Source organism: Nyctereutes procyonoides, unplaced genomic scaffold (assembly GCF_905146905.1).
Source record: "Nyctereutes procyonoides isolate TBG_1078 unplaced genomic scaffold, NYPRO_anot_genome, whole genome shotgun sequence".
Classification (NCBI taxonomy): domain Eukaryota; kingdom Metazoa; phylum Chordata; class Mammalia; order Carnivora; family Canidae; genus Nyctereutes; species Nyctereutes procyonoides.
Window position 1 is genome coordinate 20584932 of NW_026575051.1, and position 72089 is coordinate 20657020.

The following is a 72089-nucleotide window of genomic DNA, read 5'->3' on the forward strand; positions in this document are numbered from 1 at the left end:
TTATATTAAGTTCATGTAGTGCCTTTTTTTTGTTTTTTTTTTTTAAGATTTTATTTATTTGAGAGACAGGGAGAGGGAGAAGCAGATTTCCGGCTGAGCAGAGTTCAGTCCCTGGAGCCTGAGATCATGACGCATAACCAACTGAGTGACCCAAGCACCACTTATGTAGTACTTTTTATTCGATTTGTCATTCTTAATTTTTCAACCAAAATGACATTTGTACATATATAAGATGTATTATATACATATATACATATGTATATATAAAAAATCATATATAATAGTACAAGCCAAGAATTGATAAGAAAAGTACTCCTCCTCCTCCAAGTTTCCCTAAGAGGCAACTACTTTAAATCAGGTTTGTTTTTCTGAGGTCACCCTCAGAATTCTAAATCCTGTTCTTATCCCGTCTGGAGATCTATGGATTTCCCAGAATGAATTTAGCTCAGGGGCATGGCCACTCCTCTCCCTCCCTTCTCCCTTCCTCTTCACGATCTTTCTGTCATATGTTGTTATAAGATTATTCTTCAATGCTTCTAGCAAATATCTTGGCAGCTTAAAATTACACATTAAACCACCATTTACTTATTATCCCATCAATGTTAGTCAGCATCTGGTGATTCCCTTCCACGCAGGATATAAGGCGCTTACCCAAATCCTCCACTTTTTTCCCCTTCGTCATCTGTCAGCTACACCTTTACCTTTGTAAAAGTTATGTTCTGTGCTGTAACTTTTATGAGGTCTTTTGTATTTTGTCTGTGGTTAATTTTAAAAGTTGGAACTCAGGGACTACTATATACAGTACTGGGTCTCTGTAAATAGCTCATTGCAGGCCTGGATTATATTTCCTTATCTGTGGGCTTAAGTTAATAGCATAAAGATTTTAAAAATACCAGTTTTTATTTTAGACATTGGTTCCCAAAAGGCAAGCATGAGAGGTGTTTTATTCTGGGGAACAAGTACCATAGTAAAAACCTTAGTACTTCCTAGAACACTTAATTGAATTTGTTTTGAGACAAGTCTTAATGCTTATTTTTAGTTTTTTATCCTCTAGGATACATGTTTGGATGAATGCCTGCTAAGAGAGGGCCTGACTGGTAACAGCTCATCTATACAATGACCTTCAACTGTTGATCCTGTTTTTGGAGCCCTTACTCTCCCCATTCCTATACTTCAGCTTGGTGATATCAAGCCCGCAGCCTCTCCAGAGCCCTCTATTTCACCACCACACCTCCTCCCTACAGGTCTATGAATCCTTCATCTACTTCCCATCTCTCAGAAATGTGTTGACCTTTCTAATGCATTTGTGTTCTCCCTTATATTCCCTTGGCTATGCGTTCTTTTTTTTTTCTGTACTTCATTACTGACATTGAGGACAATCTCAAGAAGTGGCAAAGGCATAAATTTGGTCTGCCACCCTGAGCTAAATGAAAAATGACTTTATTTTTATACAAAGCAAAGGCAGTAGAACTAGTTCCTACTCTGGACACTTTGTTCTTATTATATGTTTATCAAAGTCAGAATGATAGTCTTGATCATTGATTTTGTTTGGCCTTTGACATTTCTTTACATTTGAGCCATTCTAAGTCATTTCTAAGACCCTAGTGGGAAGCCAGGTGATAGGTGATATACTGATGACATATACGAAGCCTGACAATATGAAAAGTAAATTTTAGTGCTATAATAGTTGTTACTATCTATGTTTCCACTTTATTTGCTCTTTATATTTTTTTACTTGTATTTTATCTTGACCTCAATAGATTTGGATTTCTTTGATCAACTACTATATCTTGTAACTTATCTATAGACTCAAGTATGGTTCTTGCAATCAGTCAATGCTCAGTAAACATAGTTGATGAAATTTTGCCTGGCACAGCAGCCAGTATAAGCACAGAGCCCAGGGTAAGTACACGAGTAGGTGCTCATTGAAAATTTGTTGAATACAACACCCAATTAAAAGAAGTTTCAAAAAAGAGAACGAAAAAAAGAATATTCTCTTTTTCTTTTATTTTTTTTAAGTAGGCTCCATGCCTGCCGTGAGGCTTGAATTCATGACCTGAGATCAGGAGTTGCACAATTTATGGACTGAGCCAGCCACGTGCCCTGAAAATTATTATCTTTTTAATTATAAGAAATGCCCCAGAACAGAATCCAGTTAGTGTCTGGTACAATAAATAAAAAATAAAAAGTCCCACATCAAAGCTCATTATCACGAAATCTCAGATAATCAGAAGTTACAAAAAGTACCCGTAAGAGCTTCTAAAAAAAAAAAGGACCACATTCAAAGGACCAGAAATTGAACAATATGGCACTATTCTCAATAGCAACACTGAAGGCTAGGAGACAACAGAGCAATAACTTCAAACTTTTGAGTGAAAATTACTTCCAAACTAGACTTCTATTCTCAGCTAAAGCCTCAGTCAAATATGCAAATAGAATTCAGACATTTTCAAATGTACAAGAGTTCAAAAGTTATTTCCCATCCATGTTTTTTCATAGGAAACTAGAAGTGTATGTTCCACCTAATGAGGAACTATACCAAGAACGAGAAAGGTGTGAAATCCCACAGAAACGAGGAGAAGGAGGGTCCAAAGATGATGGTGAGGAGAAACAATATGACAGCAGAGCATCAGGATTGCTGTGCAATCTGTCCACAGTAGAGGAGAGATAGAAGGTTCTAGGAGGATTATCTTTAAGAAAATGCTGAGTTACTATAAAGAAAAGGACTTGTATAGCTTGGATGGTGATTAAGGATAAATTTTCATTAGTTATATAGAAAACTAAGCAAGGTGAAAACAATTATTGAGGTGAAACAATTATTAACTTCAAAATAAATAATCTGTTGTATAAGGGAAATGTAATTATAGTACACCAAATGATCTACCTGTAACTTAGTCACAAAAGCAGAAATTCTGAATTTTCATTTAACCAAAGATCACAATTACATTTTGATTTACCAAATGGTGCTGAAACTATTTCATATCCATGTGTGAAAGAAAATGAAGCTCAATGCTTACCTCATACCATATAACTGGAAACAGAATACCGACCTACATGTAAGAATTGAAAAATAAAATTTCTAACAGAGAACATAGGAGAAAATTTTTGTAATCTTGGATTGGATAAGACAATAGCTGGGAAAAAATGCTCAAAACATATCCAATTATAGATATGGATATAGATATCCAAAAGATGAAAAGAAAAAAACTTGTATTATATCTGGCAAAAGACTTATAACCAGAATATATAACTCCTACAATTTTTAGAAGTGAACAAAAGTTTTGAATAGACAGTTCACCAAAGATATACAAGTGGCAAATAAGCATACAAAATGAAGTTCAACATCATTAGTCATCAAGCAAAATGCAACTTAAGATCACACTGAAGAGCGCCTGGGTGGTACAGTCGGTAAAGCATCTGACTCTGGGTTTCTTTTTTTTTTTTTTTTTTTTTTGACTCTGGGTTTCTGCCATGGTCTCTGAGTCATGAGATCAAGCCCCGTGTCATGGCTCTGTGCTCAGCGCAGTCTGCTTAAACTTTCTCTCTCTCTCTCCCTCTCCCCCACCTCCACTCTCTAAAATAAATTAATTAATTTAAAAAAAGGACCACACTAAAAAAAAAAAAAAGAACTATATTCCTATTAGAAAGGCTAAAATTTAAAAGATTGTATCAAGAAATCAAGAAGCAGTTGATTCGTACATTACTGGTACGAATGCAAATAATACAGCCATTTTGCTAAAATAGTTTGGCTGTTTCAGCTAAAGTACGTGCACCCAAGATGAAACAATACTGTAATATTTGCTGGTTGCTAAGAGAATAGATCTTAATACTTATCATCACAAGAAAAAAAATGCCTGTAACTATGTGTGATGATGGGTGTTGACTAAACTTATTGTGGTGACCATTTCACAATATACGCAAATATCAAATCATTGTCATACATATAGCTAAAGCTAATACAATGTTAGGGCAATTTTATCTCAACCAAAAAAAAGTTGCACACACACTAATCTACCCCATCCTTGGTCTCAGAGGTGGAACATTAGAATGATAAGAATTATCCTTTGGAAAAACAAGGGAAAAAATCACAATATTCAAGGTACATTAAAGTGCATTTTAAGTCTATTGTGGTTTTTATTTGGTGGTCATGCTCTGAAGTAAAGAATTTATCTTTTCTGCAAAGCAGTAAAAACATGCTGGATAAACTTTTATTTGGAAAGTAGGAAGAGAGATTCATGTCTGTTCAGATATTTGCACAAGTGACCTTTAAACTTACTTCAAACTCTGGGATCCAGTGGTTGTATAGACATGCAGGATGAGGGGATGAAAAATCCTGGAAATCTGTGAGTAGAGTTAAATTTCATGACACACTACTTTCCAGAATTTTGAGCCAAAATTTTTAACAGCAAAGGTGTCTTGTTTTAGAGCACGGAGAAAAAACATTTGGGGTGAAAAAAATTTTAGGGGGGCCTGACTGGCTCAGTCAATAGAGCATGCAGCTATTGATCTCAGAGTTGTGATCTACACCATGTAGAGTATAGAGATAACCTAAATAAATAAACTTAAAAAAATAGTAAATAGTAGATAGTAAATAGTAGATAGTAAAAATATAAAAAGCCAGTCAATTGCCTTCAGAATGCAAGAAAGGGTTTAAGATCAGGAGTGGGTGCAATCAGGGGACCTTGATTTACTGAACTGCTGGTTAAGTTCTATTTCTTGGTTTGGATGGTGCTTACACAAGCATTTGCTTTAGAACTCTGCTAAACTGATCATATAAGTTTTATGCACTTAGAAAGAAAAAAATTAAGTAGATTCAACCCAATCTAAAGATCTATCAATAGGGAACTATTTAAATTAATTATAATACAGTCATGGAATATATTCTGTACCATTAAAAATGAGGCAAGTAGGGGGTGCCTGGGTGGCTCAGGCATCTGCCTTTAGCTTGAATTACTATCTCCAGGTCTTGGGATGAGCCCTGCATTGGGATCCCTGCTCAGTGGGGAGTCTGCTTCTGCTTCTCCCTCTCTTCTGCCCCTCCTCCCCCATTTGTGCACGCTCTCTTTCTCTGTCTCAAATAAAATCTTCAACACAGAAATGAGGCAACTGTATGCTTATAAGGTCCTATATGCTTCTAAGGACCCTATGCCCAGATTGTGCCCTGAAATGGCAAAAGCCATTTTAGAAATGAATCTATATGATGTATATATGTGTGTGTGTCTATATATATATATATACAGATACACACACACACACACACACAATACCTCTATCTCTAGAATAGACAAGAAATGAGTCAAAATTGCCTTGAGGAAGAGACTGGGAATCAAATTTTGTATTATGTGTATTTGTTATCCTTCAAATAGAAAGGAAAATTATGAACTTTGGAAAATACTTGTTTATCACACAGTTCTTTCCAGATTTTATGTCTAGGCTCACATTTTATTGTCAAGTACTTTAGCAAAGAAGAAGTGGCATCCAAGTATGGTTGGCCCACCACGGCCAGGTTAATTACACAAGGACTTTTCTGAGCTAACATTTCTCAAGCACCTATGAGGAACTTGGCACGGAGTTGGGCATGGTAAAACTGTAAAAACAAAGGTAAATGAGACAAAATCTAAGCCTTCATGGAAGAGGAAGGCAGTAAGGAAGAGTGAGAAGAAGAGCAGGAGGCCATTTGGCACCATGGGGATTTTTCTTCCTGCAGCCATTTAGTCGTGCTCTTTGTCTTAGATGGAATCGGGTCATATTCTTGTCTTGACAAGTCTTAGAAATCAACCAGAAAACACAGAGTTCAGGAATGAATACCACATGTTTAATACTAGACAAAGCATTAAATACCTCAGTGGTAGAATCTTCATCTTTCTACACCTCAGAAGCTCTTTTACACTTTATCCCTGTTGCTTCAGCTTCACCTTTCCAGAAGGCAGAGGCGAGATCTAGGGAAGTGGGTTTTTCACATCTCTGCTGTTTGATAGGATTTAAGGACAATGGAACAGATCATGCAGCGGAGGTGCCAAGCACCAAATAACGTGGGGGGAGAAAAAAGCAGAGCACATTTCCCACCACAAAGCAGACAAGTTTCCGTACCTCACTAAGGATGGGAGAACCGGAATGGAGGACGACCCCAATTACTTGTATGAGGAAGGAACTCTTGCCTTCTGCTTATCGCCATGATTCCGATTTACCTGTGGTTATGTTTTGAAAACTCTTTCCCAAAGAAATTCTTTCAGCCATTTCCTAAAACAGTTCTTTTTGAATAGTTGTAAAAAATCTGGGTCGTCTTTTTTTTTTCTTCCAGTTTTATTGATATAATTAACATATAACATTGTAGAAGTTTAAGATGTACAACATAATGACCCGATATATGTATATACTACCAAATTTTTACCACAATAAGTTAATACCCATCGCTTCACCCTAGTTACAATTTTTCCCCTTGTCATAAGAACATTTAAGACCTACTCTCTTAGCAACTTTCAAATATACAATACAATATTGTTAACCAGAGTCATCATGTTGTACATTACATCTCCAGGACTTAATTTATCTTAAAACTGGAAGTTTGTAGCTTTTGTTCACCTTCACCAAATTCTCTCCCCACCCCACCCCACCCCCCACATCTGGCAACCACCAATCTGATCTGTTTCTATGAATTTGGGTTTCTTAAGATTCCATATGTAAGTGAGATCACACAGTATTTGTCTTTTTCTGTCTGACTCATCTCACTTAGCATAACGCCCTCAAGGTCCATCCATGTTGTCGCAAATGGTAGGATTTCCTCGCTTTTGTGTGGCTAAATAATAGTCCATTGTATATGTATATATGTATATACACACACACACACCCCATATTTTCTTTATCCATTTATCAATATCTGTTGATGGACACTTAGGTAGTTTCCATACTTTGGCTATTGTGAATGATGCTGCAATGAACATGGGAGTGCAGGTAGTCCTATTTTTAATTTTCTAAGGAACCTCTATACTATTTTCCATAGTGTCTGCACTAAATTACATTTCTGCTAATAGTGTACAAGGATTTAGATTTGGATCATCTTAAAGGACAGAGGTTTAGAAGCATTTCATTGTTGTAGTGATCCAAACCCATGCCCCTCATTTCTTCATCAAAATCCCACTTGCTGCTCTTGCCTGTCAATGAATATTGATGGTGGGGATGGGAGGTATAGGTAAAGAGAAAGGGGTCTTCCTGAGGTGAATGGCATGTGGTGGAAGGGTAGCAGCTGCTAAAATCCACATGCACCTTCTCTTCATAAAGATCGCCCCCTGGATTTGGCCATAATGGACGATAGCTACTTTCAGCTGCAGGTGGTTCCACTGGAATCTGCTCGGTAAAGGGTTCTGAAGAGTTCTGGGAAGGGGGGAAGTCATAAGGCCAGCTGGTCAGAGGAAAAGGATAATTGGGACAACAGTTGTCATTAAGAGAATTTCTCCCCAAAGCAGTGTTTTTATTCCACGTTTGCCGATCATCGTAGTCAGAGAAGACTCCAGAAACAGGATGAAGCAGGTCCCCACTATTATAGATCCAACTACTGGACAGTTTGCATTTCTCATAGAGCTTAGTGGGGCCCAGGGTGGAAGTGGGGTCTGCCAAATCAGTGGTTCCCCCCAAACAATAAGTCTTGGAGAAGAATAAGCAATCATTCAGTGACTTCTGCTGGGGAGGCTTAGCTATTAAACGTCCACTGTAACTACCAGGCAATTGGACGCCTTCCTGGAAAGACCAAGTTAAAGGTAAACTTCCCCAACTTTGAGTTTCACCTGAAAGAGACTAGAAAGGAAAGCGAAAAGCTCACATTAATAAGTTAAGCAAATTGACACAACTACCACAGGCACCCAGAGTGACTCTGTACAAATAAGCACGCCGTCCGATTTTCCTCATTCCTTACATACTTGAAGCACAAGTGCATGGGGCAGTTTTTACCACAAGCACTGAGAGAAGCAAAGTTTGCCTCCATTTCCACTCTAAAACCTATTGACCAGTAAGAGCTGAATTACCCTTACTTCTTTGGCTCTGAGCAGAGTGAGTGGGCTTAAAATGTTTCATCCTCAAACACAAATCTAGTATTGTAACTGCCTTTGTGAGAAACTTGTAAGAGACTAAGAAAATCAAACTACAGCTTCAAAGGTTTGTATCACACTCGGTATAACTCTCAGGGGATCTCTCACACACTCTTTCTCGCTAGCTCACTCAATTTCTCTCATACACACATGTGTGTCATTCCTTCCTTGACTTTCTATTTTTTAGTGCTCTTTGCAATCCGAGAGCCTAGGCTTGTTGTTGTTTTTTTTTTCAAGAGATTCTTCTCTGTGTTCATGGGGATTCTATTGAATCATAGATAGGAGGACCTCTAGAATATGAAGTAGTAAGTTTGTTTCTATAAATAAAGTGTACTACTTTCCAGTTAATCATAGGAAAAGAAGCTGGTTGAAAATTAAGTTATCTGCTTACTTATGTAACTAGAGGGTGGAGGTAGAGAGATGATGACCAGGTGGAGTGAGTGGGAGGATATGCCCTTCAATTTGTCCCATGACTGGGAGAAGGGATGAAGAACCAGTCATTTGGGTTTCAGGGACTCACGTTTCCCTATAACTGACCCAAATGACAAATTTTTTTTTCTCTGTAAGACACAGTTAGAACCCCTAGGGAAGGACTGGCTCCATCTCTCTTCTCATGAAAAGAAATGTGGAGCACTGAGCAGTAGTAAAATATAAGAATTAGTATCACTGTCAAGCAGACAAACCCACAAACCTATAGTATGATGCCCATAAAGCCATAGATTTCAAATCACAGTTTGGCTTCCCAACCCCCAACCCTCCAGATGGCCAATATTTTCAGAAACATCCTGGTTATTTCATCTTGATAGAGTGTGCTCATCTATTTAGGGGAAGAATGGAAATTTTGGAAAAAAAATTTAAAACATAGGCTAATATTTTGTGGTTCATTTCTGAACCAAAACAAAGTGCCAAATATAGGTTAAGAACTAATCCCAATCTCTCCTTATAATTCTAGTAGGGAAGATGATTCTAAAGTTATATGGAATTTAAGAGCATTTGAGAGCATACTACAAAGATGGTAGAAATTAAGAGGAAAACTCCAGATTCCATTTCTTTTCTCTGGTGGATGCTGCCTTGTAGCTGAGCCAGAAGGTATCATTTTGACTTCATTCGTAGGTAGGAAGGGACCAGGGATATGTATGCCCCCACCATAGGGGCAGTGAGTTGCCGTATGTTTTGAACACACACAGGTAACAGGTTACCTTTGTCTCTGGGCTCCCCTTCAGCTTTAAGGAGACAGAGGAAGATGCTGTGTGTGCTTTCTTCATTGTTCTTCTTGCCTCGGCTTCCAATTTAGTTTCTGGTTTTGGATGATCGTGCTCTCCTTTTGACTTACAGGAGACAAGGAGGTAAAATAAATAGCAAGATTGTACTTCATAGTATGTAAAGTTTTTCCCTGGGCCCTGCCATCTGACTATAGGTGTTGCTGCTGTTGGTGACTGTCACAAGACTACATAAATGTCTCGGGTCCATTATGTGCTTTCCTGCCTGCCTTTGTTCATGGCTCCCCTCGACCACCTGGCAAAGCCATATTCACAATAACAAGGGACACTTATGAAGTGCTTCCCATGGAATATGGAAGGGGCTGCATCAAACACATGACCTCACTGAATCTTCAGCACAGCCACCAGTAGTGCCACCATTACTGCTCCCAGCTTACAGAGCAGGAAATCGAAGCATGGAGAGACTCCGTCAGCCAGGCAACCTCCTTCCCCTGCCCCCGGAGCCCACAATTCAAAGCATATTGGAGCTGGCCAAGCTGAGAGCCAGCTCTAGGACATTCAGGAATTCTGTGAGCTGCCTGGTAACTGGAAATGAGCCATAGTAGGAACTGTCATCAACACAGATGCTGGCCCACCCTGGGAATCAGGACATTTTCTTCTTGTATGGCTGGTAGACCAGCATGCCAGCGATCTAGGTAGGCCCAGGCAGGCTGACATCAGAGATCACCCTTTATCGTGTTTATACCACCACCTCCTTATGCACTTCTTAATATTCACATTTTATGTTAAACTGGGACTTAGGGGAGTAAAGTAACATGTTTAGGTTTACAGAGTTGATGAAGGCCAGAGCTGGTATTCAACCTCAGGTTTGAGGAAGCTGACCATAGGCCGCAGCGCTGTGCTAGCCTGAGTGTGATCAGATTAGGGACAGCTGCCTCCCACAAGGAGCCCGAGGCAGAGCCAGCCAGCTCCTCTCCTGGGACTCCAGTACCCTGTGCCTCTGTTCAAGGGTGGGTACAGACATGTGCTTGCCCAGGGTTGGTGCAGGCTCTGATTCACCTGTCCAAATCCTGGATGAAACTTCCCCTGTGCTCTGTACACATTTCTTGAATTAAAGAGAAGTGGCATCTCATAACTCTAACTCAAATCCAACCTGGAAGAATATGAAGCGTCCATCGTGCCTCCAGAAGTTGGTGACCGGGAAGCCCCCATGGCCTCGGCAAGGAATCAGCTTCAGAGGCCCATCACAATTAGGACAGCGTTTCCCTGAAAGAAAGCACAGGAAGGTGATCATGCCAGCTGACTCCTGAGTCTGTGCAGCCCTGGCACTTTGAGCTTGCCTCCAGCATGGCAGAGAATATACCTGGGCACAGCTTTATGGGCTTCCTTCCACTGGGCATTGCCTCTGACTCTGGGAGGCTTGGACATTTAAGTGTCTCAGACCAGTCTCACACAGGGGTAGAGGAAGTGGTTTCTTTCGGAGTAGGATATTTCACAGGTCAAGGGAGAGCTCTTCTGAGCAGAAAATCCCTCCCTACTTATTCATTGATACTTGAGATTCTTTGCAGAGAAGAGGACAGAATTCTTTTCCTTCACAATAAGAATTAAGGGGCAAGGAGCAAAGTCACTTGAGAAAAAGAGCACAGATCCTAAATTTTCATTCAAGTGTAAATAACTGATACCAGATGCTTTCCCCGAGAGCAAGTTTTAAAGACATATTACAAGGGAAGAACATGAAGTAACCTGAGGTCTAAAATGGGCAAGGCACAGGGAGTGCTGAATGTATCGGTTTCACAATCCAATGAACGTGATAAAGAGAAACAAAATGAACATGATTATGGCATGGACCTAAATGGCGTGGAATGGGGTTGAATCTCAAACTTTGTCCCACGGCTCCCACTCCAGATCAAAGCCTTCACTGAGCTCATGGGAGGGATCCATTCCCCAATATGTCAAGTGGCAAGTGTGATCAACAGCTTTCTCCTAGACTCTATGTGGGTACAGTGATGAACTAATGTGAGTCCCCTAAGTGACACACCTGCTTTTGAACGGAAGCTTTGAGTCAGATGCCTTCACCCAAGGGAGCAGTTTTATTGGTGGGTGCCCTGGGCATGGTAGATCCACAGGGAAGATCCTGGGGGGTAAGGAGGCTTGTTGGCTCTATATAAGGTGTTCTGAATAAAAACAGCCTTGGTCTCTACCACACTCCACACCCCTCAGGATGTGCTGGGATGAAGCAACCTTTGGGGAGGAGCCTCTAAGTGCAGCCAGCTTCCTCACTGTACCAGCAACCCTACTCACTCTGCTGCTTCTGCCGGGCTTTGTCACAGATGGCAGGTCTCAGGTAAATCTTGCGGCCCTCCTCAGCGGAGCAGTCGCGGCTGCACACCACCACACCCAGGCAGGACTTCTTGAGGATGCGGGAGTTGTGGTTGTTGGTGTTGCGCATGGCCCAGCTGCTCAGATGCCGTTGTGCATTCCTGTCGTCAGAGCTGTAGATGTGCTTCTCATAAGAATCTGGCCATTCCTGGAACCAGTCTGTCTTTTTGACATTCTAAGAGAAACACAAAGAATCATGCTATATTGGAAGCGAGAAAACACAACTGTTCATAGATGTGAGGCTGTTTGGGCACCCAAGAGCCGTTGAGACCTTTGGCAAAGACCATCCAGGGTTTCATTCAGACAATGGGATCTGAGCATGGTGCAGCAGCAGCAACGGGACTGCTATGTCTAGGAAACATTTGCTCCCCAGACCAAAATGAGTTGTAATTCAGTGCCCCTGCATCCCCTGAGTTCTACCCCATTGATATTTCTCTAGCCATTGATGGTAAGACTTATTGACCCTTTCTCACTAAGAATTTTTGAGGGTGAAGTAATATTATTACGCTCTTACACAATCACAGTGGAAAACATTGTGGCGGGGTAGTGAGATAATGTCTCATACCACACTGTAGTTACCTTATTGGGAATGCAAAGAGGGTTTATGTGGTCACCAGAGATAAGCAGTGGGAAAACTGGAGAGCCCAGGCTTGGGAAGGTTCTGACAGCCGCCTTCTCCCCTGGGGAGATTTTCTTCCTTTTTCTCTACTTCTAGATCCATGGGCCTCCAACAAGGCACAGGAGTAGGGAAGAGTTTACTTTGGCTATGCACTAGCCCAGCACTGGCACTATATTCCCCATGTGTGAACATCTAAGATCTCCTTAAAAAGATCAGGGACACAGTACATTCAATCCTTCTGGCAATCGTTGGGCTTTCTGTACTTCTGTTTCTTCATCGGTAGAAAAGGGATTATGAGACCTGCCTACCGCAAGTGTGGTTTGGAGAATATGCTAATATATAAAAAACCCTCAACACAGCACCTAGCATAGGATAAGCTCTAAATAAGTTAGTAACTGATGTTGAGGCACACATTCCTTGGGTCCTTTGGTGTATAGATACTGCACTTGACAGATCCTACCTAATTCTCAAGAATGACAATCATTAAGCAGTCTCTGTGCTCAAACTTAGGTTGTGTCCATCCTCATAGCCTCCAGAGGCCTGGCATGATAGAAGAACATATTTTATCAAGAAGATTCTAGAAGGTCAGAGAGAAGATTCTGTAAGGTCCAGAAGGAGATTCAGGATGTGCCTCTCTTTTGATTCCACAACAAGAAAGCAAAGCATAGAATATGAGAAAAAAATGACATTTTAGAAGGAAAAGAGAAAAAACATCAACTTCAGGATGGAAGGGCAGCATGGGGAAGCTGGTGTTTATTGAGTTAGATTTCAAGTTTAGAATGTGCCAAAGAACTTTGTAACTTGAAACTCTGGCAAATGACTATCTCCGAAGCCTCATTTTGCTCTTTTCCAAAATGGACATAGTGATAAAGTATTCTTCAAAAAAGTACTGTGAAGAGCAGATGTGTTAAAACCGTAAATCTGATATAATGATAGTTGCCATTTGAATGGAATGTCACAGGAACTCAGTGAATCTGAGGAAACAAATGAAAGTTTTCATGTACATGGAGAGGTAGTGTTAGTAAACAATTAAGAGCTGGTCTGCAATCTAGGGCCCATAGGTCAAATCCAGCCCACTGCCTTGTTTTATACATAAATGAAATTTTATTAGAACACAGCCACGCTCATTCATTAGTGTGGTCTATACATACTTTACACTACCATGGCAGTCTAGTAGTTGTAGCAGACTGCAAGGCCCACAAAACCTAAAATTTTGACTGGCCCTTTACAGAAAGTTTCCTGACTCCTGGTTAAGAGCAAGGCCTGTGGGATACCTAAGTGGCTCAGCAGTTAAGCGTCTGCCTTTGGCTCAGAGTGTGATCCTGGGGTCTGGGGATTGAATCCCGCATCGGGTCCCTGTGAGGAGACTGCTTCTATCTCTGCCTCTCTCTGTGTGTCTCATGAATAAATAAATAAAATCTTAAAAAAAAAAAAAAACAAGGCCTGTGAGGTAAGTCTTTTTTTTTTTTTTTAAGATTTTATTTATTTATTCATGACAGAGAGAGAGAGGCAGAGACACAGGCAGAGGGAGAAGCAGGCTCCATGCAGGGAGCCCGACGTGGGACTCGATCCTGGGTCTCCAGGATCACACCCTGGGCTGAAGGCAAGGCTAAACTGCTAGGCCACCCGGGCTGCCCTGTGAGGTAAGTCTTAACAAAGTTCCTTGCCCTCTGTGTGCCTCCACTTCCTGCTCTCCTGGGCATGTTAGGAAGACTGAACGAGTTAACATACACAGAGCATTTAAGACAGCTCCTGGAGCACCAGATCCAGGGCCGCAAGCAGCCAATGTGGTGGTTAGAGTCACTGGCTTTCAGGAGGGAGAAGACCCGTGGAGAGGTCACTGCATGCTTTAAACCTTGCCAAGCCAAACACAAGATGGGAGTCCAAGCCCCAAATGAGCAAAAACTTTATTATTGGTGCAACTTATTCCACGACTTTCTTTCTCAGAGCAACGGTGCAAGCAAACCCTTCCTGTGCTGGACTGTGAGAAAGGGAAGCTGCCCAGGGGGACAGAGGAAGGAGTGTGGCGTCTGGTAAAGTCCCCTCTGGCCCATCAGGCAGCCACAGCAGAGCTTCTGGGACACAGGCATGACCAGGCCAAGATGCTGAAAGGACTGTCTGTTTTTTCCAGGTCTTTCCCCTCTCTGTCTCAATTCCCTGGTAATTCTGAGCTGAGGAAGATTCACCTCAGGCAGCCCCTTCCTGCTTCCTCCACTGGCCTTCTCTTCTCTTCCTTCTGACCTCAGGCTCTAAACAATGTTCTCTTGTTTTCTGTGGTCACAGAAATGCCATAGAAAGCATAATATTTTATCTACTGAAATAAGAAGAATGCAGGCTGAAACACTAAAATATGGACGTTTGACTATAAAAATCTACGGGTGCATTTAAATTATTCAAACACAAAGCCCAGCTGTCAGGGTAGCACAGACAAGGGCAACGCAGACTAAAGAAAAGCAGAGATTTTCATTTTCAAAGGTAAGTGGCCCCTGCAGGCTGGTCAGAGCCTGAAATCCCATGAACCAGGAGGAGGGGAAGGTATATGTGTCTCAGGTGTTCAGAGGAAGAAATGATCTCCACCGTCTTTGTTTCCCCGTTTTCTCTTAGTTTAATGTATATTTTGATCTTCTTTTTTTATAATGAAAAAATTTATATTTAGATTCATAGCCAGCTGGACTCAGTTTAGATGATCCCAATTTTGTTGGCAACATCCAAAGCATCATAGTCAGGAGCCAGTCAAACATATGCTTTCTTCTCTCCATCAGGCCTGATCAAGGCATTGACCTTGGCCACATCAATGTCATACAGCTTCTTCACTGCCTGTTTGATCTGCTGCTTATTGGCCTTGACATCCACAATGAACATAGCAGTGTTGTTGTCTTCTATTTTCTTCACGGCTGACTCAGTAGTCAGGGAGGACTTGATCAAATTTGTTTCTCCTGGGGGCGCTCTTTCGAGGATATTTGGGCTGCCTTCCAAGACGCAGAGTCTTGGGTCATCAGAACGTAGGTGATGTGCGGATCTTCTTTTTTTCTTTTTTTTTTTTTTTTTTTTTTGTGACTGTGCACGCCTTTCAGCACAGCTTTCTTAGCTTTCAAAGCCTTTGCTTTGGCTTCAACTTTGGGAGGGGCAGGGGCTTCCTTCTTTGCTTCAGTGCCATCTTCGTGAAAGGACTTGATCTTCCTCTTTGGCTTGTGGATTATTTACAAACATGTTGTTTCGTTTCCATGTATTTGCAGATCTAATAGCCTTTTGCTATTAATTTCTAGTTTGGTTCCACTGTAGTTGGAGAACGCTGTGTGTTTTCAATTATTTTAACATTGTTGAGGTTTGTTTTAGGGCTTACAGTATTTTCTATCCTTTTAAAAAGAATATTGTATTTATTTACTTTTAAGTAGGCTCCACTCCCAATGTGGGACTTGAATTTATAACCCTGAGATTAAGAGTCACATTCTCAACCTACTAAGCCAGCCAGGTGCCCCAGGGCTTATCGTATTTTCTATATTTGACGATCTTTTAAAAGTTTTTAAAGTTTGTTTTTAGTAGCCTCTATACCCAGTGTGGGGCTTGAACCTGCAATCCCCAGATCAAGAGTCACATACTTTTCTGACTGAGCCCGCCAGGTACTAGTACATTTGTCCATCTTTTAAACTTTTTTTCTTTTTTTCCCCCAGCAGCCTCTCCACTGGCAGCCTACTTTGCCAGTCCCATCAGTAACATACTGATAATTCTGACAACATATTGACTTGAGAAAATCACTAGGAGTAAATATGTTCATATCAAGCCCTTCCCTATGCTCAATTTTTAGACTTGGATGCTTAAGGGAATCTTTTACATTTTTTGACATTGAAATTAAAACATAACCAAATTCCTATAATGCAAAGGAACACAGGTTTCAAATGACTGATAGGGATTTCTGAAAGCCTTGTAAATTTGAGGCTCCAGAAAGGTAAAATTTAAAAAGAAAGAACAATCATTTCTTAATCTTGTTTAGCAGATCTCCATAAAATATTTTCTTCTTTTCTGATCTTGTGTTTAATTTCTAACTTTTCATGAGTAACTCTTTGTTTTTCCTCTCGGTTAAGACGTTTATAATTTAAAGGGAATATTCTTAAGGCCTCCAACATGTAAATCTAATGAATTTATATTTTATAATCTCTTTGGGTAACATCACTGGCAGTTTAATCAAACATTTCTCTGACTTCTGTAATCTTTTTTTACTAAGAGACGCAATCTTCTAGCTCACTTAAAATCTTTGCAACTCCATGGAATCCTAGAGCACCCATTCCTCCTTATTCTGCTTTGCCTAACTACTTAGAGCTCCAATAGGGTCCCTTAAGAATTAAATATAAATAATTATTATATAAAACTAATAAAATGAAAATGAAAATTTTGAAATAAGCTATCAAAAACAACTACCTCACCATGTTATTATATTAAAATTGATTTCACATAGACTATAATCCACTTTCATATAAAGCAATTATCTGCAGGTTTTCTTTAGTGCTATGAATAGCTTAATTCTTCATAAATAAATGTTACCAAATAAAACAGGGAAAGCAAATAGAAACACATTTAAGCAAATCAGATAGAGGGGAAAAATGTAACTTATGGAACACAGAAAAAACAATTCAACCAGAATTTTGGTTTCTATAGAAATTTTCAGGAACTTATCTCTTTTGGGCCAACTGGAAACCAAACTCCAAGTGTTATCAAAGGAAAAAATTTAACTCAACAAAATGCTTGTAACTCAAGAATGACTCCTTAGGCTAATGCTGCAATTTATGGCCTTTGTTGAAGGGTCAAAATTCAAAACAAAAATGTCCTTATTTGCTCAGACCACACTAAGGTGGGCTGGAGTACTCCAGTTTTCAAACTCTCCATCACTTGCCTCTCTCTGCTCTTCTTCCTTCCCTTTTTCACTCTACCCAGCTAGGCAAGGGAACTTCCAGCAGGCACCCAGAAGCATTTCTCCTACTATAGAAGCAGTAAGGTCCCCATCCCCATCACATCGGGAGCTTACTTATAGAGTGGCAGAGTAATTCTGGCTCCAGTAGTGGGGATTCAATGGCCAAGGGAGCCCAATATAGGTGGAGCTGTCCAGAAAAGTTGAAATGAACTTGAAATCAAGGGGAATGTCAGCAAGGAGGACATAGCCATGAGCTCACCTATCTGACTAACAGCAATATGACCTAATCATGCAGGCAAATGATAATTGACAAGAAACTGAAAATCTGGTTTACCTGTTAATTCTTTAGCACCAAGACACATCTGATTACTCTTACTGGCTCATTGTAATTACATTTAGCCACATGAACTCACTGAAAGAGCTCAGATTTCCCTTCCCTTAAAAGTTTAAGGCAAATGCAACCTTGCCGGCTAAAATCATGGTCCAGGAATTAACTAATTGGAGACATGGCTTCTTCTTTGTGGTTGACTCACCAGGTTTTAGATTGGCCTGTATTTATGTTTAGACTATGTATATTTTTAGATCTTTTCTCTATGAAGACTGTCCTCAAACCTTGGGATTTTGTGAGTTAAATTCTGTTTTTTTTGGAAGTAAGCTCTATGCCGAATATGGGGCTTGAACTTTTATGATCCTGAGATCAAGAGTTACATGCTCTACCGATTAAGCCAGCCAGCAGCCAGGCACCTCTGTACACAGGTTTAATCTGAAAACTACTCATGCTTAGGAACAAAATCAGGGTTTCTCTGCTGTTGTGCTATTGGAACACCCTGTACTTGTACTCAGAGAAAACTGGCTGGTGTCAGGAACAGAGCAGGTGCTCTCACCACACTGCTAAAGTGAGTATTAGGAAAAAAAAAAGAAGGGATTCTGCTCCCAATTTTGACCAAGAAAAACAAAGAAAACACTTTCTTAGGTATTCAAGGCTGTCAAGAGTTACAGTCAATATTCATGAGATTGTGACCCTTTTCAGGAACTCATAATAAACATTTTTAATGTAGGTAAGGCTAAACCAACATCAGACATTTGCCGCTTGGACCAAGTGAATCCTAAAGCAATTATATTTGAACCTTTAAAATGAAAATGTAATTTAAGGGAAATAAAATGGGAAAGCAAAACTGGTGTACCACATTAGCCTGGAATAGAGATTTTTACCAATGATGGGTTTGAGTGAATTGAGTACCTGTAGTAGTTCAGGGCAGGCTCCCTTGGGGCTGGATTATGGAGAAATGGTGTCAAAATAAACACAAGTTAAAGGAGTGACCAGAAGCAAGTGAAATGAAGATTTATAAATATATAACACACAGCTGAAAGGAGGACAAAGCACTCATGCAATAAATATAGGGGAGCGATGAATTAGCGAGGGCAAGTGGACTTTGAGCCCTAGATCTGATCATGATGTTGTCCAGGCCCAAAAGCCTAAGGGCTGCCCACTTCCTAGAAAAACAACTGAATCTTCTTATGATAGTTTGTTTCCAAACTATGTTTCCAGCCAGTAGCCTACCCAGTCTCTTTGGTGAATGCCTGTGCACAAGCTCCCTCAAATGTAGAAGCTTAATAGACTCTGGTGCTCTGCTCTGCCTTGATGGTCTTGTTTGCTTCCTTCCCCTGCCTTAATCCTTTTACATTTTACAATGCACTTCTCCAGAGAAAGCCCTTTGCAAGAATCTCTGCTCTGCTTCCCATGTCCAAGACATGCTGAATTACATACTTCCTCTTTCAAGTACCTCCAGCATTTTTCTGCATGACATATGTTCTCTGTTCAGGCATGGATCTTGTTCCATTTGCCCAGAAGACCATGAGCCCTTCTAAGAAAGTTAACATAGCTTAATGGCCCCTGTATCCCCAGAGCCTGCTGTAGTGTCTGGCACATTCTAGTTACTCAGAAATGTTTGTTGTCCTTTTAAAAAAAAATTATTTTAGAGAGAGAGGGAGGGAGGGAGAGAGAGAGAACACACAAGTAGGGGAGTAGCAGAGGAGAGGGAGAGAGAAAATCCCAAAGCATGCTCCATGCTCGGCATGGAGAGGGGCTCGAGCTCACAACCCCAAGATCATGACTGGAGCCAACATCAAGAGTTGGACACTTAACCGACTGAGCCACCCAGGTACCCCATGAAACATTTGATGAAGACATCAGCGTTCACTGTTGCCAAAAATTAACCCATAAAGCTTGACATGTCTGAGGTGTATAAGGGGATGTGGAATTTCAGGGAATGGAACAAGTCACTAGCATTCAGGTGATCATCTTGAAACTTGAAGCATGTGAGTGGATGAGCAGGAAAGAATTTGGCCTATAAGTTGCAGGAATGTGCCTACACATTGCAGAAATAATCATCCTGGCAAGAACATAAAATTATGTAAAACAAACTCTTAGTTCCTTGTATGAAATTTACAACAATAACAAGTGATTGCATTTGATCCTTTAAACCACATTTTTTTTGGTGCCCAAACAGGTGGTCTGAGGAACATTAATCACCTGAGGGGCTCCATCCACAAAGAAGGCTCCAGGGTCAAAAACCAGTCAGGGCCACAGTGCCTAACACAGCTTCCTCCTGGGAGCACCGCCAATACTGATGGGAGTCTCTAAATCTGCAGCAAAGAAGTCTGTTTAACTTTGTTGAACCTAGTATTTCTGTTTTTCTTCCTTACAATACCCACAAAAATACCTTGTCATTTGCACTCTACAGAACGTACTTTGGGAAACACTATTCCAAACAGCTTGTATAAGGAATTACTGGTTTCCTTTTACTGAGGTGGTATCTGAGACTTAAGATCATTTTATGTAAAGTCACACAATTCTAAGTAGTGGAGCCATTCACTAATGAATTCCATGTTTGTCAATTGCTGTTAATACACCCCAGGTATTGTGTTAGCACTGGGCTGACAGTTCTAGAAAGCAGGCTGCCTTCCTAATCTCAGGTCACAGAATCCTAGACGGGTGAGTGCAACCAACTCATTTACAGAAGAAGAGAGTCTCAGTAAAGGTAAACACCTCCCTAAGGCTTTACAGATTAAAGAGGCAAAACTGGAATTCCAAGACAGGGCTTTGTCTCCATACCCTGGCTTCCACAGTGCAACCGCTCAGCCTCAATATACTCACAACCACATCTATTCACAAAATATACAACCTAATCTTGGAAATCTTTTCAAGACCTTTTTATTTTTCACCTCAACTGGTTCTTTTTTTTTTTTTTAAGATTTTATTTATTTATTCATGAGACAAAGAGAGAGGCAGAGACATAGGCAGAGGGAGAAGCAGGCTCCCTGCAAGGGGCCCGATGTGGGACTCAATCCTGGACCCCGGGGATCACATCCTGAGATGAAATCTGAGCCACCCAGGCGTCCTTCAACGGGTTCTTGCTATGAGTCCAGAGCCAGCATAAACCCAGATCAGGATGGTGTTGTCTTTACTTAGAAAATATTAAGGGGGCAGCCTGGCTAGCTCAGCGGTTTAGCACCGCCTTCAGCCCAGGGCATGATCCTGGAAAGCTGGGATCGAGTCCCACGTCAGGCTCCCTGCATGGAGCCTTCTCTCTCTGCCTGTGTCTCTGCCTCTCTCTCTCTCTCTCTCTCTCTCTTTCTCTCTGCGTCTCTCATGAATAAATAAATAAAATCTTAAAAAAAAAAAAGAAAATATTAAGGGACACTGACTTTTTTTTTTTTTTTAATTTGAGAGAGAGTACGCATAAGCAGGCAGAGTGGAGCAGACAGAGAATCTTAAGCAGGCTCCACACCCAGTGCAGTCCAACGCGGGGCTTGATCTCACAGCTGAGATCACGACCCCAGCCCAAACCAAGAGTTGGAGACTTCACTGACGGGGCCACCCAAGAGCCCAAGGGACGCTGAACTTCTAATCATTTTCTTGGCATATTTACAAGGGCACTTGTTGAAGAGTTATTTCCTGGGACACCTGGGTGGCTCAGTGGTTGAGCGTTTGCCTTCTGCTTTGGGCACAATCCCGGAATCTGGGATCGAGTTCCATATCGGGCTCCTCGCAGGGATCCTGCTTCTTCCTCTGCTATGTCTCTGCCTCTCTCTGTGTCTCTCATGAATAAATATATAAAATTTTTTAAAAAAGTTATTTCCCTGAGAAATCAAACTTTTTGATTAACTATAAATGATACATTTTCAAAATTTCATTGTGTATTTTTGTTGTAAATTTCCGAATTTAGTGTCTTGGGTAGCTGCGAATACTTTTGTTCTTGGAAATTCTCATTGGAAAATGAACTTTTATAAACTCTGAGAAGTGGTGATTCCTTTCTTTTATCTCCAGATCTGAAGAATGATATGGATCCTCTGTCCCAGGAAAAAAATGCAAGTTAGTCACAGTGTTACCCACCATTTCAAAGAGTTCTCATACCCCAATAAAACCCTTGCTCTGGGATGCAACATTGCATTGTGAATCTTCCACATACCTGCTTACTTCTACCTTTGATGTTTAGGAGACCCAGCTGCTACTTGGGAGCTGCAATCATGAAATTAGGAATAGGCAGCAATATAGGTCCCTGAGCCAGGTATAACTAAAATGTACCTTAAAGTTTCCCCTAAAACAGCTACAACAATCACAAACCAATTAAGAGCAACTATAAAGGGGTGCCTGAATGGCTCAGGCAGATGGTTAAGTATCTGCCTTCCTACTCAGTGGGGAATCTGCTTCTCCTTCTCCTTCTGCCACTCCCCACTGCTCGTGCTCTCTCTCTCTCAAATAAATGAATAAAATCTTAAAAAAAAAAGGCAGCTATAAGGACAAATCCCTACAATAGATATTTCTATGATTCAGCTGTGATTTATTTAACCATCCTTAAATGAGTGAAAAGCAGTGTATACTTTGTGTCTTCTAGCTCTTCCAAGACCTACTGAGAGGTAACATAGGGGAGAATTTAAGAGAAAAACATAGAAAATCTTCATTAGACTGGAATTTGGAATGGTTATAAATTGAGGCTGTGGAATCTCATTTCTTCTGCCCTGCTTGAGTAAATCCATTTTTTTTGTTCCCCAGAATCAGGCAGACTAGCTTGACCTTTTCATTACATGTTCCTGGTGATCTCCAGTCAGCCTTCCCAATGCCCTTTCCAACAACTTCCAATGAAAACATCCTTTGAATGCCAAAAAGGGAGTCAAGGGAGGTCAGTTTTAGACAATATTTTCTACCAAATTAAGAGTTAAAAAGTCAAATGCCAAAAATGAAGTTAAAGAAAATATGAAAGTCTCTCTGTAGCTGAAAAATAGCCCATTGTGTATATACCAGGTATCACTTACAAAAGTTCTAGAAAAGCACTGTCCCATAAGAGCACTATCATTTGGATATTCCAGGTATAGATTTAATTTAAAACCATTACTATAGCAAATAAGGCTGTATGGGAATTTGTGTACCATGCAGAGTCCATCTATACACAAATACCTTATCATGAACCTTATTCCACTACCTAGCTAGAGTGGGTATGACATGAGCCAAACCAAACTTTGAAAGAGAAGGGAAGTAGCATTTTCTTTGTTTCAGTCTATAACTGTTGTGGGTTGGGTGCACGGGGGCCAGTGTCTGATTCATAAAGATATATTCAAATTCTAGGTCATGGCATCTTGTCTTAAAATTCTTCAGTTGGATACCCAGCTAAAGCTCTGAAGGAGAGAAATTTACCCAACTTGGACTCTCACCAATTTCCTTCCAGATTTTATCAAGTTAAGCCTTCATAGTCAAATGCTAAAGGCGATTCTTATAGTAAGTACATACCTGTGGCAGTTTCATATCATTAATATCCCAGCTTAACATCTCTTTGTCCTCAGAATCAAAGTCTTCAGGCTCCATGACAATCAGCTTACCCACAGGTTTCCGTCTGTTCAACTTCCAGCAGAAGTGGTGGAGAATTTTCCTTTCAAAGGCGTTTCATACAGTGGGATCAATCCACTCTTGAGCAGCTTAGACCTGGAGACTGTTTTCTGACACTAAAAAATAAGTGATAGTAATACTGACCGTTAAAGAGATAAAAATCAGTACTTGCCTGCCAGAAAAACCTGTTTCATTGACATTTTTTGCAAGCACCAACATACAAAATAAAAATACACTCTAGAAGTCATTAGAGATCTTGTTGCAATAAAGCTTGACCGTGGGGAATCAGAAGCACCAGATCATTGCTTTCACCTCAGGTTTGGGCTGCCTTTCTCACTCCTAGACCCAGGTTGGGAAAGCCTGAGTAGAGACCATTGTCACCTATAGGCAGTGGTTTCCCCCTAATACTTTGGGGCAGGAAGGAGAGGTGGCTTGCAGTTCTTTTCATGGATATACCTTTGTACACTAGCTAAAGTGTGGTTCAAGTTACGAGTGAGAAACATCACAACCAAATGTATCTATAAATGTTTTGTAAACCTAAATTGCCACAGAGATTAATTTTTATCTCCTTAGTAAATCCAGTGTGTACTTTATATCTTCAAATATTGTCAATGGATATCCTCAAATCATATTCCCTCTAAAACCTTGGCATTATTGACATTTTGGACGTGATAATATTTTGCTGTGGGAGGTTATCTTGTGCACTATAGAATGTTTAGCCTCATCCTTGGTTTCTGATCATTGAGTGCCAGTAGCAACACATCCCTTTGTTGTGACAACCAAAAATGTCTCTAGACATGGCCAAATGTCCCCTGGGTGGGGGGGCAAACTGTTTGAGAATGACTGCTTTAAATTAGTGTTTCTTGACTTTAACTCAAAGCATTTCAAAACTTCTTTCTTCAAGACTTTGTTTTTTTTTAAATTTTATTTATTATTAGAGAGAGCACAAGTAGGCAGAGTGGTGGGCAGAGGGAGAGGGAGAAGCTCCCCCACTGAGCAGGGAGCCCAATGTGGAGCTCAATCCCAGGATCCCGGGATCCTGACCTGAGCCGAAGGCAGATGCTTAACCAACTGAGCTACCAGGTGCCCCCTTTAAGACTTTCTAATAGAATCTCCCTCTTCTTTGCCCCCTCCCAAAAATTCTATCTCAATCTCATTTTACTTTGATTAAATTGTATTATGTAAGTGATAGAGATTAAAAAATGTTTGTGCAAATTGCATTTCTTCCTCTGAGAGGAATACCTCTCTGGTTTCTAATTGTAATTGGTTAAAGGAGATTTAGCCCCCCAAAAAAGGAATAGAAAAAGAAGGAAGGAAGGAGGGAAGGAAGGAAGGAAGGAAGGAAGGAAGGAAGAAGAAGAAGAAGAAAGAAGAAAGAAAGAAAGAAAGAAAGAAGAACGAAGAAGGAAAGAAATGTTCTACTCTGTGGAAAAAAACTAGTCATTTTGCAGATGAAATGTGTTTATTAGTAGAACACAAAGTGAAATATGTTTACATGTGTGACATCTCCATTTGCTTATTAAAACAAGGATGTAATGATGTGACATAAAACAACTTAATAGTAAACTTGCACTATGATTACTTTAATAGTCTCCAGCCAACGAAGTCTCATGGGCTTTCTTCCTTAGTTATTTAACTGTATATAACCCTAATACTTTTCAGTCACTGAGATATGCTGAGGGCAAGAATATGAATACAGAAATATATGACCATTATATAACAAGCTAATAAGGGTCTCTTCACCCTCCCACCACATTCACCTACAACCTAGTGGTCAAAGAACATGAAGTCCATTACCCTTGTTTCAAACACTGCCATGCAAGGTTAAATCCCCAAGAGTTTTAAGTCAAATTCTGTTTGGGAAATAAGCATTGAGTTGCTGAAGAAATGCTGCCATAAACTCACTTGAAATCAGATTTCAATTACAAGTTTATGAGACACAAAGATCGAGTGTCAACATGATGGCAGCAGTTTTATGTACTTACCTCTTTGAATGTTAACAACAGTAACTCAGACGGTCTAAAACTTGTTATAGCTAATCAGAACAGATTGATCTTTTTAAAAAAATATCTCGAATAACAAGATTCACATCTCAAAAATTCAAAAGCGTTTGAAGCGACACAGACATAATTCTGTTTTTAAATTAAGGGGAGGGGAGTAAAAATTCTTGCTGCACAGAAGTTACATTGCTCTTTTGATTTTCTCAGATATGAATTGTTGCCAAATGAACAAACGTTAATTTAATATTCCCCCTGAAAGTTAAGAACACTTGATCTTAGCCAAAAGGCTGAGAAGCGATGAAAGTTAAGAACAAAACAGGAAAAAAAAATGTTTGCAGCCCTTCGAAAAATAAACAACTAACTCAGTTTTCTTCCAGAATTAAAAAACTAATTTTGTAAAGACTTCTTCTTCTTCTTTTTTTTAAGCAACTTGCACCAAAGTATATTCAAATTTCATCATTTCTACAGAGAACCAAGTACAACAACTGAAACCCTGGAGGAATAGGGTGACAGAATATTCCTTACATTGGCCTCTCCTCAGGATTTCTGGCTTCCTTACCTTCCGACTTCTTATGGAAATGCAGACAATACAGTGTCATAAAAATCTCATCTCTGGTTCAGGTCCCAGCAGGTTCTGATCATTTTCTATGCAGAAGCTGTAGTTCCCTAATCCAGGTCAAGGTACACTATGCTAATGAGCTCTGGCAAAAGTCCAATCAAAATTTAGATGCTCTCAGCTTGGGATAGGTGAAAGAGCTTGGGATAGGCAAGAGTGATCCAGCCCAATTGGCCCCAGAATGCCAGTAATGTGATGGATATTTCAAAGTGTCACCTCTGAACTTTCTCCTCCTTTAGTTTAAGAGGGGATTTTAACTGAAATGGACATTGAAAAAAGAACCTCATGAGGAAGTACAGGTGTTTTTCTGCTCATCATTTCATAGGTTGGGCTCATAACAGACTGATTTAATAGTAGATTCTAATTCTCCTACCACTTACCCCTGCCTCTGTATGAGAGAGAACAGAGAGACAGACAGAGGTAGAGAAATTCCATGCTGATGGAACCTACTGGAATAGATATTGGATGGCCAACATTCCTAAACCAGAAATACTAAAATGCTATTTATTCTACACCTACCAATTATGCCCCCACTAATTCTGAGTGTTCCGATCTCCTCAAATAATATCATTCTCCCAAGTCAGTTCAGTCCACATGCTGTGTTCCTGGCTGTCTGCTAGGCTCTGGAGATCTAAGGGAGAATTAAAACATTGAATTTCATAGTAGAAAAGACAAACAAAGAAACTAAATAAGCCTAAGATAACTTAATGCATGGAACAGAGGCATTCTAGAAGGAATGTGGAAGGAGAAGTTATGAAGTTGAAGGGAAGCTAATCTGGGGAAACTTCTTCCACCATCGTGATGCCTGATTAGCCTTTTGAAGGACAAATGGATATTTGTTAAGACATCAAAGAATGGAAGGTGTTTCAGGTAACAGTGATATTGTGAGCAAAGAGAAAGTCATGAGAAAAGTTAGTGTCCTCAACATTAGAAGTAGGGGACTGTCAGGAAGGCCCTGACCATGGAAGACAGGATGTGGACAAAGGGATGAGCAGGCCAGAGGGCAAAATCCTCGGGAAGACTCAAAATCCTGTATTGTGTAGTTGCTAAGAGATCGTTGGTTGGCAGTGCTGAGATTTCTCACTAGTGTTTCAGTTCATGAATGAATTTCTCTTCTGCCTAGAGGTTGAGACACTGAAGAATTTTCTGGTGCTTTATCACACTAATCTTGATCTGCTCCTTGTAGTCCCTCCTTGGTCAGGGGGTTCTTTCAACATCTCCAGACACGCTGTGGCAGGACAAAGCCAAGGGCGCTGCCAACTGGCAAAAGAGAGAGCTCTACATGGTCCTGCTCCAGAAGCTCAAAGCAGAAAGCTCCAGAAGCACAAACAATGGATTTTAGGCTTGAGAGGAAATAAATTGGTAACTGGCACACCCGTCATGATTATCCATTCACTTCGGTCTCCTCTATTCTTGCCAGTTACCAATTTATTCGTAATCTTTAAAAAAAAATGTGTTCTTATCTCCTAGAGGTTCCCATTGTTCACATTTTGGTCATGTCCTTTCAGGCATTTGTTTTCCCCTACACACATCCCCGAACAAAGATATTACTTTGCATAATTATAAGAGTAAATGTACATACTATTACTTTAACTATTCATGAGTGCTAGTCCTGGGTCCCCAGCTAAGCTACTGGTTCCTTTACGGAGGAGTTGGTATCTCTCACTTCCCTTCTCCTCACACAATGATCTGCTGCAGGTCAGCTGCAACATCACATCCATCTTCATCCCACCAACCAGCCCTACTCTGACACAGGAAGAAACTGAGGAGCTCTCTCCACACTCGGATTGGGCCGTGACCTCATGTTGTAGACTGGTTAACGGCACTTCTACTTCCGCAAGGCCAGAATCCTACCTTCTTACCCAAATTCTCCTAATTGGATCTCGATCATTGTTTTTAGTGACAACAATAATCATGGCCACTTCCATTGATCGAACACTTGCTAAAGAATCCATCCTTAGAGCACTCTTATGTGGTAGATGCTATCCTTATTATACCCTCTCTTCAGCGGTGTTCATCGAGGCTTTCAGAAATAGTTACTTGCAAGCATGTAGGTGGCAGCGCTGAGGCAGAAACCAGAGCGTGCTGGCCAAGGTGCTGCATGAACTGCCCAGGGTTGTTCAGGGTCTGGAGTCTTTGTCTTTCTTCCTATGTACTCAGAGCTCCACTCTGCTTTTTTGAGTCTCTGTCTCCTTTCCGAAGACAGGAATCCTGCCCTAAAAGCCAGGTGCTCAGGGCACCCGGGTGGCTCAGTTGGTGTTCAAGTCTTCATTTTGGCTCAGTTCATGATCTCAGGGCATTGGGCTCCCTGCTCAGTGGGGAGCCTGCTTCTCCCTCTTCTTCTGCCCCTACCCCTGGCTTGCACATGCGTGAGGGCGCGCGCACACACACTTTCTCTCAAATAAACAAACAAATAAATATATATATATATATATAAATTTAAAAAGCTGGGTGCTAAGAGGCCCTATTGCTTGGTGACTGACCTCAACCACGGAAGCTTGGATTTCTCAGTATCTCTGCTCTTGTGTTCCCCATCCCTCTGGGGCCTACTTACTGAGATCATGATGAATTCACACATCATTGGGGGTGCTTTAGGCATTTTAGGAAGGATAGTTCTGTGTAGGACTCTCCCATGAACATACTGTTTCCCCAGGCCCTAAAGGCCAGGAACACATCCATGTCACAACACCAACCCTAGCTTCCTATACCTGTACTTCCAAATATTTAGAGAGGGCCAGGGAGGGATCCCTGGGTGGCACAGCAGTTTGGCGCCTGCCTTTGGCCCAGGGCGCGATCCTGGAGATCCGGGATCGAATCCCACATCGGGCTCCCGGTGCATGGAGCCTGCTTCTCCCTCTGCCTATGTCTTCTCTCTCTCTCTCTCTCTCTCTCTCTCTCTCTCTCTCTCTCTCTCTCTGTGACTATCATAAATAAATAAAAATTTAAAAAAACTATTAATAGAGAGGTCCAGGGAGAGTGCCGTTGTATGGCCTCTGCTTTAGGACAAGTATGCCAGAGGTGCTTGCCTAGATAGGCTACTACTGTTGTCTCCAGTTTATGGCCTTCAGACTTCTTGCAATACAAGATGAATGAGCTTTTCCAGCATTTACAAGTCTTATCTATCCTCCCGGTTCAATAGATGTGCCAGGCCCTAGCTTCACCCATTGTCTGGTCCCTCCACTGTGAACTAAGCCATGTATTTAACTCTTACCATATGTCAGGTACTGTTCTAAACACTTAATCCTCACAACTACCTTATGAAATAACATTATTATTAAGTTATATTAGTACAAGGCACAGAGTGGTTAAATAACTCAATCTTTATGAGGTCACGAAGGAACCAATCTCTTGGCATCCATAATCTGATCTTGGTCAAAGGAGAAATATCAGCTAGATAACAGTGATTCCCTCCATGATAGAGTAAATCTATCTGACACATCAGTCCTTTCTGGTAACAACTTCCCCCTGCCTCCTCACCTCACCATTTTTAAGGAAACTGCTATTGCCACCCCCCTCACTCCCCCTAAAAGGCTATCCATCAGAATTTTCTGTCCCTTCTAGCACTAGACTCAGTCTGATCCATACAGTCCTCTTCTGGAATTTCCCAAGTCAGAGGTGAAGAGGTTGCTCTTTCCTTTCAGCTGCCAAATTGTAAGCTGGCCTCTGAGCTACTATGGCCATAGCTCTGCTGTTGCAGGACAGAATCTGACCATGAAACCAACAAGGGAGCAAAAAGCATAGGGAGAGAGATAAGCAAAGGGAGAGCAAAGAGATTTGGATTCAGGCAAGTCTGTGGCCCACTCCAGTCCTCTCATTTGGAATCATGCGACCCACAAAGACCATTTACACTTTCACTCCTTGGAATTGAGTCCTTCAACTTGCACCTGTTAAAGATCTATTAACACATCTCCCATCTAGGTAAGCCTAAATTTTGCTCAGATTTCAAAATGAACCACTCTCCTTTTTATTTATCCTTCTAATAAATGTGGGCACCCAGAGGGACTTAGTGACACCCCTTAAAATCAGAAAGGCTTCATAATATCTCACTTGAGTCAATGTGCAGGTCACAGAATCTTCATCATCTCAGTTAAACCCTGAACCAACACAAGCAGTCCTTAAAGCAGGTAATCATTCATAAAAAGTTCATAAAACTGAACTTTGGATTTTTCCTCTAGGGTGTCTCAAATTTTAAGCCATTTGTGATTCTCATATGGAGAACTCTCCAAGGTCTGTATAGGATACTTTAGTTCTAAAGACCACCCTGCATCATCTTAAATTAGATTCTGAGCTGCATCTGTTCTGAGAAATAAGAGGCTAACTTAGTGTACTCTATAAATATCTGGGCAGAAAAGACAGACATGGTTGACTGTTCCCTAATTGGTGGTTCAGGTGCGGAAGCCTCTGGATGTCATGGTGTTCTCTGGAAAATACTATGAAATTTAGAAATACTTTCTTTAAGGGGTGCCTAGATGGCTCAGTTGGTAGAGAAGACAACTCTTGATCTCAGGGTAGTGTATTTGAGCCCCATGTTGAGCATAAAGCTTACTTTAAAAAATATACATACTTTAAGACTTGAGAACAGTTTTACTTACAGAAACTATGACTGATAGATATATGTGTAATATAAAAATCACAACTATGAACCCAGGGTCAACCTCCCAAAAGGGGAAAAAAACCCGAAACAAAGAACTTCTCACATTTATAAAAGTGGATTTTTTCCAGTTCCCTATAAAAAGTTTGCTGCTCTTTTGTTTTGTACCAAAAGGCAAGAAATGGGATGTCCTGCTGGTTGATAACAATGTGAGTAAAGTCAGAACTGAGAAAACAATTTTGTTTCTTAAATAATTTTGTAAATTAGGAAATTGACACCAACTTTTTAAAATTTAGGAATCAGATTTTTAAAAAGTCACAGAACAGGGATCCCTGGGTGGCGCAGCGGTTTGGCGCCTGCCTTTGACCCAGGGCGCGATCCTGGAGACCCGGGATCGAGTCCCACGTCGGGCTCCCGGTGCATGGAGCCTGCTTCTCCCTCTGCCTGTGTCTCTGCCTCTCTCTCTCTATCTCTCTGTGACTATCATAAAAACAAAACAAAACAAAAAACTGTTTAAAAAAACCGATCTTTAAAAAAAAAGTCATAGAACAATCAAAGCAGGAATATGATCTACATTAAAATGGAATAAGCTGTTGCTGCTATTTTAGAAGAATTAATAAATATTTCAAGCTATTTTGTTCTGATTTCCAATATGGTAAACATTGGTAGATATTACCACATAATCAAAAGCTGTTGGAGGTTCTTACTAATTTTGAATAGTGAAAATAGACCCAGAAGATTGACAACTGCTGTCGTCACATAGTAAGTCCTGAAGTAGTGAACCCGTCATGGGGTGGGGTGGAGCTGTTGCTAGTGATAGTCACACTCAGAGTGTGAACTGCCCCATCTTCAGCTCTCCATGGGCTCCTATCTCAGGACTAGAAAGGTGGCAGGAATGGAGGGGGTAACACGATAAGGAGAAAGAGATGCTGTCAGTAAAACAGCACCACCAATGTCCACAGGATGAAATGCTGCTGGAGGAGGGAGGTCCTGCCCTCAGCCGAGGCTCTATGGCACCCAAGACTGGTTCCAGCAGACCCAGCACCCACCACTTCTGCTGTCTGTGAGCTCCTGATCACCGGCATTTGAGGCTCTAGCAGCTAGCGTCCCCATAGAGGGCAGAGCAGGAGAGGGAGAAAGTGGTGGACGAATGCAGTAACTGAAGACTCAACGATGAACACACATGAGATATCCCTTGAAGAAAACACAGAGAGAACTGTGCAGAGCTGGGATCCTGAAGGTAGAGCCAAAGGCCAGCACCTGACAGCCTAGACTGGTGCCACCCAAACTCTGAAGCCTAGTGGAATCACAGGTTAGATATTTGTTATCAAAGGATTGCACACCTGAAGCTAATATAACATTGTGTTAATGATCCCTCAATTAAACAAATTTAAAAATAAAAGAATGCTGAGAAAAAATGCAACAAAAATGGTAACCACTGTTCTTTGTATTATGGGATTATTGATCATGCTATTTCCTTTTTTATATTTATTTGTAATTTTCTAAATTTCCCATAAGAAAGGTGCATCCTTTTTTAGCATGACATTCCTTTTTAAGTCAGCGATATAAAGTAAAAATAACTACCATTTGTACAGTGCTTTATAGCAACAGTTCTCAAACATTTTTATACTCTTAAGAAATAAGGAGACTCTTGGGGGACCCGGCTGTCTCAGTTGGAAGAGCATGTGACTCTTGATCTTAGGGTCATAAGTTTGAGCCCCATGTGGGGTGTAGAGATTACTAAAAAAATCAAAAAAAGAAATAATGAAAATCTCAAAAAGCTTTTGTTTATGTAGTTATATCTGTCAATCTTTACCATATTAGAAATTAGAACTGAAAACTTTTTTGAAATATTTATTTTTTTTAAGATTTTATTTATTTATTTGAGAGAGAATGAGAGCACAAGCAGGTGGAGAGGCAGAGAGAGAAGAAGACTCCTCACTGAGCAGGAAGCCCAATGCAGGGCTGGATCCTAGGACCCTGAAATCATGACCTGAGCCAAAGATAAATGCTTAGCCCACTACCACTAGGTGACTCAGGCACCCCTGAAATATTTATTAATTGATGTAAAATAATAGTAATAACCCATTTCATTTTAATATAAATACCACTTTAAAAAAACTATGTTCAAAACAAAAATTCATGGGATGAGTCACAGTAACATTTTTTGCAAATCTAATATCTAACGCAATAGAAAGCAGCAGGACATCTCATATCTGCTTCTGGATTCAATCTGTTATAGTACATGCGGATGTCATGTAGGCTCTGGGAACTACACTGCATATGTGTGAGAGATTTATAGTGAGATTATTTTGAAGTGAAGAATATATCTTAATATATTCATGAAAATAGTTTTAATTTTGTAAACCTCCTGTAAGGGTCTAGGGTACCTGCAAGATTCATTGGACCATACTTTAAAAACCATTTTCTTTTCTTTCTTTCTTTCTTTCTTTTTTTTTTTTTAAGATTTATTTATTTGAAAAAGAAAGGGAGCTGGGCAGGGTTAGGGGGAAGGAGAAGGGCAGAGGAAGAGAGAGAGTCTCAAGCCGACTCCCCACTGAGCACAGAGCCTTGGTGGGGCTCCATCTCATGAACCTGAGATCATGACCTGAGTCAAAATCAAGGGTCGGACACTCAACCTACTGAGCCACCCAGGTGCCCCTAAAAAACATTTTCTTTATAGTATACAAAGTATCTATACAAACAAATCTCATCTGACTCACAAAAACACCTTGAATCAGGCATGTTTTTAAACATATGAGGAATTTGGGAGTCAAAGAGGTCAACCAATTCATCAACCATCACATGAATTCCTGTCTTTTAGAGTCTGAATCTGAGACTCAATTCCAGATATCTATCATATCAACCCTGAAAAGCTTTTTAACTGCCCGCCTTTTCCCAGGGCAATAGCTGGGACACTTAAAGATTTTATACACAATAATTAGGATTAATATATTAATTCTAGAATGTGATAAATAAAAACAGATCTAGAGGAGTTAGAGAAGACAAAGCATGACATAGCAGAAATAAGCACAGGTCCTGGCAGGCAGGAGCCCTGAGTTCTGGACGCCATTCCTTCACTTATTGTGTGACTTGAGCTGAGTTTCTCTACCTCTCTGGTCACCAGGATTGCCTCATCTGTAAAATGGGATGATGATATCTTACCTGCCTGAAGGCATGGTCTGGACCAGATGATTGCTCAACTTCCCTGCTAGTGGAAGACTGGTCATCTACCAAAAATTCCAGTCACTTGAAAAGTAGGAATACAATTCAGCTGAAATGGACTCTCGTTTGATAGTTCCTGTAATTCTTCCTTTTTCTTTAGAGTAATACTTGGGACTTGGTATTTATTGAAATTTATTTCAGTCATCTTTCTTGTAATTTCTTCAAACTTTATCCAGAAAACCTAACCTTGAGAAAATTCATTAAAATCACCTGGGTGACTCAGTCAGCTGAATGTCCAACTCTTAATTTTGGCTCAAGTCATGATCTCAGGGTCCTGAGATTGAGCCCCCATGTCTCTCTCTCAAATAAATAAATCTTAAAAAAAAGAGAAAGAAATCACTTTGGTGAGTAGAAACCCAATGCAATTCAACAAGCCCCACAAGTGTACTGAACACCCACTATTGTGCTGGAGACATGTTATATGATTCTAGAGAAGCAGGCACACCTGATTTTATTTCTGGGCATGCTACTGGATTTACACATCTATCATGCACTTAAGCTGGTTTATTTTTCTAATTTTTTTATTGTGGCTAAATATACATAACATAAAATGTACTATTTTAACCATTTTTAAGTATAGCTCAGTGGCAGTAAATATATTCATTGTTGTGCAACTATCACCACCATCCATCTTCAAAACTCTTTATATCTTGCAAACCTGAAAATACAGCCATTTTTAAAAAAGATTTTACATATTTATTCATGAGAGACACAGAAAGAGAGAGGCAGAGACATAGGCAGAAGGAGAAGCAGGCTCCCTGCGGGTAGCCCTATGCGGAACTCGATCCCAGAACTCCAGGATCACGCCCTGAGCCAAAGGCAGATGCTTAACCACTGAGCCACCCAGGTGTCCTGAAAATACATCCATTAAATAATAACTCCCTTTCCCTTCCTGCTCTGGCAACCACTATTCTACTTTCTACCTCTATGAATTTAACTACTCTCAGTACCTTATATAAGTGGAATCGTGCAGCATTTGTCTTTTTGTGACTGGCTTATTTCACTTGGCATCGTGTCCTCTGGGTTTGTGTTGTAGCAGGTGTCAGAATTTCCTTCCTCTTCAAGGCTGAATCCTATTCTATTGTGTGCATATACCATATCGTGTTCATAAGTTTATCTACCAATGGACATTTGGGTCATTTCTACCACATTGAAGCTTTCAAAACCTTTTTTTAAAGGTTAGAGGAAAAAAAAAAAGGTTGGAGAAACTTGGGACGCCTGGGTGGCTCAGCGGTTGAGCATCTGCCTTTGGCTCAAGGCATGATCCTGGAGTCCCAGGATGGAGTCCCACATCGGGCTCCCCGCATGGAGCCTGCTTCTCCCTCTGCCTGTGTCTCTGCCCCTCTCTGTGTGTGTCTCTCTCATGAATAAATAAATAAAATCTTTAAATAAATGGATGAATGAATGAATTAATGAATGTTGGAGAAACTCAACCCAAAGAAAGTAGAATACAGCTAATGATAGCAGACATGGGCCAGAAAAATATGCACGGAGTTATTTCAGATTCAAGACATAAATTCTAGTATTAAAAGAAAAAAAAAAGCTAGATTTTTGTCTTTGTTATTTTCCTCCCTTCCCTAAAGAGCTGTTACTAAATTCTAAGTGTCATAAGATCATGGAATGTACTGCATTTAATTTCACATTCCACAGAAAATGTAACAAAGTTCCGGGCAAATTCCATTAACGTATCTCTGAATATATCAGTGTAGTGGCACAATTAGGGAAATATTTTGATCTGAATGACCACACTTGATTTTCCAACAATCTTACAAGATAGTCAAGGCAAGTATTTGTGTCATTTCATACATGAAGAAGCTGAGAATCTCAGCCATTTGGTCATCACCAGGCAACATGGAACAGGACAACCGCTAGAGGTCTTACAGCAACTCCAGCACTGTCCCTCTGCCCCTGCCATCTGTCCGTAGTTGTGAATGAGCATTTAGAGTCATTTCCTACGTACAATATCACTTTGCCCTGAAGCACAGTAGTATCAGCGAGACAACATCACACTTAAGATACTTCTAATCTTATGATTTAATGTGACAGTTTTCCATTATGGTGAGTTGTTTTTTATTTTTTTAATATGATGTGTCTGTGTGAAAGCAGGCCTACTAACATATATATTTACTCAGTAATAAAATGATCCAAGGTTCTGTTAAAGACCCTGCAGTAGTGAGAGGAAATCTGCAAAAAGTGGCAGAGGAGGGTTAGCTTGTACAGATTGGGTAGGAAGAACATTGCTCTTTGATCCTCATGCTTAGCTTAGAAAAAGTAGGTATAAAGTTGATTAAATGTATCATATTTGTTTAAAAACCAAAACATATGATGGTTGACAAAGAGTACCTAGAACAAAATTATGAAGTAGTCAGACTAACTGCCCCTTGAGTATTCCAGTCTCCTCACAAACTCTTAGATCGAACCTTTCTTGACTCTACCCAGGGACTCAGTACCTTCAAAAGGCCTGTATATCCAGCCCTACATGAGCGTCTTTTCTGGACCTGCCCCAACCTCTGCACTTTTTCCTGTCTCTTCATCAAAACGTCTAGCCAACAAATTGTCCATAGGTATTTATTTCCTCTTCATCCCCAATCCCTCTGCTAGACTAACTGTAAAGAAATTTTAAATGTTATTAAGGAAAAAGTTCACCACCATCACCATAACAAAAAGAGGCAAGGAGGACACAGGAGAAAAGGGATTTCAATGATTTTTTGAAAGACAAAGTAGACATGAGGGGAAGCGACTTAGGAAGGGGAATGTTCCAACTTAAATGGAGGTAGATGTGGAAAAAAAAGGAAGCCAATGGCTCACAGGCTTAGTGGCTGGAGACCCCAGGGACTAAGAAAGGCCAGGCTTGAGTGAGGCAAAAGCATTGGTGGAATGTACTAAGTAGTCGAGTTGTTTTCCTTAATCCACTCATGAGATAATGCCTCCCCAGCCAACAGGAGAGCTGAGATCTGTTCTCTTGGGGAACTGAATGACCATGGCTTTGGATTTGGAGACAGTTGCCATTTGGGGACATAAAGAATAAGGGAAGATTGAAGTGAGCACCAGGCTGAAATTAGCTCAACTAAATAAAAGTCTAAAAATTAACTGTGGGGACCTCAGCCTTTTTCCCACTCTGCCCTCAGCCTTTTTTCCCACTCTGCATAGGCCTCGTTGGACATTACTCTGGCTGTAGGAAATGGATGACCCTTCTTTTCTGCAGAAATTGAACAGGCTTAGAAAAATAAAGTTGAGCATTCCATGATAAAAAGGACAGTTCAAGGACCAATCCCCTAAAAGAGAATTCACTAGTCCACAGGCTTAACCTACAGATGTAGAGCTACAAATTAGCTTTTAAGAAAATGATCTCACTCTTAAATATGAACAGTCAAGGATGACTACACATTTGGGAAAAGCCTCCAACATGAAAGAGATTTAAAACTAACCCGCTAACCACGCCTTGGAGGAAGGAGAGTACCAGAAGATGTTGCTACTATGTCATTGAAGTCCCTGGAGGATGAAACAGCCAAGATGCTACAGGAAAAAAAAAAGAAAAGAAAAAAAATATCAAAAAGTAAGAAAGAGCTCTAGGGAATTATAAATATAACAGTCAAAATGAAAAAATCATAAAAATTTAGGAAACTAAATCAAGGAAATCTACCAACCAGGTTAAATCAAAACTGAATGAGAACAAAAATAGGAAATAAGCTTCAAGGGTTAGATTAGAAAGACCACCCAACTAAAGTTAGAAGCTAGCAGAAAAAGAAATAATTGAAAGTAGAAAAGATGGGCAGCCCGGGTGGCTCAGCGGTTTAGTGCCACCTTCAGCCCAAGGCGTTACCCTGGAGTCCTGGGATAGAGTCCCATGTTGGGCTCCCTGCTTGGAGCCTGCTTCTCTCTCTGCCTTTGTCTCTGCCTCTCTCTCTCTCTCTCTCTCTCTATCATAAATAAATAAAAATTAAAAAAATATATTTAACTTTATTTTTTTTAAAGATTTTATTCATTTATTCACAAGAGACATACAGAGAGAGAGAGAGAGAGAGAGAGAGAGAGAGAGAGAGAGAGGCAGAGACACAGGCAGAGGGAGAAGCAGGCTCCATGCACCGGGAGCCCGACATGGGATTCGATCCCGGGTCTCCAGGATCGCGCCCTGGGCCAAAGGCAGGCGCCAAACTGCTGCGCCACCCAGGGATCCCAAAAAAAATAAAGTTAGAAAAGAGGAAAAAACCAAAGTGAAATAAGAAATTTTTCTGGCCAGAATTGGAGGGCATGAGATTCCAGACAGCAAGTTATAATGAATCCTCAGCAGGTGAGTGAAAAAACCCAACCCTGACACATCACTGGAAAATCTCAGGACATTGGGAGTCAGGAGAAAGGATTGTTACACTTCCAGAGAGAAAAAGCAGGTAAATCAGAATTTTACTGGACTATTCAAAAGTACTAACTCTGAAAAATCAGCAGATGATGGAGTAATACCCCCAAAATTCCAAGGGAAAAGCATCTCCAACCCAGAATTTTAGAGTGAGCCACATCAGTCAAATGTGAGGGAAAAATAAAAATGTTTTAAACATTCAAAGACTAAAAATTTTGCTTCTTGTGCACTGGAAACTACTGAAGGCTAGCTATGCTCCCCCAAAATAGGGGTAATTGGATGAGAAAGGGTTCCAGGAGCACAATGAAGAGAAGTCCATCAGGGCAGGTATGCAGAAGACCATAATTATGAGCAGAAACTATATGCATGAACAGAGTATTCTGGGAAAGAAAGTGTGAGGGTTAAATTTTATTTATGTGTTTGGGTTTTGCTTTTTTGTTTTGTTTTGTTTAGTTTAGTTTTGTTTTGTTTTGGTGCTGGTTAATTTAATTTTTAAAAGATTTTGGGCAGCCCCAGTGGCTCAGCGCCACCTTCAGCCCAGGGTGTGGTCCTGGAGACCCAGGATCCAGTCCCTGGTCAGGCTCCCTGCATGGAATGGAGCCTGCTTCTCCCTCTGCCTGTGTCTGTGCCTCTCTGCCTCTCTCTTTCTCTCTCATGAAGACATAGAGACATAGAGAGAGAGCACTAGGGAGGGAGAATCAGCCTCCCCACTGAGCAGGGAACCCAATGAGGAACTCGATCCCAGGACCCTGAGATCATGACCTGAGCCTAAGGCAGACGTTTAACCACTGACCCATCCAGGTGCCTTGGTGCTGATTAATTTTAATGTGTCAATTTAGCTAATCCAGGATCCTGGATATGTGGTTAAAAACCAGTCTGGATGTTGCTAAAGGTGGATTCTTTTAGTTGAGATTAAGGTTTATGTCAACAGACTAAGTCAAGCAGATTACCCTATATAATATAGATGGGTCTCATCCAATTAGTTTTAGGCCTTAAAAGAAAAAAAGAATAACATCCTATGAGCAAGAGGGAATTTTTTAAATTTAAATTCAATTAATTAACGTATACTGTATTATTAGTTTCAGAGGTAGCATTCAGTGATTCATCAGTTGCATACAACTCCCAGTGTTCATTACATCATGTGCCCTCCTTAATGTCCATCACCCATTCACCCCATCCTCCTCCCCTCCAGTGACCCTCAGTTTGTTTCCTATGATTAAAGGTCTCTAATGGTTTATCTCCCTCTCTGATACCATGTTGTTTTATTTTTTCCTCTCTTCCCCTGTGATCCTGTTTTGTTTCTTAAATTCCATGAGTAAGATCATGATGATTGTATTTCTGATTGACTTCTTTTGTTAAGCAAAATATCCTCTGGTTCCATCCATGTCATTGCAAATGGCAAGATTTCATTTTTTTTAAATGACTGAGTAGTATTACATTGTGTGTATATACCACATCTACTTTATCCATTCATCTGTCAATGGACATCTGGGCTCTTTCCATAGTTTGGCTGTTTTGGACATTGCTGCTATAAACATTGGGTGTAGATGCCCCTTCAGATCATAATATCTGTATCTTTGGGGTAGATACCTAGTACTGCAATTGCTGGGTCGTAGGGTAGCTCTATTTTCAACTTTTTAAGGAATCTCCACACTGCTCTCCAGAGTGGCTGCACCAGTTTTCATTCCCATGAACAGTGTACAAGGGTTCCCCTTTTCTGCATCCTTGCCAACTTCTGTCATTTCCTAACTCATTAATTTTTCCATTCTTACTGGTGTGAGGTAGTATCTTGTTGTGGTTTTGATTTGTATTTCCCAGATGCCAACTGATGTAGAGCATTTTTTCACATGTCTGTTGGCCATTTGTACGTTTTCTTTGGAGAAATATCTGTTCATATCTTCTGCCCATTTCTTGATTGGATTATTTGTTCTTTGGATATTGAGTTTCATGTTCTTTATAGGTTTTGGATATTAGCCCTTTATCTGATATGTCATTTGCAAATATCTTCTCCCATTCTGTCAATTGTCTTGGTTTTGTTGACTGTTTTCTTTACTGTGCAAATAGCTTTTTATCTTGATGAAGTCCCAATAGTTCATTTTTTGCCTTTGTTTCCCTTGCCTTTGGAGATGTGTCTAGTAAGAAGTTCCTGTGGTCAAAGTCAGAAAGATTGCTGCCTGTGTTCTCCTCTGGGATTTTGATGGATTCCTATCTCACATTTAGGTCTTTCATCCATTTTGAGTCTATTTTTGTGTAGGGTGTGAGGAAATGGTCTACTTTCATTCTGTGCATGTGGCTGTCAAATTTTCCAAATACCATTTGTTGAAGAGACTTTTTTTCCATTGGATATTCTTTCCTGCTTTGTTGAAGGTTAGTTGACCATAGAGTTGAGGGTTCATTTCTGGTTTCTCTATTCTGATTCCATTGATTATCCATCTGTCTCTTTTTGTGCCAGTACCATACTGTCATGATGATTATAGTTTTATAATAGAACTTGAAGTCTGGAATTGTGATGCCTCCAGCTTTGGTTTCCTTTTTTGTTCCACATAAATTTTAAGATAATTTGTTCCAATACTGTGAAGTAAGTTGATGGTATTTTGATAGGGATTGCATTGAATGTATAGATTGCTCTAGGTAGCATAAACATTTTAATAATATTTGTTCTTCCAATCCATGAGTGTTGAACATTTCCATTTCTTTGTGTCTTCCTCAATTTCTTTCATGAGTGTTCTATAGTTTTCTGAGTACAGATCCCTTGCCTCTTTGGTTAGGTTTATTCCTAGACGCCTTATGGTTTAGGGTGCAGTTGTAAATGGGATCAACTCCTAATTTCTTTCTCCTGTCTCATTTAGTGTATAGAAATCAAACTGATTTCTGTGCATTGATTTTTGTATCCTGCCACTTTGCTGAATTCCTGTATGAGTTCTAGAAATTTTGGGGTGGAGTCTTTTGAGTTTTCCATATGGAGTATCATGTCGTCTGCAGAGTGAGAGTTTGACTTCTTTCCCAATGCAAGAAGGAATTCTATATCCAGACTGCTTTCAGACTTGTGCCAGCCTACCCTACAGATTTTGGTTTGCCAATCTCCACAATAATGTGAGCCAATTCCTAAAAATGAAATGCACTCTCTCTTTATCTCTTTCTCTCCCACCATACACACACACACACACACACACACATACACATTCTATTCTGTTTCTCGGAGAATGCTGATACAGAGGTCTACAGGAAAAAATGAGAAGCAGTGCCTTTGCAATATTACAATTAGTGTGTGGCAAAGATTCAGTAAAGTAAATTAATTAGGGATACACTGAAAACTAGGCAAATACAAAAAATAAGGCAATTATTAATTCCAGGAAAACCAAAGGTTTGTACCTCAGCAATGAACGTTTTGTCGAAGAAATGTAAATGCCTATGACTGACTAGCCAAAAATCTTTATATAATTATCTGAGGAGAGGGAAATTGAGAAACACAGTATAAACATATTATTCAGAAACATGGAGATAAATTATAAGAAAAATTGCCAAGAAAAAAAAAAAGAAATGGGTAATTTCCCTGAGTACAAGGGTAGGAAGTAAAAAAAGGCAGATCAGCTATTTGCAGTTTTTCACCATAAGCCTTTTTAACTATTTGAACTTATATTCAGGTATTATTTTGATAAAAATTAAAATTAACTGATAAATGCTTGCCCACTTGAAGCTTCATTCCTTTTGGGTCCTGTTGCCAGGTAACTGATATAGTAATAAAGCTTGACATGTTGTCTAATCCCATCAGATAATTTAATTTTTAAAGGGTTTCAGCACTATTATACTAAAAGGGATAATTGCAAAAATTCTAACCAAGGGACCCCTGGGTGGCTCAGCGGTTGATCACCTGCCTTCAGCCCAGAGTGTGATCCTGGAGACCCAGGATGGAGTTCCACATCAGGCTCCCTGCATGGAGCCTGCTTCTTCCTCTGACTATGTCTCTGCGTCTCTCTCTCTCTCTCTGTGTCTCTCATGAATAAATAAATAAAATCTTTTTTAAAAAAGGCAGAACCTGCTTCAGTAGTCCTTAGATGGACCTGACTGCTTTAAAAAAAAAAAAATTCTAACCAAGAGGGATGCCTGGGTGGCTCAGTGGTTGAGTATCTGCCTTTGGCTCAGGGCGTGATCCTGGGATCTGGGATCGAGTCCCACATTGGGCTCCCTGCATGGAGCCTGCTTCTCCCTCTGCCTGTGTCTCCGCCTCTCTCTCTCTCTCTCTCTCTCTCTCTCTCTCTCTCATAAATAAATAAAATCTTAAACAACAACAACAACAAAGCTTTTTAAACCAAACCACTGGGTGATGAATATATTATGTAGGACCTATGGCAGTCTGTGTCTCAGTAAATATCTAATATGAATTCTGATCAAAAAACATAAAGTTCACATTCAGTGAACTTACTCCGAGTGTAATGCCCTGTCTTCATGGTAGCATATGTGTGTTTGTAGGGGGCAAGGATGGTCGCAGTGTAGACCCTTGAATCTAAAATATTTCCTGCATTGGTTTTCCACAGACACTTGAAAATAAATGACTATTTCACTTCCTTGGTTCTTGTGAGCTTTTGATATTCAGAGTTGTCCACTAAAATGGAAGCGTTCCCAAGAAAGAAATGTCCTTTAGTAGGGATTACTTTGCTTGCTCCTGAGAATGAGAATGGAAAATTGAGGGCTGGGGAGAGGCAGAGGTGGTGGCCTCCTGGGCAAGCCAGGCCATTGTTTTTACCAGGCACCAACCCCAGATGGCGAGAAGCTGGTTGTGGAGCTGGGCCTGGTGAGTCTGCAGTAGCGGCAACTGGCCAGGAGGTAGCAGCCCTGTCTTATCTGGTGCCTCAGCCGTCGTTCCCGCCTAGGCCATGGCGGAGCAGCGTTAGAGCAAACAGGGTCGTCCCAGAGGCAGAGGCAGCGCTGAGCGCCCAGAGCAGGTGTGTTACACTGCAGCCAGATGGCAGTGAGCATGCAGCAAGCAGTTGTTTGACCGCGGGAACTCTACAGCAATCATTAAGAGCAATCATTAAGACCGCTCCCTTGAATCCACCTCAACGCGTTTGCAGGTAGCACAGCCCTGGATCATTCCACTCTTCGCTTACCCTGGTCAGTCCCGGCCCATTGCAGCAGAAAGTGGCCAAAGAAAACAGAACATCGTGCTCACCACTCTGGCTTAAGACCCACGTCCATAAATCCCACGAAGACCCTTAATCATCCTATATGTCCCCCGTGTATTCACTCTCACATCGTGTCCTAGACAGCTAGTTAACACTTTGAACTCACTCCACACACCTCCACCACCTCACTCTGCTGATGGGCAGGCTTCCCACTTCACTGCGGAAATGAAGCAGCTGGAAATGAGCTTCTATCCCCAACAGCCACACCCTGAGAGCTGGCTTTCCTGCTTGCTACGGTAGATGAACTGTCCAGGCTCTTAAGGGCAACCCTGTCCATGCCCTCGAGAGAATCCCCTCTCATCTCTATGGGAACAGAACTCTAGCATTTTCCACTTTTTTTTTTTTAACATATCATCAACTTTCCTTTCTCTCCTGTGCTATTCTCATTAACACATGAAACTGCTCTTATGTGTCCCATCATTATTTATCTCTCTCTTTAGCCCCAGTTACCTAGTAGCTTCTGGCCTCATCTCTCTCCTTGCTTTTCCAGTAAAATTTTTGGAGTTATCCATGCTTGCTGATGCTGTCTCCAAAGCCCTTCCCACCATTCTCCCTTAAACCCACTGCTATCAAGCTTTTGTTCAGATCATTTCAAAGAAACTCCTCCTGACCTGCACATCACTTACATCCAACAGTCAATTCTTCATCCTCGTCTTTCCCTGTAGAGAGCACTTGACACAGTCTATTACTTGCTTCTCCTGGAAACACGTCCTGCATTGGCTCCTGCGGTCACCATAACCTGGCTCTTCCTCTTCCTTTCTTAGTTTTTTGCTGATTTCCACCTTTTCTCCCCAGTCTTATTCTTAAACTCAGTCCTTGGACTTCTTTTTCTTTAAGAGAGAGTGCACACGCATGAGCAGGGGCTTGGGTGGAGGGCAGGGGAGCAGTAGAGGGAGGAGAGAGAGAGAGAGAGAGAGAGAATATCAAGTAGACTCCATGCTCATCACAGAGCTAGACATTGGGCTCCATCTAACAACCCTGAGATCATGACCTGAAATGAAATCAAGAGTCCACCACTTAACAAACTGAGCCACCCAAGCACCTCATCTTCTTTTCTAAACAGAATCTCACTCCCTTGGTGAGCTCCTGTAGTATCCTGACTTGAAATACCACTTAGATGTTACAGTTCCCAAATATATACCTCTAGCTCAGACTTCTCCCCTGAGTGCCTACTTTACACAATGGTCTACTAAATATCCACATAACCATTTAATTGCCATCCCAATTGATATCCTGATATTCCACAGCTGTCTGTGGTCTTCCTAACCCAGTTAATGGCAGCCCCATTCTTCCAGTTTCTCCAACCAAAATATTCACAGACGTCTTTGACTCCTTTTTCTCTCATCTCTCATGTCTATTCCTGTAGGAAATCCTCCAGTCTCTACCTTCAAAATATATCCAGACTCCAACCACATCTCATGACTTCCATCACTATCACTCTGCTAAGCTACCATCATCACTCCCCTGACTTACTGCCAGTACCTCCTGACTGGTCTGCCTGCTTCCACAAGTGAGTTTCTACAATTTAATCTCAATATAGCAGCCAGAATGATCCTTTTACAAAAAGCTAGACCATGTCATTCCCCTGCTCTAAACTCTCCAAAAGCCCCCCATTTTAATCAAAATAAAAGCAAAGTCCTTAGAAAGGTATAGAAGAACAGCACTAACAGAAGTAGGAGCCATGTGTGGCATTTAAAATTTCCCAGTCGCCATAATAAAAAGGTAAAAAGAAACAGGTGAGATGAATTTTAAAATATTATTATTTCAACACAGGCTCCATATAAAAATTGAGAAATCTTACCTTCTTGTTTTCATTGAAAGTCTTTGAACTGCAGCATGTCACTTAGCCATCCAGCATGTCTCAGTTTGGATTAGGTACATTTCAAGAGCTTGAGAGCCACGTGTGGCTGGAGGCCACGGCAGTGGACAATGCAGCTCCAGCCCACGCCTCTCTGAGGGGCCTTCAATTCCCTTACCTGGCTCACTCAGCTCCTTGCCCACTGGACAGGCTCCCACCTCTGGACCTTTGCACAGCCAATTCCTTCTGCCCACCCCCCCAACCCGCGCGGCCCCCCACTGCTCTTTCCCAATAACCTCACAGATGCCTTTTTCACCTCCTCCTCATCCTCACTTACATGGCCATCCCACTTAAACTGAAACCAGCACACTTCCCATTCTGACACTCCCAATTCCTCTTACCTGCTTCAATTTTCCCCCCTAGCAATTATCACCTTCTCTATTTTCTCACACAAGAAAAGCTCCCCCCAGGGCAGGTGGCTATTTTGTCAAGTGACATATTCCCAGTACCTGGTACATAATAAATGCGTCTTGACTGAATGAATTAAGGGGAGCATTAACTTTATCTTCCCACAAGCTTCTCAGGTCAGGGCTTGGAGCTAGCATCTCACATTTCGCACCAGGCAGGCACTAGTCTTGGGAGTGACTGACAAGAGAGCTATTTCATCTGTTAGCATCACTGCGAGAAAAGGAGTGGTAGCACGATGGTCACAAGGACGTGGCCCCATGTCCTCAGGCAGGCCTGGATTTCTGGGCGCAGCTCCAGAGGCCAGAGCCAGTGCCACAGCCAGAGCCAGTGCCGAAGTGGGGCAAATAGAGATCAATTTCAATTTGTTGGAAAGAACCTTTGAATCAGTACCTGTTCAGAATGAACAGGTCTGTCTTAAGAGATCCCCTCAGGGCAGCCTGGGTGGCTCAGCGGTTTAGCGCCGCCTTCGGCCCAGGATGTGATCCTGGAGACCTGGGATCGAGTCCCACGTCGGGCTCCCTGCATGGAGCCTGCTTCTCCCTCTGCCTGTCTCTCTCTCTCTCTCTCATAAATAAATAAAATCTTTTAGAGAGAGAGAGAGAGAGAGATCTCCTCATGGCACAAATATAGAAGTCACCCTTTGCCAAGAGGTGGGCTCTGTACTCGGGGTTGGACTAAACCTCTCCAGTCACCTTTACCATTGTAAGATACTTGAGCCTAAATTGTTCGTGTAGTAGAAATATCAGGGGTTTGTTTTTAGATTTTAAGTAAACTCTACACCCAACATGGGGCTTGGACTCACAACCCCGAGATCAAGGGTCGCACGCTCTACTGACTTGAACCAGTCAGGTGCCCCAATATTACGGGTTTTGATATCTGACAGTTTGGGTTAAAGTTTTATTTCACGGTTTACCTGCTGCTACTTGCATACTTGTATTTGCTCAGGATGTTATCTATCTCCAGGGATTTGCTTCCATATAATATATATACAACTGTCTCCCATACGAGTTGACATGTAATGGAAAGCAAATACTTTTTTTTTTTTTTACCTTAACTTGGAAAATTTTCTCCTAGGTTCCAGAATTTCCAAAAATTTTAAAGGTCCCACCCCACCCCCTTTAAATTGTCAAGTAATTTCTAAAAACCTGCTCTTACCTCAAAATGATTCCTCCCTATCTCTTTTCCTATCGGCAACAGCAACAATCACTACTTCTTACTGTTAAGTGCTACCTCATTTCATCTTTGCAAAAGGTGTGGAGGTGTTGACTGGAATCACTCATTATTCAGATGAGGAGATTGAGGCTCAGGGATGTTAATTAACTTGCCCAAGGATACATATCGGTTAATAGGTCAAATATAACCTAGGAAATTCCAAAGAATCTCTTTTCCTGTTCCATACCCCTTCATTCACTCAACAAATATTTATTGATGTGTCTGTGCCAGGAGCTCTATTAGGAACGGGGGACAGGGCAGCCTGGGTGGCTCAGCGGTTTGGCGTTTGCCTTCGGCCCAGGGTGTGATCCTGGAGTCCTGGGATTGAGTCCCCAACTGGGCTCCTCACAGAGAGCCTTCTCCCTCTGCCTGTGTCTCTGCCTCTCTCTGTGTGTGTGTCTCTCTCATGAATAAATAAAGAAAATCTTTAATAAATAATAATAATAATAATAATAATAATAATAAAAATACCCCTTCTCTGCTGTCTCGACTTGGCCTCTGAAATTAGGTTAGAGGGCTTTTTAGCCATCTCCTGACCTGTTCCCTTTCATTTAAGGCTCTGGCATCCCCTCCCGGCCCCAAGAAGGGTCTCTATGTGCTGTTGGTTTGTGGCTTCTCTACTGAACTGCAGTCTTCTCTTGAATTTATTACAATTGTACAAATGAGCAGTCATTTTCCATTTCTGATTGGATAACAAAGGGAGTTCACTTTTCCCTAAGCAGTGGCTGCACATCTTGGCCAACATCTCACAGAATGTGGACTGTAGTTTGAGAACCTGGCACCTCTGAAGGCCCTTGATGTCTCCTCTGACTTCCAGTTAGTTTCCAAATCCTAGTCACAACCTGTACATTCGACTGGGGGGCCGAGGGGGTGGGGAGGGAGAAGAAGCGTGTGTGTCCTGAAGCAGTACAGAGACAGGAGTGAGCAAAATAATGTTGCTTACTCCTTCCCTTTTCTCAAAGGTCTGACCGGATGCCTTCATTCAGGTCATGACCCAGCCCATGCTGGCTCCTTCCTAACCCCTCCTTAGGCCAACCCCAAGGCACCACCCACAGATCCAATGCATATTTCAAGGACCCAACCTTCCTCTTTCTATTGTCTGATTTTACTCACTTGTTGCAGGGTGGGTGGGTGGGAGTTCTTCAAGTATTTTCTAAATTACTTTCATTTTAGGGGCACTTGGGTGGCTCAGTGGTTCAGAGTCTGCCTTTGGCTCAAGGCGTGATCCTGGGGTCCTGGGATTGAGTCCCACATCAGGTTCCCCGGCATGGAGCCTGCTTCTCCCTCGGCCTTCTTTCTGTGTCTCTCATGAGTAAATAAATAAAATGTTTAAAATAAAAATAAGTAAATTACTTTCATTTTAGAAGTAACCAGGAGATTATGAAAGCTTAAAAAGAACCAACTGCAGTTTCCCCAACCCCAGGTTATATACTATTGTAACATGGTAGGTTTCAAATCCATTTTTAAAAGCTCTCATATTCAGGTATGTCAAATGGTTGAGTTGCATTGATTTCACTACTTCTCATCACAGGGAAGGGGAGGGATATTAAACCAATGTTCCTAGATTTCTTAGCATAACATTCAAGGGCATCCCTGATCCAGTTTTTTTTTTTAAGATTTTATTTATTTATTCATGAGAGACACATAAAGGCAGAGACATAGGCAGAGGGGGAAGCAGGTTCCATGTGGAGATCCTGATGCGGGACTCAATCCTGAGACCCCAGGATCACGACCTGATCCAAAGGGAGACATTTAATCACTGAGTGAGTCACCCAGGTGCCCCATTGATACAGTTCTAAATGAACTTTCTATGTCACTCTAGACTGGAACACTGATTAATCTTCATTTCATGCCCCAACACGGTGCTGGATACATGGGAAGAATGCAATTATTTCAGCCCTCTTACGGCATTATCAATATGCAACCAGTGTATCTGCTCCCTCTGAATGGTGAGTTCCTTGAATTCCTTACCTTCAGTGGTTTTGTTGTCCACCCAGTGCTACTCGCATATCCCAGTGGCTGAACCCTGAACCTTGTCATGACCAGTGGCTGAACCCTGAACCTTGTCATGATCAGTAGCTGCAATTGCTCATAATTTCAAGGTCAAGCAATCGATTCTACTTCTGCCTTCCTGGTAGCATCTCCAATATTCTTCCCCAATCTAGAACTTCTAATCCACTGACACCCCACCCCATAACACTCCCTCAACCACTTTATGTTCTCTCTCCCTCCCACCTAATCACCTGATTTGCTTATACTAAAACATTATTTTTTGTTTATCTGAAATTCAAATGCAACTCAGCATCCTGTTGTTATATTTGCTAGCCTCACAACCCAACAACCATAATAATCACTCTCCTATACAAACACAACTTCTTGGACCTCCTTCTACTCAGAACCCCCCCCCCCCCCCTTAGCAAAACCACAGCTTGGGAAGACCCAACTTTCTGAGAACTCTGCGTCCCCATCCAAGCAGCCGATTGTGGCTGGTGAAAAACACAACCCCACCGAACAGATCTCACTTCAGATTCATGACTGCAAACTTCAAAGGGGGCCTTCATGCTTCATGGAAAATCATTTTACTTAATAGGCTCTTCCTGGTCAAGTCACCCTCTGTATTTTTGGCCTTTGTTTCTCTCCTCAAACCTACTGCACTTTCTCTCTCCTCATTCTCAGGGTCTTACTGGACAGAAAATTGAAGCACTTGGGAGAATTCCTGGATTCCCCTCACCACTTATATCCAATTTATTTATATCCATCCAGGTTAACCTCCCTTCTGTCACCTAGATTGGGGGTTGGCAAACTATGGCCCATGAGCCATCCAGCCCACTACCCATTTCTGTACAGCATGCCAGCTAAGGATGGTTTTTAGTTTTTAAATAATTAGGGAGGGGGTGGGGTGCACAGATCACGAGAATATATTTTGTAACAGGTGACAATTATATGAAATTAACATTTCAGTGAACCTAAATGAAGTTTTATTGGAACACAGCCACACCCATTCATTTACATATTGTGTGTGTCAGCTCTAGAGACACAGCAGAATAGTTGCAACAGAAACTGTATATCCGCAAATACTAAAATATTTACTGTCTGGTCCTTTGTAGAAAAGTTTGCTGACCCCTCATCTATCTGCACTCCAATCCAAAACCACTTAATCCCATCCATCTTCCCTACTCAGGAATATTGCCTTTCTAATTCCACCGAACTCTGCCTCATCAATTTTTCCATCTGCTAAATCACTCCTCCTATGAACCTACCGAAAAGCTGTTGTTTCTCCAGTCTTACAAAACAAAAACAAAACACCAAAAAAATACCTCTTCTTGGCTTCCTTCTGCCCCTACTATTTACTGCTCTCATTTATAGCAAAAATCCCAAAGAATTATCTGCCACACTCCTCCTTCCCCAAATCGCACTTAAATCTTTGCCCTTCACTCTCCACTGAGGCTGCTCTATGAGTACCTTGTTTCCACCGCCACTGCGAAGCTGCTCCATCGACTGGTCCTCAGCTCCTCTTACCTGGTGGGTGGGCAGCAGGACACAGTGAACGCTCTTGGCCCCAAAGCTCCTTTTCACTTGACTACTGAGACACTATACCTTCTAGATTTTTCTCTCACCTCCTGGGCACTTCCTCATAATCTCTTTTCCTTGTTCCTCTTCTCTTATTACTGGAGGCCCCAGGACCTTTCTCCCTACCCCTGCTCTCTCCTGCACAAGCTCCTGCAGGCTCTTATGCTAATGTTCCCAAAGGTATACCCTCAACCCAGAACCCTGTCCTGACGACTGAGCTTCATTATCTAACTGCCCACTTACATAGCCAGGCCAGCATCTAACAGACAGAGTGGCATCAACATGCCAGTCCACAGGTCAGACAGAGACCCAGGTTCTCCTCCATCCCCAGCCTGTCCTTCCACCCCTGGTGATTGGCAACCCTGCCCTTCCATTCAGGCCTAAATCCTTGCAATCACTTTGACCACTCTTCTCTCACATTCCACCTAGAATCTGTCAGGAAAGATTGTTGGCTCGATCTCCACAATTTGCCTGGCAACGGACCATTTCTCACCTGACCTCACCTTATCTCATCATCTCTCACCTAGATTAAGGCCAACTCTCCCGGCAGTTCTCCCTGCTTCCACCCTTATCTGATACTTTCCCTCTCCATTCAGTGGCCCGGAAACATTTTAAGTCTGATCAAACCCTCCAATGGCTTCCCATTTCACTCAGAGCAAAAGCGAAAGTCCCTTAATGGCCTATAAAGCTCTACGTGATCTAGCTTGCTGTCTCCCCACTCACACTCTCTGATCCCATCTCCTGTCATCTCTTCCTGACTCAGTACAACACACCAGCCTGCGTGCAGCTTCTGGGACTAAATGGGGCTGCTCCTGCTTGGGGGATTTTGTGTTGGCTGATCCCTCTCTCTGCAACACTTCTCCCTACTTAAAGTACAGTAAATCTCAAATGTGGGCCACCCGGGTGGCTCAGTGGTTGAGCGTCTGCCTTTGGCTCAGGTTGTGATCCTGGGGTCCTGGGATTGAGTCCCCAACTGGGCTCCTCACAGAGAGCCTTCTTCCTCTGCCTATGTCTCTGCCTCTCTCTGTGTGTCTCTCATAAAAAAAATAGTTTTTAAAAAATCTGCTCAAATGTCACCTCTTCAGTGTGACCTACCTTGACCTCCTGATCCCTCAGCCCCTGCTCTACTGTAGGACATCACTCTGTTAACTTCTGACATATTGGGATGCCTGGGTGGCTCAGCGGTTGAGCGTCTGGCTTTGGCTCGGGACGTGATCCCAGGGTCCCAGGTTCAAGTCCTGCACTGGGCTCCTTGCATGGAACCTGATTCTCCCTCCGCCTGTGTCTCTGCCTCTCTTTCTGTGTCTCTCATGAATAAATAATATCTTAAAAAAAAAACTTCTCATATACTTTCCTAGGTACTTACGTATGCAATTTACTAGAATGTTGACTGCACAGGCAATATATTTTTGTCTGCTTTGTTCAATTATTTAGTTCCAAGTGCTTGAAACTGACACACACTCAATAAATATTTGTTGAATGAATTGAATGTCTACTTACTAGATGATTTCATCCTCATTTTTTAAACTTAATTTTTCAACAACCTTGACAGTCATGTGTTATCTCCATTTTACCCTGTTAAATTAATGGGACAGGGAGGCCATTGGTCCAAAATGGTTCTAATGGTTTGGTGGCCTGCATAAGCAAACCAAAACCTAAGCCTGGGATGCCTGGAGCTTAAGAAATCAAAACCTAAAGATAATCAATCACAGCCAACTAGGCTTTAAGCAATAGCCAATCAAATAACTTCCTTTCTATGCTTCACCCTCTTTTCCTCCATCTACCTTTCCTCTGGCTCAGGTCAACAGAGCACTTTTAAATATTTCCAGTGTGGGGCAGCCCAGATGGCTCAGCGGTTTAGTGCTGCCTTCAGCCCAGGGCGTGATCCTGGAGACCTGGGATCGAGTCCCACGTCAGGCTCCCTGCATGGAGCCTGCTTCTCCCTCTGCCTCTCTCTCTGTCTCTCATGAATAAATAAACAAAAATTTAAAGATATATATAAAAAATAAATAAATATTTTTTAAAAAATAAATACTTCCAGTGTGGAGCTGCCTGAATCCAATTAATTTTTGTTCAAATAAAAGACTTCAAGGGCACTTAGGTGGCTCAGTGGTTGAATGTCTGTCTTTGGTTCAGGTTGTGATCCTGGGGTCCTGGGATCGAGTCCTGTTTTAGGCTTCTCCCTTTGCCTAAGTCTTTGCCTTTCTCTGTGTCTCTCATGAATAAATAAATAAAATCTTTAAAAAAATAAAATTGAGAACCTTGATTTTTTTTCACCCCACAATGTTGTTTCCAGCTTTCTGGGTGGCTGGCTTCCACGTTCCTATTCATGAGGGTCCAAAGAATGACCAGGTCACTCACACTCTCTGTAAACCAAAGTAGGGCTTCCCAAAATAAGAGCAAAGGAAAAGTTAGGAGTGGACTCTTGCTCAGAATTATAATTCCATTTGTTCCTAAAATAATTCACATCTTTACCTGACATTAAATTAAAATTATTTTTTAAATGCCATTATTTTAACAGGTAGGGATCTTTTTAAAATTCACACATTAGTAAACATAGAACAAATCACTTACTTTTGTCATGTTTCAAGGATTCCTCGATGAAGTTGTCATTGAAGAGACTCGAGGTGAACTTGATGAGGCTTGCTTGGAGATTTGGGGCAAAGCAAAGTGCTGGAGAATAAAAAAAAAAGCGAGGAAGGGAGATGGAAAAAAAGAGAAAAAAGTGTTACTTAAATAATTTGGTCAGCTCACATTGCCTAGACCACAAGAGGCTGATGATCTCAGCGAACCTTTCTTTGTTTTAGAAAAATTATTTAGAGCATGTGCGGTCTCTTGCCTTCAGGAGAACCGAAGGCTGTAGTGTAGATCAAGTTATCTTACCTGGAAGGCCTGTTTAGGACAAAACCAGTAGAAAAGCTACTACCAACCCCAAACTCAAGCTCCTCCCACTTCCACCCTGGATCCCTCAAATTTGCATCTGGAGCTCTGGAGGAGGGAGCCTGGGGAGCCTGATAAACTGACAGCCATCCTGCACCCAAAGGTATACCACCCCTCCAATAGGTGGGTATGGCTGGAATTGGCCCTACGATTTGTAGGGGAGAGAGGAGGAGGACGGTTTCCTATGTTACCATTAGTTCTCATTAAAACTGCAGATTCTCTACTAGTTAATAATTAAATACAAGAACCATCAATCCAGCAATATTAGTATTATGCATTTTTAAAAATCATATGCTGCAGATAACTAAGTAAGCATTGTTACTGTATTAATAATGCAATGTGGAAAAGGATAGATAGGACAGTCTGCTGGGCCTGGAGAGCCCCTAGTTATCTTTGTTCCTCATTCATCTCAAGCTTGCTTGTTGCAGACAGCAAAACCAACAGGCAGCCACAGAACCAAATGGAATAGGAGGGTGTGGGGGTCACGGCCATTTAGGCAGAACTGCTCCTCCTGCCCAAGGTAATTGCATATAAAGGGCCCCTTAAGACTGGTAAAGACAGACCTTTTGAAAAAGAATTGAAGTCATTCCCAAGGGAATGAGCCTGAGTCTATTACTGACAAGACAGAACCCTTAAAACCAGTCCCTGTTCAAGAGTTGGCTGGGGTGAGATGCCTACATAGCTCCTTCAACCAAGCTGATGCTCCACTAAAGCCCCAGGATCCAGGATCCTGGTGTGTCCACTCTGGCCCTTTAAATTAAAGTCAACAGAAGCTAAAGCCACTCTACCGCACAAATACAGTTAAGTAAAATATTCACTAGGCACAATTAAGTATTTATTTAACAAAATAAATGGGTAGTAATCTAAGAACTTAGTTTTTGGCTCACTCTATACTTGATGTGGAAAATACTGAGTCAGAACCTTAGCACATGTCTTTATTTTGACCCTTGGGGGAATCAAGAGGATATTTTTGCTTGAAATCTGTTCAGTCTGCTAACCTAATCTAAGGTAGGAAGACCGTTGCATCTAAAATATAACTTTCCTGGGACGCCCGAGTGGCTCAGCGGTTTAGCATTGCCTTCAGCCCAGGGTGTGATCCTGCAGTCCCCGGATAGTCCCACCTCGGGGCCCCTGTGTGGAGCCTGCTTCTCCCTCTGCCTATATCTCTGCCTTTCTCTCTCTGTCTCTCTCATGAATAAATAAATAACTTTTTTTTTTAAAAAAGGACAGTACAAATCTTAAAAAAAAAAAAAAAAGGAATCCGTGGGTGGCTCAGCGGTTTAGTGCCTGCCTTTCACCCATGGCTTGATCTTGGAGTCCCAGGATCGAGTCCCACATGGGGCTCCCTGCATGGAGGCAGCTTCTCCCTCTATATCTCTGCCTCCCTCTCTCTGTGTCTCTCATGAATAAATAAAAAATAATTTTTTTAAAAAAAAGGAAAGTACAAATCTTTAAAATAAATACATAAATAAAATAAAATAAAATAAAATAAAATAAAATAAAATAAATATAACTTTCCTGAGAGTCATGATTATATTTAGTAAATTAAGTCATTGGAATTGGAAAGCTTGGCTTTAGTTTTGAGCTGTTAATCTAAAATACTATGTCATGGAGCTTGCAGTATGCAGTGAGTTCTAGTGCATTGTATACCTAAATAATATAATGGCTTGGTTACCTTCACACTAGACATCAAGTCAGGCAACTGGAAGTCAAATCCTGGCTACCCCATCTCACTTACTACTTACTGATCTTGGGCAAGTCACTCAACCTTTTTGCATGTCATGAAATTGATAATTGAAATTGATAATAAATAAAATTGAAAATACATACATCCCTGCCTCATTGGTAAGGCTAATGTAGGTGGAATGCCCGTTAAATAACTCGATGACCCTAAAGCTCTGTACAGATATTTGTTATGATGTGGGGAACAAAAGCAAAAGAGAAAACTTAGATGTCCTTGCTGCTTACAGCCCATTGACAAGTCCTTCTAACAGGTAAAATGACCTTCCTCTAGAAACTCAACTGCCTTGAAGTTGACACTTTCCTAAGGACAAAAGGCAATCTTAGCCTGACCCCCCAGGATCCTGTAAGTCTTCTGAAATAAATGAAAACTCCTTTGGAAATTTCCTTTCTCTCTACCCGCCAAGCCTATGGCCCACTGATACACATCTGAAGGGTCTCCTGACTAGGGTTTTACTAGATAATAATAAATGACTTTTTCCTAATAGTACTCAAGGTTCTGGAAACCTTGCTTCCAAAACCTTAGAGACTTACACTATCTCTAACCCCCACCTGCCTTGAAAGTATATCATCAGCCATTCTTCATGACCCTAATGCAGCTCTTCCTGTCCATGGGTCCTGTCTCTGTGCTTTAATAAAACTATCTTTTTGCACTGAAGATGTCTTAAGAATTCTTCTTGGCCATTGGCTCCAAACCCCCACATATTTCCTATGTTAAATGTTTTGTTTGTTTGTTTGTTTTAAGAGAGATGTGGGGAAGAGGGAAACAGAATCTTAAGGAGGCTCCACACCTCTTTAAGGGTCGGACGGGGGACCCCATCTCAAGACCCCTGAATCATGACCTAAAGTCAAGAGTCAAATGCTTAACCAACTGAGTCACCCAGGCTTCCCTACATCAAGTTATTTTTATTTTTTAAATTTTTATTATTTTTAAGAGATTTTATTTATTCATTCATGAGAGACACAGAGAGCAACAGAGGCAGAGACACAGGCAGAGGGAAAAGCAGGCTCCATGCAAGAGCCCGATGTGGGACTCGATCCCCCGTCTCCAGGATCATGCCCTGGGCCGAAAGCAGATGCTCAACCACTGAGCCACCCAGGCATCCCTCAAGTTATTTATTTTTATTTATTTTTATTTTTTTAATTGTTATTATTATTATTATTTATTTATGATAGTCACAGAGAGAGAGAGAGAGAGAGAGGCAGAGACATAGGCAGAGGGAGAAGCAGGCTCCATGCACTGGGAGCCCGACGTGGGATTCGATCCTGGGTCCCCAGGATCACACCCTGGGCCAAAGGCAGGCGCTAAACCGCTGCGCTACCCAGGGATCCCCCTTATTTTTAACATCAACTACTATAATTGTCAAAATGGCAAATATTGGCCAAAAGCCACATAGGATTCTTACTAGTGCCTAGAAAAGACTTCCTAATCATATTATGTATTGTTATATTTCATTATTCCCAGTAGACGGACAGTAAGAAAGATTTACTGGTATTTATCTTTAAACTTACTTTTATGACCACCAAATAAAACAATTTACATAAAGTCTAAATGTCTTCACTGGAGGTAGGAATGAAAGCAAAAAATTGGAATCAATCTAATTGTCCCTCAACAGGGGTTGATAAAACAATTTATGTCTTATCCATCCTATGGAATACTATTCAGCTTTCAAAAAATAAAATAGGGAAGCTCTTTAGGTAGTTATATAAAAACCTCAGACATAAGTGGAAAAAAAAAAATCAAGATGCTCATCCGTATCTTCATTCAGCAAAATATGTAGGTTAAAAAGGGGTGGGGGAGCAGGACAAACCACTTTGAAAATTTATAGAAAAATGCAAAAGTCCACATAGAGGCAAAGCAACCCTGAAGCAGAACAAAAGGGACCCCTAGATGGCTCAGGGGTTGAGCAGCTGCCTTTGGCTCAGGGTGTGGTCCTGGGTTCTGGGATGGAGTCCCTCATCGCGCTCCCTGCATGGAGCCTGCTTCTCCCTCTGCCTGTGTCTCTGCCTCTCTATGTGTGTCTCTCATGAATAAAAAAAATAAAATCTTAAAAAAAAAAGGAAAGAAGAGGACATTTACTAAGGGGACATTTACTAAAGGGGACATTTACTAAGAGAGTAGAACTTAAATGTGCTCAATAAATAAATAAATAAATAAATAAATGTGAATAAGTGAGGTGATGGATGTGCTAATTGATACAATATATGTCAAATCATCACATTGGACACTTTAAATATCATACAATTTTATTTATCAGTTATATCTCAGTAAAGCTGGGGAAAAGAAACTTGCTGTGGATCCCTGGGTGGCTCAGTGGTTTACCTCCTGCCTTTGGCCCAAGGCGTGATCCTGGAGTCCCGGGATCGAGTCCCATGTCAGGCTCCCTGCATGGAGCCTGTTTCTGTCTCTGCCTCCCTGTGTTTCTCATGAATGAATGAATGAACGAATGAATGAATGAATATATATATATATATATATATATATATATATATATATATATATATATAAAATAGACTTACTGTGAAGCTCTAGTAGTTAAGTCAGTTAAGTCCTTGGGTTACTGGTGCAACAAAAGGCAAATAGACCAATAACACAGAGTTCAGAAATGCACACATACAGACAACTGATTTATAACAAAGGTGTTACTGTAGTGTGGTAGAAAAAAACCCATTCAAAAAATGGTGCGAAGTTAACTGGATATTCATATGAAAAAAAAAAGAACCTTGACTCCTACCTCACAACATATGCAAAAGTCAACTTGGAAAAAAAAAAAGCAATAAAGCTCAACTCTGAAGAATTAGAGATCTGAAAAGAAGACAACTGAACTAATAGAAGAAACATAAATATTTTCATGAGCTTAGGGAAGGCAAAGATTTTTATTTAATTAATTAATTAATTTATTTTAAAGATTTTATTTATTTATTTGAGAGAGAGAAAGAATGAGAGAGAGTGAGAGAGAGAGCAAGAATGGGGGACGAGGTGGAGGAAGAGGAAGAATTAGACTCTCCGCTGAGCAGGGAGCCCAATGCAGGGCAGCTGGATCCCAGGACTCTGGGATCATGACCTGGGCTGAAGGCAGACGCTTAACTGAATGAGCTACCAGGCGCCCGAGGCAAAGATTTTTAAAAGCAGGGAACAAAAAAGTGCTAACTACAAAAAAATAAAATTTACACTTGGACTACATTAAAACCAAGGACATTTCTTTATCAGAGGACACCACTATGTGGGTAAAATGGGAGTCATGGAGAGGAAAAGCTGTTTGTAATATACATAATAAATGAAGGATTCATAGCCAGAAATGTAAAAAACTACTGATCAGTAAAAAAAAAAAAAAAAAAAAAAAAAAAAAGGCCTGTTTTTTTTTTAAACGGACAAAAGTCCTAAATAAATACCTATTTACTAAGAGGCTATCCACATGACCAGCAAACATGAAAAGTTGTTATTCTTTAAGTTTGGAAAGTACTCAGAAGAATGACTAAGGTGGAAAAAATAGTCAACCGCGAGTATTGTTGAAGTTATAGAGAGACTAGAACTCATACAGCCCGGAAGGGATTTTAAACTGCAGATCGGTTTGCCAGTATATATGAAAGCCGAATACACACATCCTGTGATCCAGTGAGTCTATTCCTAGGTATGCAACAGAAATGCTTGCATGGTATTCACCAAAAGCCAAAACATGGGGTGCCTGGATGGTTCAGTTTGTGGAGCGTGCAACACTTGATCTCATGGGTTCAAATCCCATGTTGAGTAGAGAGATTATTTAAAAAATAAAATCTTGGAGTGCCTGGGTGGCTCAGTCAGTTAAGCTTCTGCCTTTGGTTCAGGTCATGATCTTGGGGTCTTGGGATCGAGCTCCACATCAGGCTCCCTACTACGTGGGGAGTCTGCTTCTCCCCCTACTGGTGTGCTCTCGCTCTCTCTCAATTAAATGAATAAAATCTTAAAATAAATTTTAAAATAAAAATAAAAATTTAAGATATGAAATGAAAATAACACTTCCAAAATCCAAATAGTTTGATTACTTGTTCCCAAAATTCTTATTTCAAGAAATAAGCAACTATGGAAATTGAAGGTGTACATGGGAAGACAAAACAGTTTATTATTTTATTAATCAATCAACTTTCAGTCTTTAACAAACATACTTTCTCATGAAAAAGACAGCTCTGCAAAGGATTTAATACTGTTATTTAGGATGAAATAAACAGGTTGTGATTAGGTAACTCTCCCTGAGAAGTGTCCTGAGGGGATCCAGGGCTCCCCATTTGCTAAGATGGAAATAAAAAAGAATTCTCCACCAGCTGGGAAGGATGCTGGCAAGGGGGACCCCTCTGTCTTCCACTTAACTCTTCCTGAATGTTTTCTCATCAATTCTTAGCCAGACGGCTGGCAACAAAAATACTTATCCATTCTTTCATTTACTTGGATCAATACAGTCAGATTCTTTAACAAAAACTCTGGATCACTGCTAGTTTGTTCCGTCGCTGGACAGGCTGATCTGGTTAGATCAAGGTGATATCAAATACTTCAGCCCCTGCTTTCAGCAGCCAGCACTGAGAGTAGGAAAAGAGATGAGACTGTCTTGGCAAGAGTGTGAAAAGGCCAAGTAGAAGGGTAGAGAGTACAACTATTGGGAGTACAACAGTAGAGAGACAACTATTGCACTCAGAAGCCTCACAGAGCAAACACTGGAGAAAAGGGAAGCAGAATTTATCTTTTTTGTTTTTCCTCCCTAAGGCTGTGGGAGGTGGTGGTTCTTTTTTTTTTATTTACTTATGATAGTCAGAGAGAGAGAGAGAGAGGCAGAGGGAGAAGCAGGCTCCATGCACTGAGAGCCCGATGTGGGATTCGATCCCGGGTCTCCAGGATCGCGCCCTGGGCCAAAGGCAGGCACCAAACCGCTGCGCCACCCAGGGATCCCGGAGGTGGTGGTTCTTAAGAGCACTTATGACCTTGCACTGCTCAGTGTTTGCAAGGAATTTTTCTTAGGTCTCTAGGTTCTAAGTCTGCTCTGCAGAGTATCTTCCTCTCTCCCCTCTCCCTCACCCTCCATCTCTCCCTCTCTTCTTTTGCTCTGGGTCTCATTCTGTTTTGTTTGTTTTTATTTTTATTTTTTTAATATTTTATTTATTTATTCATAGAGATGCAGAGAGAGAGAGGCAGAGACACAGGCAGAGGGGGAAGCAGGCTCCATGCAGGGAGCCCGACGTGGGACTCGATCCCGGGACTCCAGGATCATGCCCTGGGCTGCAGGCGGCGCTAAACTGCTGCGCCACCGGGACTGCCCCTGTTTTGTTTGTTTTTAAAATATGTTTATTCAGGTATAATTTACCTGGAATAAAATTCATCTTTTTTTTCCTGCATAGATCTATGAATTTTGACAAATGTAAACATTTATATAATCAACAAGATATAGAACATTTTTTAAATTATTTTTTCATTTCTTTTTTCTTAAATGTTTTATTTATTTATTAATGAGACACACAGAGAGAGGCAGAAACACAGGCAGAGAAGAAGCAGGCTCCATGCAGGGAGCCTGACGTGGGACTTAATCCTGGGACTCTGGGATCACACCCTGAGCCAAAGGCAGATGCTCAACCGCTGAGCCACCCAGGTGTCCCTCCTTTCTTTTTTTTAATAAAGATTTTATTTATTGGTGCACCTGGGTGTGTGCCCCTCTGGCCATGTCTCTGCCTCTCTCTCTGTCTCTCATGAATAAATAAATCAATAAATCGATAAATAAATCTTTAAAAATATTTTATTTATTTATTTGAGAGAGAGAGAGAGAGAGAGAACAAGGGGTGGGTAGAGAGAAAGGGAAAAGCAGATTCCCCGCTGAGCAGAAAGCCCAATATGGGGCTGGATCCCAGGACCCTAGGATCACAGCCTGAACTGAAGGTAGATGCTTAACCAACTGATCCATCCAGGTGCCTCTGACATAGAACATTTCCCCCCAAATTCCCCTGACCTCTGTAGTCACCCTCCTCCCAGGTCTGTCAACCACTGATTAAGTTCCTGTCCCTTTAGTCTTTTTCAGAATGTTATATAAATATTTAGCCTTTTGGCCTGGCTCCTTCCACTCAGAATGTTTTTGTAATTCTTCTATGTGGTTGCATATATATCGGTACCTGATTCCTTTTTATTGCTGAGTAGTATTCCACTGTGTGGCTGTTAGTTTATCCATTCACCGGCTGATAAACGTTTGGGTTGTTTCCAGTTTGGGGCAATTATGAATATGGCTGTCATAAACATTTGCAAATAGGTTTCTGTGTATTCCTGTTTGTTTTGTTTTAAAGATTTTACTGGGGCACCTGGGTGGCTCAGTGGTTGAGCATCTGCCTTTGGCTCAAGATGTGATCCCAGTTTGGGGATCGAATCCTACATCAGGCTCCCTGTAAGGAGCCTACTTCTCCTCTGCCTGTGTTTCTGCCTCTTTCTCTGTGTGTGTGTGTGTGTGTGTCTCATGAATAAATAAATAAATCTTTAAAAAAATAAAGATTTTATTTATTCGAGAGAGAGAGAGAGAGAGAGAGAAGCAGGCTCCATGCAGGGAGCCCAATGTGGGACTTGATCCCAGGACTCCAGGATCACGCTCTGGGCTGAAGGCGGGCTAAACCGCTGAGCCACCCGGGCTGCCCTCCTGTTTTTTTTTTTTTTTTTAAGATTTTATTTATTCATGAGAGACATAGAGAGAGAGGCAGAGACAAAGGCAAAGGGAGAAGCAGGCTCCCCCTGGGGAGCCGAATACAGGACTCAATCCCAGGACCCTGGGATCATGTCCTGAGTGGAAGGCAGCTGGTCAACCACTGAGCCATCCAGGCATCCCTCTGTGTATTCCTGTTTGTTATGAAATTTTTAAAAGATTTTATTTATTTATTCATGAGAGACAGAGAGAGAGAGAGAGAGGCAGAGACATAGGCAGAGGGAGAAGCAGGCTCCACACAGGGAGCCTGATGTGGGACTGAATCGGGAACTCCTGGATCACGCTCTGGCTGAAGGCAGGCGCCAAACTGCTGAGCCACCCCAGGATCCCCTGTTATGACTATTCAAACATATATAATGGTAGAAAGAGAATAGTAGAGTAACCCTGCACATACTCATTGCCAAAATTAAACAGTATCAAAATTGTGCCGTTATCTTCCATATCTTTTTTCCTTTTTTTTCTTTTTTGTTCAAGTATTGTAAAGAAGATGCTTGAAATGGTATCAAGTCTCTAAAAGCATGATAGATACCTAAAGCATGATATTTTTTCATATAACCACAGTGCCACTATCACTCATGACTAAATGACTTTTTCTTGGCGCTATCTACTACATTACCCATAATCAGACTTCCCTGATTCTCTCAACAGTGTCTTTCTATAGTTGGTTTCTTTGAACTAGGGTCTACCATACACGAGGTTATGACTCTATAGTGTTTGCATCTAGAGTAGTCTTCTCTCCTTTGACCTGCATGTCATTGACTCACAGAAAACAGGTCTGTTTTCCTGTAGAGCATTTCTGTATTTTGGTTTTATCTCTTTATCTCCTTTGTGAGGGTCATTTAACTTTCTCCTCTATTTCTTGCATTTCATGTAAGTTAGTTCTGAGGATATGATTAGGAGTATTAGAAGATAAAGGGATGCTTTAAACTTTTTAAGAGTTTATTCATTTCCAAAACAGGCAGCGCCAAACCAAAATTGGTTTGGAGTGCTCCACCAATACGAATGGAGAGAGACTTGTATAGAGAAAATGCAAAAGTAAAGCAAGGAAATTATTGATTGGCTGTAGCTTAAAGCCTAGTTGACTGCTTGTGATTGGTTGTCCTTAAGTTTCAATTTCGTAACCTGGAAGCACTTTTAGGCTTCGATTTTGGTTTGCTAATGGAGACCCCTTCGTGTTGGAGCTGCCAATGTCTAATGACCTTCCTGTTTAATTAATTGACAGGGGCAAGACTCCTCCATAGGTGGGGCAGTGGGCTTCCTGTTCCATCACATTAGGAGCTCCAAGTCTACCGTCCCCTATTAGGGATGCTAAATTTGATCAATGTCAGAGCACACATGGCAGGTCAGGCATAAAAGGGACCATCAAGCTATCTTTGGGAGCTATGGTGCTCTATTTGCTTGACCCTCTGTTTCACTGGTACAGATGTGGAAGCTGGGCCTTCCAGTCCTAGCTCTTGCCCACACATCCCCATCCAAAAGGGACCCTTTCTCCTACTAGTCTTATTTGGCTCTGGCTGCATTCTACCTGGCTTATTATTTGTGTTTGTGGCTCCTTCTCTCCACCCCACCCCCGCCCCCCGCTTTAGGGTGCAAGGTTTCAAGGGCAAGGCAATGGTTTGTGTACCTTCTTATTCCTATTTTCCTAAGTGGCATGTTAGTGCAAAGAGCATAGCTCCTGAGTCAGACCGCCTCCGTTCAAAATCTTCCCTGCCCCTTATTGACGGTGAGTTAGGAACAAATGACTTAGATTATCTGTGCCTTGGTTTCTTTTTTTGTATGTGTATGAGTCTTGGTTTCTATGCTGTTAAAGTGGGGGTGGTAATGGACACGAATTCATGGCACAGTTGTGAGGAATAAATACAGGCATAACTCTTAGTATGTTTCACTTGCTTGCATTTGGCAGACAATTGCATTTTTTACAAATTGAAGGCAATTCTCCTAGTATTTAAAAAATTTTTGTTTGTTTGTTTGTTTATGTATTTACTTACTTCTTTTTAGTAAGCTCTATAGCGAAACTGGGGCTCATGACCCTAAGATCAAGTCATATGCTTTTCTGACTGAGTTAGCCAGGTGCCCCTCAAACTTTTTAAATCATTATTATATTTGTTATGGTGCTTGGTGATCAGTGATTATGCTTTGCTGGAAGCTTAGACAATGGTCAGCATTTTTAAGCAATACTTCTTAATTATGTTATGGGCTTTTTTTTAAAGATATAATGCTATTGCACACTTAATAGACTACAGTATAGTGTAAACATGACATTTATTTATTTATTTATTTATTTTTAAAAGATTTTACTTATTTATTCATAGAGATGCAGAGAGAGAGAGAGAGAGAGAGAGAGAGAGAGGCAGAGACACAGGCAGAGGGAGAAGCAGGCTCTATGCAGAGAGCCCGACGTGGGACTCAATCCAGGGTCTCCAGATCACACCCTGGGCTGCCGGCGGCGCTAAACCGTTCCGCCACCGGGGCTGCCCTAAACATGACTTTTACATGCATCAGAAAACAAAACGTCATTTGGCTAGGTTTATTGAGATATTTACTTTATTGGCGTGGTCTGGTATTGTACCTGCAATATCTCTGAGGTGTGCCTCTACTCAGTGAAAATTACCATCAGCGTCCTTATTGTGCATAGTGGTTATCTATGAATAACTGTCCTCCTGGCTGCCACTTGCTCAAACATCTGTAGAGCTCATCATCGCCTCGTGCTGGTGAATGAGGTACCAGTTTACAGCTGCTTTTCTCTAATTCATAGGATTCCATGGCCACCGAACCAAAGGGTACAAGAGCTGACTTCGTCCAGACCCCGACCTTCCATGAGAGGATAGATATTTTGGTTCTCATCTTACACAGGAGCTGACTGTAGTCCCCAGAGGCTAATCCATTCAGAGGAGGAGGAGAGATTAAAGATTTAATGGAAGAAGAGAAGCCATGGATGATGGGATAAATCGTTTCTGGTAATCAGACAGCTAAAAAGTGTTGCAAGGGGATCCGGTTTCAGGTCCTCTGCTTCCAAACCTAGAGCTCATTTTACTACATGTTAATAGATTTCTCTGCTCTTTAGATCTTCAGTTTTTTTTAAATTTTTATTTATTTAAGAGAGAGAGAGAGAGAGAGAGAGAGAGAAGCAGAGAGAGAGAGAGAGAGAGAGAGAGAGAAGCAGAGACACAGGCAGAGGGAGAAGCAGGCTCCATGCACCGGGAGCCCGACGTGGGATTCGATCCCGGGTCTCTAGGATCACGCCCTGGGCCAAAGGTAGCGGTCTGGCAACCGCTGCGCCACCCAAGGATCCCTAGGTCTTTAGTTGTAAATAGTGACAGTGAGCCAGTCAGGGACCTTGGGAACCAGCTCCTGCGCTGTGTGTGGGGGGTTGGGGGGGTGGAGGTGGGTGGGGGAGGCTCCCTGCAGCCTGCTGGATTGTTAACCACTTTTCTTGTAAAGGAAAGCACCAGGTGAGGAGCAAACCCAGACTGGTCCAAACCAGTCTGCACCAGGGTGAACCCTAATACTGAACTTTCACCGACTTTCCCCCTCATTATAATACTAAACGTCACACCCAAAGGTGGAGATTTAACATGTTAATTAGACAAGCAACTCCTAAAGAAGCATTACCTAGAAGTGCAGGATGCTAATAAGTCCCTGCCTCGGGCAGCCCAGGTGGCTCAGCAGTTTAGTGCCGCCTTCAGCCCAAGGCGATCCTGGAGACCAGGTCAGTCCCACGTCAGGCTCCCTGCATTAGCCTGCTTCCCCTCTGCCTGTGTCTTTGCCTCTCTCTCTGTGTGTGTCTCTCATGAATAAATAAATAAAACCTTAAAAAAAAGAAAAACCCTACCTCAAAAAAAAAAAAAAAAAGTCCCTGCCTCTATGTGCTTGTGCTTAGATACCACCCTTTCCCCATCTAAGTGTCTTTAAAAAAACTCTCTCTGATCTCACCTCCTCTGAGAGTCAGCCTGAGGATTCTCTCATGCTGCCTCTTGTACTCGAGCCTAAGTCCTGGCAAGTCTTGCCTGTGCTTTTAAATTTGGGGTCCAGCTAGGTTTCTACCTTTGCTGGGTCCAAGGGCTAGAGTCCAGGAACACCAGCAACTGTAGTAATGAGCAAAGAATAGATTGAAAGCAGGGACAAAGCTGCAAAGCTGGTGTTGGAGGAAGTTGACTTCTGTAGAATTTTGTTTGCTCTCCGTTTGGCTGTATTTTTCTCTTCCACCTGTCTGTGATATGTGTTTCCAGGAGAAAGACAAATGTGTGCTTTCCCCTCTGTGAATGTCTGTGTGAGTAGCCATTGAACTGTGGTCTGGCACTTGTATAGAGGACTTGAGTGACCCAGTCCCGGCCTGGGAATAAGCACCAAATAAGACCTACACATGACCAACATGCACATGAGAAAATGCTCTGCATCACTTGTCATCAGGGAAATACAAATCAAAACCACTATGAGATACCACCTCACACCAGTGAGAATGGGGAAAATTAACAAGACAGGAAACAACAAATGTTGGAGAGGTTGTGGAGAAAGGGGAACCCTCTTACACTGTTGGTGGGAATGTGAACTGGTGCAGCCACTCTGGAAAACTGTGTGGAGGTTCCTCAAAGAGTTAAAAATAGACCTGCCCTACGACCCAGCAATTGCACTGTTGGGGATTTACCCCAAAGATACAGATGCAGTGAAACGCCGGGACACCCGCACCCCGATGTTTCTAGCAGCCATGTCCACAATAGCCAAACTGTGGAAGGAGCCTCGGTGTCCATCGAAAGATGAAGGGATAAAGAAGATGTGGTCTATGTATACAATGGAATATTACTCAGCCATTAGAAACAACAAATACCCACCATTTGCTTCAACGTGGATGGAACTGGAGGGTATTATGCTGAGTGAAGTAAGTCAATCAGAGAAGGACAAACAGTGTATGTTCTCATTCATTTCATATTCATTCAGGGAATATACAAAATAGTGAAAGGGAATAAAGGGGAAAGGAGAGAAAATGAGTGGGAAATATCAGAGAGGGAGACAGAACATGAGAGACTCCTAACTCTGGGAAACGAACAAGGGGTAGTAGAAGAGGAGGTGGGCGGGGGGGGGATGGGGTGGCTGGGTGACAGGCGCTGAGGGGGGCACTTGACGGGATGAGCACTGGGTGTTATGCTATATATATGTTGGTAAATCAAACTCCAATAAAAAAATATACCAAAAAAAAAAAAAAAGAAAGAAAGAAAAAGAAAAACAACAACAACCTAGTGCTCTGTCACCTTGATGCCTTAACCCCAGCCTGGGGGGCCTGTGCCCAAGGCCAGACAATGTAGCGCGCCACCACAGAGTGCATGACCTTCAGGAGAACTATGCACAGGCAAAGGCCTCTCCCACCACGGCAAGTCCCTCCTCCATCTGAAATATAACTTTGAGAGAATTCTTTCCCTTCAGCCAAGGCATTGTCTCTGAGATTACTTCATTAAAGTGCAAATGGATCCAAGAAAAGAAATAAGGGCCACTGTATTAATTAGCAATGACTTAATGATCCTTCAATCATACTGATTAAGTAAAAGAGAAGATCCCTAACACTTGCTAATTATCCTCTTAACAAAGGATCCCAGCTGCCAGCAGGCAATAGTATTAAAGCAGACTGGAAGATATTGTTTTATTGCTGCTATATTTATTTTTGGTAACTTTTATATTTGTGGCGGATACATTTTCCATTTTATGTTGTGTGGGACGGTCTTTACGATATAGCTATTTAACTTCTGAAAAGTGTGAATACATTTAATAAAAGGTATTAAGTATGTAGTAACACAGGCAGTAGTCACTAGTGGCAAAAACCAGGAAGGCTATGTACAAATGACTGAGCAGGGGATTATGTCATCCCTGAGCTAGTGATGACTTAGTGTGACTTTAAAAAATTGATTTTAAATATTTTGTTTGTTTGAGAGAGAAGAGATGAGAGAGAGAGAGAGAGAGAGCACATGCACACACAGAGAGGGAGAAGCAGTCTCCCCTCAGAGCAGGAAGCCCAGTGCAGGGCTCGATTGCAGGACCTGGAGATGGTAACCTGAGGCGAAGGCAGATGCTTAACCGACTGAACCACCCAAGTGTACCCCCTTCCCTAAAATTAATTTTAAACAATTTTTAAAAATACTCTATTTATTCATGAGAGACAGAGAGAGAGAGAGAGAGAGAGAGAGAGAGGCAGAGACACAGGCAGAGGGAGAAGCAGGCTCCATGCAGGGAGCCTGATGTGGGACTCGATCCTGGGTCTCCAGGATCGCGCCCTGGGACCAAAGGCAGGCACCAAACCACTGAGCCACCTAGGGATCCCCCTTAAAATTAATTTTAAGTTATAAAATAGTTTAACCAATTTGGAGAAAGTTTGAGAAATAGAGACAGGGAAAAGAGCATCTATAAACCTTCCACTCACACCTCTCATCTAATGCTCCTGTCACACGGATGGTTTGGGGGAAGGTCTCTAGGAGTAGGGACCCTGCGACGTAAGAGGCAGACGGGCAGGTCTGGTAGCTGGAGCAGGAGTTACAGTGAGAGAGTGGCTGCCGGGGACAGGGAAATCCTGGACCCGGTTGGCATGGGAAGCTGAGAGGAGGGGCGGGAGCGGGGTAGGGGGTCGTAACCAGAGGATAAAGAGATTGAAAGGGAGAATGTCAGGGGCACCATTCTGAACGTTTGGTAAGCCCAGCTCTGTCTGTGCCCTCCTAGGAGGAATTATTTGAAGGGAGCTCTATCACCTAATCGCCTAATGGTCAGATAGGACCTTCCCTTTGCAAGGACCAGCGACACCTCCCGGGGAAGATGAGGGAATGCTAAACCACATAGGAGACGAGAGTGTTCCACGGAAGGCTGACGTATGAATGGGGATGTGACTTGGAATAAAAACTGTAACTCACAGGCCAGAAGCTCCCGTGGTGCGATCAGAGTCCCACACTGCAGTTGCGGCACCCTGGAAGTCACATCAGGAGCAGAGTTATTTTTTTGATCCACTGAAATAATTCACCTTTTGCAGGGACCAGAAGTTTTCCTGTGAGCAGCAAATGTCCACCAATGAAGCCTCAAAATAAATATGTGTGTTTATTTGGGGGTCTTAGGGATTGCAGTCAGGAGACACAGATTCAGCTGAAACCGAGTGTTTGGCTCTAGAGAGACAAAGGAGGTTAGAGTTTTTAAAGAGAAAAGAAGGAATTTACACAAGTTGTTTTGAAGAAAACGTAATTGGTGCTGGTAGAACTGCTGTTACACTAGTTGATACGTGACTGGTTGCTAGGGCTGGTGTTAGGTGGAAAGTTCCTTTATGTCCATTTTAACATAGCGGATGCCTTGGCTTTTAGCTGAGTTCAGCAAATATTCCAAAATTGCTGATTTTGGAAGACAGAAGATGTTCCCCAATGTCGTCCTGGTTCCATTTTATTTTTAAAAAAATAAACATTTAAAAAATGTTTAAAGATTTTTTATTTTTAGGGGCACCTGGGTGGCTCAGTGGTTGAGTGTCTGCCTTTGGCTCAGGTCTGATCCCAAGGTCCTGGGATCGAATCCTGCATCAGGCTCCAGCAGGGAGTCTGCTTCTCCGTCTGCGTGTCTCTGCCTCTCTCTCTGTGTCTCTCATGAATAAATAAATGAAGTCTTTAAAAAAATATATTTTTTATTTGTAAGTAATCATTACTAGAACCCAATGCGGGGCTAGAACCCACAATCCCAAGATCAAGAGTCACTTGTTACACTGGCTGAGCCAGCCAGGTGCCCCCAGCTCAATTTTATATACTCTTTTAGTAATACTTACTCCATTTTATCACAAAGGCTAAAATAATTAACAAGGAGACCAGTAGACTGTGATGGCTTTAAAAAAAAAAAAAAGATTTTATTGGGCAGCCCCGGTGGCGCCCCGGTTTAGCGCCGCCTGCAGCCCAGGGCATGATCCTGGAGGCCCTGGATAGAATCCCACGTCAGGCTCTTTGCATGAGCCTGCTCCCTCTGCCTGTCTCTGCTCTCTTCTCTCTCTGCATCTCTATGAATAAATAAATAAAATCTTAAAAAATATTTTATTTATTTATAAAGATATTTTATTCATGAGAGACACAGAGACACAGGCAGAGGGAGAAGCAGGCTCGACGCAGGGAGCCCAATGTGGGACTCCATCCCAGGACCCCAGGATCATGACCTGGGCTGAAGGTGGTGCTAAACTGCTGAGCCACCAGGGCTGTGATGGCTTTTGTGGCTTGGTTGCCTACTTAAGAAAGCCCAAACCTAAGGGGCACCTGGGTAGCTTAGTCGGTTAAGTGTCTGTCTTGGGCTCAGGTCATGATCTCAGGATCCTGGGATGGAGCCCCTCCCCCACATCGGGCTCAGCGGAGAGTCTTTTCTCCTTCTTTCTCCGCCCCTCCCCCCACTCATGCTCTCTCCCTCTTAAATGAATACATAAAATCTTTTTTTTAAAGATTTATTTATTTATTCATGATAGACATAGAGAGAGAGAGAGAGAGAGAGAGAGAGGCAGAGACACAGGAGGAGGGAGAAGCAGGCTCCATGCAGGGAGCCTGACGCGGGACTCGATCCCGGGACTCCAGGATCGCACCCTGGGCCAAAGGCAAGCGCTAAACCGCTGAGCCACCCAGGGATCCCGAATACATAAAATCTTAAAAAAAAAAAAAAAGGAAAAAGGAAAAGAAAACCCCAAACCTAAGCCTTTACCTCTACCAGGTTAAGAAATCGAAATCTAAGGAGCAGCAGCCACAGCCAGCTGGACCTTCCCAAATAAGGCAATTACTTAAGTTATGGCCGATCAGTTTCTTTGCTTTGGCCTCTTCCCTGTTTTTCCCCTGGCTCTCATGAGCAGAGAGCTTCTAACCATGGCTGATTTGGTACTGCGGGATTAGGATCAATTTTTGCTGAAATAAACTTAAAATTTTTAGTATGCCTCAGTTTATCTTTCAACACAAGTCTCTCCCAATCAGTGCGATTAAAGCAGGATTTGAAAGTTAGTTGGTAAATGTAGAATATCATTACATGGACTTAGAAAACACTTATTGAGCACCTACTGTGTATCAGGCACTGTAGATGGTATGCCATAGACAAGGTCAAGGACTTGCACTCTAATGGGGTGCCCAATTAAAGCAGTTTGACAGGGGAACCCGGTGGTTCAGTGGTTGGGCATCAGCCTTTGTCTCAGGGCGTGATCCCGGGTCCTGGGAAGAGTCCTGCCTCGGGTTCCCCACAGGGAGCCTGCTTCTCTCTCTGCCTGTCTTTGCCTCTCAGTGTCTCTCATGAATAAATAAATAAAATCTTTAAAAAACTCCAGTTTGACAAATGAACATATAGGACAATATCAAATTTTCAGCTAGAAATAACTGTTATATAAGCAGAATATGGTATGGAAGGAGGGGAGAGAGAAAGCATGCATGTGCATGTGTGTATGTGTGTGCGTGCGAGCGTGAGCGCATGTGCGTGTGTGCGTGTGTGTGTGTGTGTGTGTGTGTGCATGTCGCTTCTGTTCACTGGCTGATCAGGGAAGGCCTCTTTTAGGAGGTGGCATCTGAGTTAAGGCCTGAAGGATGAAGAGACCCAGGAAAAGAGCTGGGGAAAGCAATCGAGCTTTGGGGCAGTGCTGAAGCAAAGGCAGACCAACTGGGTCTTTTAGAGGGACAAGGTGAAGCCCATGGGGTTGGACAGGAGAAGGAAGGAAAGGGAGGCACTAAAGTGTGTGATGGGGGGCAGTTCAGCATGATGGCTTAATGTGCAGACTTTGTAATAGGCTACCTGAACTCAAAGCTCTACTCAACACAACCTAGCTCTGTGACGTTGGACAGGCTACTTAACATCTCTGTGGCTCATTTCTTCATCAATAAAGAGGGAAAAATACAGGTTACCACTTCACGGAGCTTCTATGAAGATTACATGAGACATCCTTTTTTTTTTTTTAAGATTTTGTTTATTTGACACAGAGAGAGAGCACAAGTAGGCAGAGTGGCAGACAGAGGGAGAGGGAGAAGCAGGCTTCCCACTGAGTAGGGATCCTGATGCGGACTCGACCCTAGGACCCTAGGATCATGACCTGAGCCAAAAGCAGAAATTTAACTGACAGGCACCGAACATGAGACATTCTGAGGAAAGCCCAGTGCTGTTTTGGCACCTGGTTCATCCTCGGTAGATACTGGATATTAGTATTAATGTGTCCATGTCCACGTAGACTAGTCCAGTGTAAAGAGTCCCTGTTCTTGGGGCTGCACTTGGAAGGACACTGCTAAGTTGGGACACTGACTACTTTTTCAAAGTTGAGCAGTAATACACCAGAGATCTGCAAATGAGGGCTCACAGGCCAAACCTCCTCTGATGCCTATTTTTGTAAATACTTGAGTAAGAAATAGGTTTACACTATTACATGTTTGGAAAAAAATAAAAATAGGAATATTTCATGATACATAAAAAATATGTGACATTCAAATTTCAGTGTTCACAAATGAAGGCTTATTAGAATACAGTCACAGCCTTCATTTATATGTTGTATCTGGCTTCTTCCTTGTTCCAACAGCAGAGAGTTGAGAAATTTCCAGAGACTATAAGACCTAAAATATTTTCTGATCCTTTATAGACAACATTTGCCAATCCCTGTAT

The 72089-nt window shown here is 41.7% G+C and overlaps 1 protein-coding gene across 1 annotated transcript; it reads right to left on the reverse strand.

Annotated features, from left to right (window-relative positions):
* Positions 1 to 7014: 7014 nt before the first annotated feature.
* On the reverse strand, positions 7015 to 25695 carry GCM1 (glial cells missing transcription factor 1). Its single transcript, XM_055330743.1, has 6 exons — positions 25649 to 25695; positions 22994 to 23205; positions 11603 to 11855; positions 10455 to 10567; positions 9281 to 9409; positions 7015 to 7791 (listed from the first exon to the last, which is right to left on the reverse strand). The coding sequence occupies exons 2-6, from the start codon at positions 23066 to 23068 to the stop codon at positions 7054 to 7056; spliced, it is 1308 nt and encodes a 435-aa protein (XP_055186718.1). The 5' UTR covers positions 23069 to 23205; positions 25649 to 25695; the 3' UTR covers positions 7015 to 7053.
* Positions 25696 to 72089: the final 46394 nt, after the last annotated feature.

What these genes read in the sequence shown, in the direction of transcription:
- GCM1 (XM_055330743.1), bottom strand. Translation starts at nt 23,068, where the DNA reads ATGGAGCCTGAAGACTTTGATTCTGAGGACAAAGAGATGTTAAGCTGG. An exon ending in ATGATATGAAACTGCCACAG is followed by an intron (nt 11,856 to 22,993) that starts GTATGTACTTAC and finishes TGTTTCTCTTAG; the next exon opens with AATGTCAAAAAGACAGACTG. An exon ending in AGGGGAGCCCAGAGACAAAG is followed by an intron (nt 7,792 to 9,280) that starts GTAACCTGTTAC and finishes TTTCCTTTCTAG; the next exon opens with TCTCTTTCAGGTGAAACTCA.